We start from the raw sequence: 72,089 nt of genomic DNA, 5'->3' as shown, positions 1-72,089 counted from the left end.
ATGAGATCAATAGCATGAGGGACAGATTGTTCCATAACTCAAAATTCTTACAACCTGCCATCCAACACATATGTATTTACTTAGACTTGGGGTCTCACAGTGAATCCCTGGTTGGTCTGGAACTTGCAGGGATCTGCCCGACTCTGCTTCTGGAGTGCTGGGATTAAAGGCGTGCACAGCACACCTACCCTCCACACACATGATTTTAGATCAGCCTCGTGGAAATCCAAATGCAGACCTTGTTTTGCTCTTGAGACTTATTGATTGGCTGATTTTATGTGTATGTGTGTGCTCTTGTGAATTTATGTGCGCCACATGTGTATTGGATCCCCTGGAGCTGGAGACACATGTGCACCACCTGATGTGGGTGCTGGGGACTGAACCTGGGTTCTCTGTAAGAGTGTCAAGCACTTTAACCACTAAAGCCATCTCGCTAGCTCCGATTACAGACTTTGATTTTCACATATTTTTCCCATAATCACCGTCACTCAGAAAGCTGACCGTGACCGACATATATGATCATTAGAGACAAGGAAGACATTTGTCTCACCAGCAACGGAAATGCATGCGATATCAGCATGAATGGGCGGCTTAGCTGGGGCAGCAGGTGACACATTTGTCAACCCAGAGACACTGCTGATGGATTCACTCCCATTTGTCTCCTACTAGGGTAGAAGAAGAGGCATGAGTTGTCCATCATGTCTGTGTAGCTAATTCCGGGTCTTCTATGTGGGTTGCTGCTTCTATTGGTGGTGTATGCTGTTATTGTTGTTGTTGTTGTTGTTGGAAGTGGTGGTGGTGGTGGTGTGTTCGCGCGCGACTGCATACATGCCACAGCACCTGCATGGAGGTCAGTGGACAACTTGTGGGAACAGGTTCTCTCCTTTCATTATGAGTCCCAGGGATCACACTCAGGCCATGGTTGTTGTTTTTGACAGCCAGTGCTTGTATCCATTTGAAGATTCCAGCCGCCCAGTTAGCTAGTTTGTTTCTTTGAGACTCTCACTCTGTTGCGCAGCCTGACCCTGAACTTCTCTGCTTCCGTGATCTTTCTACCTCAGCCTCCCCGGTAGCTGGGACTACAGGTATGTGCCGCAGTTCGTGGGGGACACATCTTTTTCACTCTGAGTGGGAGAGGTGGAACCCTGAGCCTCTCACGCTAGATAAGCACTCTACCGCTGAACCACATCCTCATCTCTTTTCTTCCTTTTTTATCGGGAGACAGAGTCTGGATGAGTTGCCCAGCATGCTTCAGCTCATTCTGTAGCTCAGGCAGGCCTTGAACTTTGGAATCTCCACATCAGGTGACTCCCAAGCACCTGACTCCCTCTTCTGGTCTCCATGGGTACACATATACATATGCTGTCTCGCACGCACGCACGCACGCACGCACACACACACACAGATACACACATACACAATATACATTCATACACATAATTAAAAATAAAAATAAATCTTAAAAAACCCAAACACTGGGCCAGGCAGTGGTGGCACTCGCCTGTAATCCCAGCACTCGGGAGGCAGAGGCAGGTGGATCTCTGTGAGTTCGAGGCCAGCCTGGTCTACAGAGCTAGTCCAGGACAGGCTCCAAAGCTACAGAGAAACCCTGTCTCGAAAAACTAAAACAAACAAACAAACAAACAACAAAAAAAAAAAAACCAAACACACTAGACTAAGTGTTCCCTACTGTTCCCTTTGGCCCATGGGGACATTTTTGATGAATCAATAAATGAACTCTCAGAGAGTTAATAGAAGGAGTCGGTTATACCTTATTATCTTTGGGAACAAACATTGAAAACACCAATATAAAGAAGAAGCCAGGTCAGCAAGCTGTCTCTGCAGGCAAAGAGGCTCTTGGCACACCTGATGACCTGGGTTTGATTCCTAGGACCCACATAGTGGAAAAAAAGGAACCAACTCCTGTAAATTGTCCTCTGACCTCCACATGCATGCGTCCCCTCTCCAGTGATTAATAAAACATAATAAAAAAGAAACCTGATTTCTCTTTGTGAAATCTTTCTCCCAGCTATAAAAGACAATTAACATTTAAAAAAAAAAAGAAAAACATTTGAGCTGAATAAAAGGTGGAGGAGTATATATATATCAGAGAGATAATAAAATAGAAACCTTTTTTTTGTTTAATTAGTCATTATGATCAGGTATCTATGGAAACAACCCATGATCGAGCTCAAAATAGACAATTATGTATCTGGGTAACCACATGCAATCAACAGGGACGTCGTGGAGACTGACAAGCCGCCATGTTCATCCCTTCCAGGGTGCTTCTTGGCCATCCCCTATAGTGTTCTGAGACCAAGATGCAGCCCCTGCCTTCCCAGAACTGCAAGTCCGCCAGCAAGCTCACACACCTTGTCTCAGGGTCAAGGGCACGCTGGCACCCTAGCAAAAGGGACTGGGCAGCCAAAAGTTGAGGTGTGGAGTGAAATCCTTGAGAGGTTCCCTGGGGATGAGGAGATAACCAACAGTACTTTCAGAGCGAATAGAAATGTCTAGAATTTTAACAGTGTGGTGGGACAGCACTAGGGGGCTGAGGAAGAACATGGTGAGACCTTGTCTCAAAAACCCAAAACAGAAACACCCCACAGTTTAAAATAAATAAATAAATAAATAAATAAATAAATAAATAAATAAATAGATAGATAGATAGATAAATAAATAGATAAATAGATAAATAAATAAATAAATAAAACTTCTCAAATTTATTAGCCAAGTGGTGATGGCTCATGACTGTAAATCTTAGCACTCAGGAGGCTGAAGCAAGAGGATAGTGAGGTTGAGGCTGACTGGTGCTCCGTAGAGAGAAGCCATTGTAACAAAAATGTACAGGGCTAATGTGATAGCTGAGCAGGTAAAGACCTGAGTTAGATTCTGCAACTCACATGATGGAAGCAGAGATCCAACTCCCAAAAGTTATCCTCTCAGCTCCACAAGAGCCTGCCTCCATCAAATAAATAAATAAATACTTTTAAGAAACTTTCTACCGGTTGGTGGTAGCACATGTCTTTAATCCCAGCACTCATGAGGCAGAGGCAGGTGGATCTCTGTGAGTTCAAGGCCAGCCTGGTCTACAGAGTGAGTTCCCAGACAGCCAGGGCTGTTATAAAGAGAAACCCTGGTTTAAAATAAACAAACAAACAAACAAACAAACAATTTTTTTTCTAGAAGTCAGTTAGAGAGAGTTCTAGAATATAATCAAGGAGGTGGTTTAGTAGGCCTAATAGTTCAAGTGGGTGCATCAGATCAGCGTCTATAAGCACAAACCTGAAACCACAGCCACTCTGTAGTCTAAAGCTGAAGGATGAAAGGTTCAAGGCTTGCCAGGATGTTACAGGGAGAGACCACATCCTCAAATGAACAGGGAACAGAGGCCTGATGGGATAGCTCTGTAGGTAAAGGTGCTTGCCGCCAAGTCTGACATCCCCCTGCCAACATGATAGAAAGAAAGAACTGATTCCTAAAAGTTGTCCTCTGACTGCTAAACAAACCCACAGGGCACACCCCCTCCCAGTAAATAAATAAATATGTAAAAGCTAAACAGTAAAAAATTCATAAGTAAATAGTTGATCTCCGTGGCTCAGTGGTCAAGCTCTTGCTTCAAATCCCTCAGTGTGGAATAAAGTAAATTAAAATTTACTTTTAATGTGTAAGGACTTTGAAATACATTGAAAACAGGGACTGGAGTGATGGCTCAGTGGTTAAGAGTATGTTCTCTTCTTCCAGAGGACCAGAGTTCAGTTCCCAGTACTCACATTGGGCAGCTCATGACTGCTTCAGATCTAGGGGATATGATGCCTTCTTCTGGCTTCTGCCAGTACCATCCCTTACGTGCTCATATTCACACACAGACGCACATACACACATAATTAAAAATAAAAATAAGGCAAACAAGCCGGGCGGTGGTAGTGCACACCTTTAATCCCAGCACTCAGGAGGCAGAGCAGGTGGATCTTTGTGAGTTCGAGGCCAGCCTGGACTACAGAGAGAGATCCAGGAAAGGCGCAAAGCTACAGAGAAATCCTGCCTCAACACCCCCCCCCAAAAAAAGAAGGGGCAAACAAACAAAACAAAAAACCTCAAATACATCTGAAAATGTTGAGGAATCTTGGTGTTAGAATAGCAGGGGTCAGAAGAAGTGTGAAGAAGCATGTTCCCCTCTTCATCCAAACCCACATTGTGCTTTGAAGAATCAGCCACAGGGTGGATTGATGGCTCATCAGTTGGGTGCTCTTGCAGAGAAGCCAGGTTCAGATCCCCACCCCCACCCCCACTTCCAGCACCTGACAGCCATCTATAACTTCCGGTCCAGAGAATCCGACGCCCTCTTCTGGCCTCCTCAAGTACCTGCATTCAAGTGCACACCCACATAACTGAAAATAAGCCTTAAAAAATAAAAGAATTATCTACCTAGCACAAGAAGTTTCTGTTTTGGAAAAGAAAAGAAGGAGAGAGAGAGAGAGAGAGAGAGAGAGAGAGAGAGAGAGAGAGAGAGGAAGGAAGGAAGGAAGGAGAGAGAGAAACTATAAAACTTCTGAAAACACAAAAGACATGAAAATGCATTCGATATTCTTGCAGTTGGGGGAGAATATTGATTTCCTGATGGAGCTGTCATTACCAATTATTATCTGATCACTCCAAACAGCTTGAGGAAATGAGAGCATACCTGAAATTCACGGTTTAACATTGTATTTCTTAGAAAACAGTGTTTATCATTAAAAAGTCATGACAAGTGTATTTCAGCTGTGAATGAAGGCAATTTGGAAGGAGTTACAGAGACACAAAGGAGAGATGATTCTGATGCACAAATCTGTTCATGCCTAGAGAAGTTAGTTAACAAAGTCAAAATGAGATCGCTAGGTCTTGGGGCGGCAGCTCCAGGGTGGTACCTACTAGACGCCCCCTACGAGGAGCTGGGGGCGTGGCTGAACAGAACAGTGTAGCACAGGCAAAGTCTTGGGTACTGTACACAGCACTACAAAATAACAAGAACAACAAGAACAACAACAAGAAAAGACACCTCAATACAAACAAAAAATTGTAAATATCTCAATTGCTAGCTCAGTGATAGAGTTTTTTTGATTATGTTGCTATTGGAAAAATGATTAAAGCCAGTTTATATATATGGTCATAAAAACTTAACTTGGGTTGTTGAGACTGCTCAGTGGGAAAGCTGCTTGCTGCCAAGCCTGATGGCCTGACTTTAAAACCTAGACCCACGCAGTGGCAGGAGAGAGCCATCTCCTAAGAGTTGTTCTCTGACTACCAAGGCACAGTGGTTCATGCATCCCCTCCTCATTATATAAATAAACATAATTTTTAAAAAGCATATTTTGACTCAAAATGAAACAAAACAGAATGGGCTGGGGCTTTCTTTAGTTGGTAGAGTGCTTGTCTGGTTTGCATGAGGGCGCGAGTTCGATCCCCAGACCAGACACACATACAAGAAGCAACCGTGGTGTGCTGTCCCAGCACTTGAGAGATGTGAGCAGCGTGGAAACAGGAGGATCGGAAGTTCAAGGTCAGCCTCTACTACCAAGCACGTTCAAGGCCAGCATGTGCTACAAATCTGGGAAAGGGGCGGGGGGAGGGATTTCGACGAGCTTTGTTGCATTCATTTCTTTGTTCCACATTATCCATTTATCTGGGGAAAGGTTGGCGATTTCCCAAAACACATATACTAGGAGTGGGGGAGCACCAGGCAAGACTCTGGGGGCGATTGCTCAAAGCGCGCTGAGCCTTGCTTCTCTGGGTTTTATCAGCCGAGGCTGAGCGCCTTCCAGCCACTATTGAAACGTTGGGAGCGGATCACCAGACAGGCGCACAGGTGGCCCATTTAGCCAGAATTCCTTTAGACGTGCTAAACGTTATAGCAAATGTTTTGTTTTTTTTTTTTTTTTTCCTTCTCCTTCTCTTTTCTTCCCGATGCGCTTCAAAGCGGAACCATAGACGTGTCTTGGTCGCTTTGAGAAGCACAAGCTGTCTTTCAAGACGTCCTTTCGCCGTCTCCGAGAAATGATGACTCTGTCATCAACCGCTGGGTACGAAGCAAAAGGAACCGGTGCCAGCGACTCACTCCTGCGCGGAGGGTTCAAAGTCGGAATACAACAATAACAACAAAAGCGAAGGAACGGCCTGGCTGGAGGGCAGGATGTGTGCGGCGGAGGGGGAGGGGTACGCCGAGGAAGGGGGCGTAGAACGAGGACTTTCCCTCTACTTTCTTCAGAAGAGGATGTGACAGTATCCAATCCGTGAAGGCTTGGTTAAATGTGCGTTTCCTTCCCTTCTTTCCCTCCCTCTCTCCCTCCCTCCCTCCCTCCCTCCCTCCCTCCCTCCCTCCCTCCCTCCCTCCCTCCACTTCCTCTCCCTAACCTTTTTCATTTTTGCACACAACTCACACATAAGCACATGGACACAAACAAACAACTGTTTAGCCATGAGTAGTGGCTCATGCCTATAACCCTGTGCACTCCACAGATGGATGCAGGGGAATTACAAGTTTGGGCTAACATAGCCTGGGCTACTTAGAGAGAGCCATGGTATAGAGACATTCATGGGAGACATCCATGCGCACGCCTTTGGTGTGTGTGGGGGTGTCCTGATGTCTGCAATTGACAATAGAATGCATTAGAAAAAAGTAATAATAAAATAGATTTTGGCTTGCAGGATGGGTGGATACGTGATAAAAAAAAAAAAAAAAAAACATCACAAAAGATTAATGGTAGATTTCAGGAAGGGCGCTATACTCTGTCAACCAGAGGTTTAAGTCAGCTGTATGCTTCCAAATTTTCATAAAATGTTAGGATAAGTTTCCGCTATTTGAAATATATATCCAGTCGCAGGAATTTTAGACAATATGGAACAGTGTGGCTGTAAATCTCTTGCATCCTGCAGTACACCCGTATTTCTTCCCTTCCTTCTCTCCCACCCCCCTCTCCTCCCTCCCTCCCTCCCTCCCTCCCTCCCTCCCTCCCTCCCTTCCTCCTTCGTCCCTCCTTCCTTTCCTCTTTCTCTCCCTCTCTCCCTTCCTCTTCCCCTTCTGCCTCTTCCCTCTCTCCCTCTCTCTCCCCCTCTCCCAGGCCTCACACATGCTAGGTTTGAGCTATAATCCCCATCCCCCAAATTTGTTCTTATAATTAAATGTACCATTGACATTCCACTTCTGCTCACCAGGATCACCACTTCCCAATATTCAGGAGAAACTTCTGCTTTATTCTTCTGTCTCTAGCCTGAAGTCTCCCATGCCCAGGGCCACCAGAACAACACAGAGAAGCTGAACCTTACCAGCTATTCGCCCTGCTTTTCCGGAGTGGTGGCGAAGCCCTAAAGACCCAGGCACCTAGGTTGGATTTCCAATTTTTCAGGTACTCTGGTGGACCTTGGATAAGTCCATATACCATTTGCGAGCCTCAGTTTCCCGATCTGTAGAGCAAACACGATGCCTTCTATTTCCCTGGGGTGGCTGTGGGTGGTGAGACAGGACCCACCAGGGTGTGTGCCCCGGAGCCAGGCCCTTCAAGTGGTGAGCGGCACTAGCCTGCCCTCGTCCCGGTCTCCTCAAGGAGGTCGCCTGGACTCGCAGACTTGGCCCAGCTCCATCACTGTACAGCTCTCTTCCCTGGAGCCTGACTGGAATGTTTTCTCTTCCCTCCTCCTCCTTTTCCTGTGACCGTGTCTGCAGGACTCCTCTGCTGTCCTGGGCTCCCCAGAGAGCAGCCCTAACCCTCTCTCCCTGTCTGTCTCCCACCCTGCAGCCCACCGGGCTGTTTCCAATTTGGAATCCATACATCTTGTCCCTCAGATCATAGCCGCCTCTTAGATGGGGCTAATGAGGATTTAAGGGCCCGAAGCCCTGGACCTCCCCAAACTGAGATAAATCCTGCCTCTGTTCAGACAAGGGGCCTCCAGCCAGGCATGCAATCCCCTCCTCCAGGCTGGCCCAGGAGGCGCCTGGGGAGCCCCCTTCTGGCAGGCAGCGAGGGCCTCCAAGCTTCTCACAGAGAGACAGGAAGAGAATTTCTCAACGGCCCAGACGAGGGTCCCACAACTCGGTAGCAGAGCGCAGCAGGCTTGGGGAGAAGGCTGATGATTGTATTTTTAAATTGTATTTACTTATATTTATGTGCTTGTGCACATGTGTGGGGATGTGCTTTGTGCACATGGGGCCAGAGTTCAGCGTACAGGGTCTTCTTCACTGCATCTCCATAGCTTTTGAGAAAGGGTCTCTAAGTGAACCTGGAGTTTACAGTTTCCTCTGGAGCCTACCGGAGAGCTCCCAGGATCCTCCTGGAGAGCTCCCAGGATCCTCCTGTCTCCATGCTCCCGAGCTGGTATTGTGGACATGCCAGGTTTTTATGTAGGTGCTAGAGATCTACACTCGGGGCTTTACCCTTGTTTGGCAAACATTTTATTCACTGAGCTATTCTCCTTTTATTTTTATTGATTGGTCGATTTTTTTTTCCCCCGAGACAGGGTTTGTCTGTGTAGCCCAGGCTGGCCTCAAATGCAGAGATCTGGTTGACTCTGCTTCTTGAGTAATGGGATCAAAGGCATGTGCCCCAGTAACAATTGTTTGTTTTTGAGATAAGGTCTCACTAGGTCACCCTGGTTGACCTGGAACTCTTATGTAGACCAGGCTGACCTGGAACGTGGCAGGCTGGGAACTCCAGAGTTTCTTTTCTCAACTGGGATCACAAGTGTTGCATGATCAGTTGAGAGAGCCCTTTTAAGGATGCTGTGTCCCCTGGAACCCTAGGGCATAACTTGGAGGAGAAGGGGCTTATGTAAGCTTGCTAGAAGTTGGGGCTGGGGAGGAGCACACCTAATTCCTGCTCCCTGGGGCTCCTGGTAAGACAGGCATCACCCCAATTCTGTATGTGTATGTGTGTGAGTCTAGAGGCAGAAAAGACCTGACCTTGCTGTGCAGCTGGGAAGGCTCCCTGGAGGAGGCAACTTTGTTTAGAGAGGGCTTCCTGAGTATGTGACAAAAACCTAACCACAGAAAAATTTAAAGCCAGGCACAGCAGTGGACATCTGGAATAATCCCAGGCATACTCCAGAGGCAGGAGGATTTCCACAAGTTGGGAGGGGGGTAAGCTGCATAGACCCTGTCTCAAAATATATTGAAAAAGAAAAGAAAAAACAAAAAAGGATTAAATCCTAAACCATAGTTTTTGTTTTGTTTTGTTGGTTTTGTTTGTTTGTTTGTTGGTTGGTTGGTTGGTTTTTTTGAGACAGGGTCTCATGCAGCCTAGGCTGCCTTCAAACTCACCACACAACTGAGGCCACATCCTCAGTCCCTGAGAGGGGCTTCTTTGATGACTGATACCCCCTACCCCAGGTGGGGGGCAACAGTCCCAGAGACTGGGGATCTCTGAGAGGAGAGCTTGGAGAGGACAAGCCCAGCCAGTGCCCTATCTCTGAGCACCCCACATCCCCCCTAGACCTGCTTAACCTTTCGCTCTCTCCCCCTCCAGTCTCTGATGCTGGCTGCCCAAATCCCACTATATGTATGTACAAATTTACAATTCATAATTCATTTAGCCTTAGCAGAACTTTCCGGACTATCTAGGGGGTGTCACCAAGCTGAGGTTGAGACCCTGTCCCCTCCAGCAAAGGGCTCCCCCTTCAACCATTCCTGAGTATCAAACAGACATACCAGGGCTGGTGAGATAGATGGCTCGCTCAGTGGGTAAAGGAGCTTGCCGCCAAGCCTGTGACTTGAGCTGGATCCATGGGACCCATGTGGTTGAAGGAAAGAACTTACGCCCAGGGTCTGTCCTCTGACCTCCACAGGCCGTCTTTGGCCTATGTTCTCCCTACCCTTACTCCCACAAAATAAATAAATAAATGTAAAAATCCTCCAAACAGAAAAGAAACAATAACAAACAGTAAAACAATAACAAACCCAGGAGCATGTAACATGTAACTGAGAGGCTGAGGCTGGAGCGTCATGAGTTCGAGGTCAGCCTGGGCTACACAATGAAACCTTGCCTCCAACAGGCTGGATGCAAAGTCTTGTGGGGAGAGGGGAATTCGCTTGGGCTAGTTCTGGATGGTCCTTCTCTTGTCTCAGGGACTCCAGCCACATTGCCACCTGCTTGCTTAGAGTCAGAGACCCCCAGCAGCTGGGCCTGGGCCTATCCAGCTCCACCGTGGTGATCTTGCTTTCTTTTGTTTACAAGAAACTAATTAAGGAAATGTTCATCCAGGCCGGCCAGCCATGATCCTCTGTCATGGGAGCCAAGGAGTAAGACTACCTGCTTTCTGAGTGTTTCTCTCTAATGGGAATGTCTTGCCATCTTTCCAGGTGAGGGTACTGGCCCCGAGTCTCTCTCGAGCCAGGATCCCCAAAGGCAGGGGCAGTTCATTGCTCAGGACTTGGGAATACCGTAGGTGCTCAATCAATGCTCCGAGGATTGGATTCCCTGGGATTTTATGCCAGTGGCACCCTTCCAACTGAGATAGCCACAGCCCTGGAGTAGGTTTTGGGAGAGGTGGCCTGGCTCCAGGAGGGTACAGGGTGCAAAGAACAACATCGTGGGGGGCCTTTTGGGGTCGTCCCGGGGCGCTTAATCTTGGCTTTCTATGCATACTGGGCTGTGGCTCCTCACTTCAGGGCCCCGGGCTGCACGCCCGGGAAGAGGAGGAGGCGTCTACTGTCTGCACCCATCACCTGAGCTGCACCGGGCGGGGAGGATAACAATTATTGGGAGAGGTTTAAAAAAAAAAATCATTATCAAAGAACTACAGCTTGCAAAAGTTGGAGGGTGGAAAGGAAAACGCGGGCCGGATCGCTGCAGGATCGCGCGCTGCCGCTGCAGCCGCGCCGCGCCGCGGTAGCCGATCTGGAAGGAGAAACATCTGCAACGCATTTGTGTGAGGCTCACCTTTGAGACCTCGCGGCTGGATGGAGGCGCTGAGTTCGCGCGAAAAGAAAATCGCTTTAAGAAGGCTTTCCTAGGGGGACCCTGTCCGGCGCGGCCAGCCGAGGCCAGGGAGTCGGGGAAGAGCGCCCCCTGCCAGGTGCACGATGAACCTTGATGACCCGAAAGGGAAGCCGCCTCCTCTGCCTCAGTTTCCCAATCTCTCTCTCTTCTCCTCTCTCCCCGTCTCGCCCCCACCCCTCTCATGTAGCGCAGGATGAATTATAACTAGAACTCACTGTATAGACAAGGATGATCTTGAATTTCGGATCCATCTGGCCCCACCTCCTGAGTGCTGGGATTACAGATGTATCACCATGCCTGTTTTTTATTTTTGTTTTTGGCTCTGGGAATCAAACCCAGGACAGAGCTTACTAGACAAGCTTAAGCTCTTTATCAATTGAGCTACATTCCCCAGCCCTTGTTTTATTTATGGGAGACAGGATCTCACGTACCCCATGTATGTAGTAGAGCCGGGTCTTGAACCCCTGGCCTAACTTCTTTCATCAGCCGAGTGCTGGGATTACAAATCTGCTGTTTATTTATTTATTTATTTATTTATTTATTTATTTATTTATTTATTTATTTATCTATCTATCTATCTATCTATCTATCTATCTATCTATTTATTTATTTATTTATATTTTATGCCCATTGGCGTTTTGCCCGCACGTATGTCTGTGCAAGGGTCTTGGATCTCCTGAAACTGTAGTTACAGACAGTTGTGAGCTGCCATGTAGGAGCTGGGAACTGAACCCAGGTCCTCTGGAAGAGCAGACAGTGCTCTTAACCGCTGCGTCATCTCTCCAGCCCTTACAAGTCTGTTTTTTTTTTTTTTTTTGATGTATTTTTAGCAATATATGAATGGAAGTTAATGTTAAATTCATCAATCAGTTCATGTGATGAATTACGATAACACTTCAAAAAAATTTTAAATACTGCGCGTCAAAAGAAAAGAGGGAAATTCTATTTTTTCCCTTCCTGATGAAATAGGCGTGGCTTTACTTGAATGTTCTTACTTTTGACACTGTGACCAACCCCCACTACCTCTTCCATCCCATCCAATACTCAACAAGCCTCCCAACGGCTCCCCGATGCTGTCTTCATGGCCCCCTCTTTTTTTTTTTTTTTTTTAACCTCTTCCCCTTAGTGCCCCATGCAAGCAGTCACAGCTGCTGTGTGTCCATGACTGCAAGGGTCATGTCGTGTTCTGGTGACAGAGTCCCACCACACTCTTCACCATGATTCTGCTCCGACACCCCTCCCGCACCCCCTTCCCAGATGTTCGCCGGGCCCTGGAAGCAATGACCCCGTTTGGGACTGAGCATTCTTTCTCAGTCCCCTCCTTAACTGCCCACTGAAGAAAGCCTTCTCCCACCAAGGCTGCGAGCTTCGCTAGTCTATGGGCATAAACCCAAATGTTCAGAAGGCAATTTAGGACTGTCTAGGTGACTCGGTCAGTAAAGGCACCCCACCCCCCCCCCACCCCCACCCCGCCGCCGCCGCCAGTGCACCTGAAGACCTGCGTTGGATCTCCAGGACCCACATAAGAGATTCAACTTCAAGTTGTCCTCTGTCTTGTGCAGCGGGTGTCCTCACACCCAAAATAAGTAAATAAATGTCATTAAAAAAATAAAATTATGAGGCCATTTATGAGGTCATTTGACACATCATCAGGAGTTCCCCTGCAGGGCCTGACCTCCCTCGCCACAGGCTTATCACCAGTTCTGCCTACCAAGCACGTGCTCTTTCCCCTGGGGCAGGCCTCAAATCCATTCCTAGAGATAGAGTCTTTATTGTAGCCCAGGCTAGCCTTGAACTATCAAAAGCCTCTTGTCTGCTTCCTGAGTCGTACAATCACAGGTAGGTGCCACTCTGTACAGTCTTCTTTCTTTCTCTCTCTCTCCTCCTCCCTCCCTCCTTTGATTCCTTCCCTCTTTTCAGTGAGGTCTCATGTAGCCCAGGCTAGCTTCAAACTCATTATGTGGCCAGGGATGACCTTAAACTCCTGATCCTCTTGCCTCCACCTGAGTGCTGGGATTATAGGTGTGCACCCTCACTTTCAGTTTTGGTGAACAGCCAGGAGTTCCTGCCCTGGGTTCTATTCCAAATCTGCATAAACCAGGCATAGTGGTTCAAGGCCATTCTCATAGAAAGTTTGAAGCCAGCTTGGGCTACATAAGATACCCCACCCCCACAACCACCACCACCACCACCCTTTTTTTTTTTTTTAAGAATCCATATTTTTCTTTTTCTTTTTTAAGTATAACTTATTTTTATTTCATCTGCATTTGTGTTTTGCCTGCATATATGTCTGTGTGTGGGTGCTGGGAATTGAACCCAGGTCCTCTGGAAGAGCAGCCAATGCTCTTAACTGCTGAGCTATCTCTCCAGCCCCTCACGCCCAGTTTCTAATTCAGGGACTAGGGCAAGCCCCTCAGCCTGCTGGTCCAACTGGACAAGGGTGACCCACATGGAGCCTCCTGGCAGCTCCTCCTCACTGCCTATTCCCATGGTGGGAGAGGCAATGAATTTCCAGCGGCTGGAATGGTCCTGGTTCGGAACATCAAGGCTGACATCGGCTGGACAGCTGTATGTGACTTTGGCCACTCACTGTCCAGACTGAGGAGGTAACAGAGGGCCACTGTGCAGGAATCGTGTGGCCAACTTTAAGGACCTCCATGGGGTTGGGGGCAGAGACCCTGAGGCCACACAGGCTCCGCCTGCCTCCCACTCTGGTTTTGCTTTGTATTTTCTGTTTTCCCCAAAGGCCCCGTGTCGGCACCAACTGCCACCGAGCCCCCGAGAACCCGGAGATAAGAGACATCTTCACCAAGGGAAGGGAGACGCAAACCTCACAGGAAGCCAAGTGGGCAAACCGTCACTCGTGCTGAAGTGAAAACCGCCTTGCTCTTTTCCAGCCAAGGGTGACTTTGGTTCCCCTAAAGGTCAGGTGGGGTCACGGAGGGCAGAACTCTGTGTGCCTCGAGGCTGTGGGAAGGACTGGAGAAAACAGTGACCATTCTTCCAGAGAAGTTTGGTGGGGGTGGGGCTGGGGGTGTAGTTTAGTGGTGGACTGCTTGCCTTGTATGTGCAGAGCCCCTGTGTATTCAAGCCTCAGCACCTACAAACAACCAATAAAATGGTCACTGGCATCTGGTGGTTCAAGTCTATTATCCCAACTACTTGGGCTGATAAGACAGGAAGATTCATGAGTTCAAAGCCAGGCTAGACTACATAGGGAGTTCAAGGCCAGCTTGGGCAACCTAGTAAGACCCTGTCTCAAAATAAAAACTAAAGGACAGGGGGGGGGGGCGCTGGATGTAGCTTTGTGGTGCTTGCATACAATTGTCTGGGGCTGGGGTGTGGCTCAGTGGTAAGCACTTGCCCAGAATCCCCCAGCAAAGGGCTGGGGAGATCTAGCTCAGTGGTAGAGCATATGTGAATCTCCATCTGATTTTTTGAGGCAGGGTCTCTCATTGAACCTAGAGCTGATTTGGGTAGAAAAGTTGGCCCCCAAGCTCCCAAGGATCTGACTGAGCCCTGGGGTTACAGGTGTGTACTGCCACACCCCATTTTTTTTAAATGTAGGTTCTGGAGATTGAATTTAGGGCCTCATGCTTTTGTGGGGAGCACTTACTTAGTCAACCAAGCCATCTCCCAGCCCTCCCAGGAAATCTGGCAAGCTGTCCTAAACAGGACTCAGCCCTAGCTGTGGACAGTCCATTGTCTGCGATTCTCTATCCACTTTGGCGAGCTCCGTAAATGCAGGGAACTGGAACTGGAGGGGAAGAGGGCAGCTAGCCAGAGCAGTTCCTTCTTGGCCTCTGGGTGGCTCCTCTGAAAAGCCACCTCAGGCTCCTACTTTGGTCATTCTGGCTGTGGCTGCCTTTGATTTATTAGCTGTGGGATTGTCAGAAGGAAAAGGAAGGTTCGAGCATGCCCAGGAGGTTGCAGGAATTCATTTCACACTTGACTATTTTTTCTAACACCTACTAAAGTCCTTCACGTTGGCCACGAAGTCCCCTGGCTTTTCTTACAGTCTGTCTGAGGATGGGGTGGAAGTGGAGAGTGTGGAAAAGCCTCTAGCTGTGGCCAGCTGTGGGCCCGCAGGCAGGTGCAAACATCTGGGGGTCTAAGGGGAGCTGGAGTGGGGAGTGGGGGGGTGAGGGGTAGGATTCCAGTGTCCCTGAAAACAGCCACTGGCTGCAAGGCAGAGCCCGTGTCCCTTATAATAGCACGGCCGTCATCTGTGACAGTTCACCATCTGTGGAATGGGTGTGGTTAGCCCTCCACACAGGTTATGGCCAGGGCGGAACGATTGATGGCTGGGTACTAACTGCCTGAGACATTTCCGGGCCCCTAACAAGAGCTGGACCAGTGCAGCAGAATCTGTCTTTGATCCCACGAGGAAACTGGCCCAGAAGGCATTTTTCTGGGCCAAGGTTTTCCTGCCCAGTTGGCTGGTGTTCTCTTTCCCCTGTGTTTCGGTTGAAATACTAGTTTCTAAGGATTTCCACTGTTCGCTTTGCCATGAACTGGGACCCGGTGGGATCTGTTTCGACACCAGGCCACCATCCTGTCCAGTCTCTGTTGCCATCGCTCCCTCTCTGTAGCTGCCCAAGAGTGGTGGGGGTGGGGAACAGAGCATATGGAACAGGGATGCTTCCAGAAAGGAAGGCTCCTCCCTTCTGCCCCATCCCTGAACAGCTGCTTGATGTTGACACTGCCTGTGGCCAAGTTGACAGATCTGAGAGGGGCAACAGGTGTAGGCTAGGGGCAAGAAGATGGTGATTGGTCCAAAGCTGTAGTCATGTGACATTGCTTGGGCCTATCACGGGAACAGCCAAGAGGGACTGTTCGGAGGCCCTTCCTGATTGTCCTTTGCTGTGGTTTGAGTACAGAATGTCTCCACCGCTAGCCCTGGCTGTCCTGGAAGCTTTGCTGACCAGACTGGCCTTAAACTCAGAGATCCGCCTACCTCTGCCTTCTGAGTGCTGGGATTAAAGGCGTGTGTCACCACTGCCCAGCCCAGCTGTTTCTTTTTGTTTGTTTGTTTTGTTTTGTTTTGAGCTGAGGATCGAACCCAGGGCCTTGAGCTGGCTAGGCAAGCACTCTACCACTGAGCTAAATCCCCAACCCCTCAGCTCTGTTTCTTTAGAGAACCCTTGTGGCAGGCTTTCTTTGGGCTGCCAACCAGCTCCTAAATCATGACACAGAGACTTATTACTAGTTATGACTGCTTGGCCTTAGCTTAGGCTCATTTCTTGCTAGCTCTTACAACTTAAATTAACCTGTTTTTCTTCATCTGGGTTTTGCCTCAGGACCTTTTACCTTTCTTTCATTCTGTGTGTCCTACTCCGTGTCTTTCTGGCTGGCCCTGGGCATCTCCCTTTCTTGTTCCTCATTCTCTCTCTTCTCTCCCAAGCCTAGATTCCTCCTGCTACTTACTCTCTCTGCCTGCCAGCCCTGCCTGTCCTTCTCCTGCCTAGCTATTGGTCATTCCGCTTTTATTAGACCAATCAGGTGCCTTGGGCTGGCAAGGTAAAACAAATGCAACACATCTTTACATGTAATTAAACATGTGCAACATAAACAAATGCAACACATCTTTACATAGGAATATTCCGCAACATAAATGTAACATGGCTTTACATAGTTGAAATAATATTCCATTATAAACCCTGACTAATACATTTCCCCACTGTGATAGTCTGAAGCTGTGAGCCAAAATAAATCCTTTCTCCTTTAATTTGCTTCTATCAGGCATTTTGTTACAGCCAGAGAAAAGCACAAGGACTTGGGGCTCTGGAGAAGGTTCCCAGAGACCTGTACTTTTTTTTTTTTTTTTTTTTAACATGCCTTGCTTGTTGCTAAGAAACAAAAAAGGTTGGTGCCATGACTCAGTCATCAGTCTCAATTCGGAAAGCCTGGTGGACCAAGTCTGCTGACCCGAGTTAGAGCTCTGGGACCCACAAGGTGGAAGGAGAGAGCTGACTCTCACGGGTTGACCTCTAACCTCTCCAAGAGCATCATGTCCCCCAGTGAATAGCAGAAGGCCTGTCTCCAACTCACCAAGGCTGCACTCCCCACCTTTTCAGGAATAACTGTCCTTACTTGTCACACGATGGGGATGACACAAATGTCATGGCTGTACTTGCCTCATCCAGGATGAGTGACCTCTGTTAGCTGGACACAAGATTGCATCTTCTCTCTTCCTGCCCCTGAGCAGTAGAGGAAGGAGTGGTGGGTGTAGTACTTCAGAGCAATGATGTAGCCAGCGCTGGTGGGGTGTGAGTGGTCCTTTCTGGGTACAGGTAGCCAGGGGGACCATTATCTGCAGCCAATGGAATCACAAGAATAAAACCCCTCAAGTGGGCTTGCTAATCAAACCTGATCATTTATATATGTAGTGTACACGCAGATGAAGACAAAAGCTGAATCCAGGCCTGGAAAACTAACAAGACAGTAAAGAGCCGAGACTGAGCAAGCATAGACCTGAGGTCAATCCCTAGAGTCCACATAAAAAAAGCTGGACACGATGGCACACACTTGTAACCCAGCACTGGGGAAGCAGAAACAGTATGTGGTTGCCGGTCAGCTAGTCTAGCTACTTAGTGACTTCTAGGCTAGTGGAGACCCTGTTTTAAAAAGCATGGTGAGCTAGGTATGGTGGTGCACACCTTTAATCCCAGCACTTGGGAGGCAGAAACAGGCGGATCTCTGTGAGTTCAAGTCCACCCTGGCCGACAGAGCAAGTTCCAAGCCAACCAGGAATACACAGTATAACCCTGTTTAAAAAAATAAGCAGCCGGGTGTGGGGGGTGGTGACTCATGTCTTTAATCCCAGCACTCGGGAGGCAGAGGCAGGTGGATCTCTGAGAGTTTCAGTCCAGCCTGATCCACAGAGGGAGTCCCAGGACAGCCAGGGCTACATAGAGAGACTGTCTGAAAAAGAGAAAGAAGAAAAGGTAGATGACACCTTAGATGGTACCTGGGACCTGAGAAATGACACCTAATCTTCTGATCTGGAAGTCAACATGCACACACATGAACACACACACACACACACACACACACAAACATGTACACACTTATATACATATGCACACACAGAGAAAGAAAGGAAAAAACATCAGCGGCTCCAGCACGGGCTGGATTAAGCCATCAGAAGTTCCAGACAGGCAAGTGAGAAGTCAGACTTCCCAGCTCTAGAGGCAGAGCCTGAAGGCTGTGGGTAGCTAGTTTGGGGGTTATTCTAGTCATATCCCAGAGCACAGCCCAGTGGCACCAGGGCACAGCTTGGCCCTGTAGCATGAAGGCACTCAGGCCTGGGAGCGGTTCCTTCCACACACATGGTGACCGACAAGCCTTTGGTCTTGATAAGTAGATGCTATTGAGTCATGGCTTTAGCCTTCAAGTCACAAAACCGCAGTCTGGCTCAGGACATCGTTTTACTGGAGAGGAGAGAGATGGCTGGTGAATGGACAGTTAAAGGTCTTCTTGGCCTGAGCACAGGCGACCATGGGTTTGCTTGGCCAGGAGGGGCCGGGGAGTGCTGTTGCTGTGGTTGGCTACAGCCTCTCTGAGGAACCAAGGTGAGGCGGAACAGAAAGGGGCCTGCCACTGCTACAGAACTCAAGAAAGGCCTGCCTGTTTTCCTTCCTCCCTCCCTTCCTCCCTTTCCCTGCCTCTTATTCCTGCCTTCCCTCCTTCTCTGACTGTATAGGTGATTGAACCAAGGCCTGACATATTCTGCAGTCACTGAGCCACACCCCAGCCCCTCACTGGGGGATTCTAGGCAGGTGCTCTACCACTGAGCCACACCCCAGCCCCTCATTGGGGGATTCTAGGAAGGTGCTCTACCACTGAACCACACCCCAGCCCCTCACTGGAGGATTCTAGGCAGGGGCTCTACCACTGAGGCACACCCCCAGACCTTTGCTTACTTTTTAAAAAATTTTTCTTTTGAGATAGGGTCTCACTAAGTTGCATGTGCTAGCTCTAAACTCACTATGTCACCCGGGCAGGATTTGAACTTTTGCCTGAGTCTCCTGAGTAGCTGCAATGAAAATTTACCAACATGCCCAGGTCCCCCTGGTTACATTTTTGAGCCGAAGGTATTTCCAGGCTGGGTATTGAGAGTTTGGAGTCACCTGAAGCTGCTGAGGTTGATGAGGCCATGCAGATGGGACACATGACACAACCCAGTAGGAAGATGCAGTCGCAGGTCTTCATGTCACAGGAACACTGAGTGCATTTGTTGGGGAGCCACTTTAGTACCATTTCAGTCCTGATTTCATGGGAAAGCCACCTGGGAAATGTGTTAGAATTCTAATGCCTGAAGGGTTGGGAAAATTGCTCAGTAATATAGTGAGCACCCACCTAGAATCTTTAGTGACGGCCTTAGGGTTGTGTGTGCATCAGCAGTAGATTACCTACCCAGAATCCTCTAGTAAGGGATAGGGCCATGAGTCAACAGTATAGCGCTTGCCTAGAATCCCCCAGGGAGGGGCTGGGGTGTGGCTCAGTGGTAGAGCCCCTGCCTAGAATCCCCCAGTGAGGGGCTGGGGTGTGACTCAGTGGTAGAGCACCTGCCTAGAATCCCCCAGTGAGGAGCTGGGGTGTGACTCAGTGGTAGAGCATCTGCCTAGAGTCCCCCAGTGAGGGGCTGGGGTGTGGCTCAGTGGTAGAGCACCTGCCTAGAATCCCCCAGTGAGGGGCTGGGGTGTGGCTCAGTGGTAGAACTTTAGTTTAGGCTTTGGTCTCGATATTCTTGATGGGGGACTTGATGGTGGTGTGATTGGGTTAAGTTCTGATGCCTAGGGTTCCCCCTCCACTCAACTAAGCACCCTTGCAGGAGTCTAGCATATTGATAAACCTCCCTGTAATCCTTATCTGTATCCCACATGAACACGAGTCAGCCAGTTGCTGCTCTGTTTGAAGGCATCCTGTGAGCCTGGTACAGGACTAGGCACCGGGGAGGGGAGGGGAGAGAAGCTTGTGGGAGGTTCTTGTCTGTGCTCCAGGATGCTGTGCAGGTGAGGAATCCCACAGCCTGGAAGAGTAATTAGAGAACAATGCGAAGCAGCCTGTAATTAATTGTTAGCTGCTTGCTGCCCACTCACGCTGCTTCGAGAGCCCTAGGAACAGGGAGATGGAGGGGACAGAAAACCCACTGATTAGTAATAATCCCACACAAGTGTGCAGTGCCTAGGGGTCTATCACGTGTCTCACAGCCACCCTCTTCCTCCATCCTGTAGAGCCATGGGTAGAGCACAGAGCCTCGGTCCTGTCCACGCAATTGTTAACCCAATAACATTGAGGTCCTTGTCCAGCTCACGTCCTGGTTTGTATTGGAGCCTAGGGCTTGCCGTGGAAACTGAGTGGGTCAGATACCCAGGGAACCTGGGCTGTTAGTACCGTTTATATTCCATCTTCTCCCTCCCTCCCTCCCTCCCTCCCTCCCTCCCTCCCAACTGCCTCCTTTCCTCCATTTCACCTCCCTTCATATATAGATATGTATGTGTGTGTGAAATATATAAATATGTGTGTTCATGTATTCAGATATATGTATGAAATTCATATATATGAAGAGTATGTAATTTTTTGACAGTCTTATAAAAAGAAGTCCAAGATAGCCTTGAACACAATCCTCCTGCCTCAGCCTCCAGAGAGCTAGGATTACATGTATATCCACTTTTTTGGTGGGGAGGGAGCAGGGGTCCAGAGTCTTACCACATAGCCCTGGATGTCTTGGAACTCACTCTGTAGACCAGGCTAGCCTTGAACTTACAGAGATCCGCTGCCTGAGCCTCCTGAGTGAGTGCTGGGATTAAAAGCTAGACTTATCATGCCCAGCCTGAATCTGCTTTTCTTGGCTTTCAGCTTTTCTTCTTTTGCTCATCTGAGACAGGGTCTTATGTAGCCCAGGCCAGCCATCCAACTTCTGTGTGGCAGAAGATGACCTTTATTTGTATTTTATTTATTTATTTTTTGAGCTGAGGATCGAACCCAGGGCCTTGTGCTTGCAAGGCAAACGCTCTACCACTGAGCTAAATCCCCAACCCGACCTTTAATTTTTTAATTTTTTATTTCTTTATTGTTTTGAGACATGGTTTCTCTGTGTAGATCAGACCGGTCTCAAACTCAGTGATCCCCCTGCCTCTGCCTCCCCACTGCTGGGATTAAAGGTATGCACCACCATGCCCAGCTGACCTTTTTTTTTTCTCCCTTTTTATTTATTATATTTGTGTTTTAATTTTACACATCAGCCATGGGTTCCCCTGTCCTCCCCACTCCCGCCCCCGCCCCCACCTTCCCCCCAGCCCCTCCCCTCCATTCCCATCTCCTCCAGGGACAAGACTCCCCTCAGGATTCAATTCAACCTGGTGGATTCAGTACAGGCAGGTCCAGTACCCTCCTTCCAGGCTGAGCAAAGTATCCCTGTGTAAGCCCAAGGTTCCAAATAGCCAGCTCATGCACTAAGGACAGGTCCGGGTCCCACTGCCTGGATGCCTCCCAAACAGTTCAAGCTATTCAATTGTCTCACTTATCCAGAGGGCCTGATCCAGCTGGGGGCTCCACAGCCTTTGGTTCATAATTCATGTGTTTCCATTTGTTTGGCTATTTGTTCCTGTGCCTCTCCAATCTTGGTCTCAACAATTCACTCTCTTACAGTCCCTCCTCTTTCTCGACAATTGGACTCCTGGAGCTCCCCACCTGGGGCCTGGCTGAGGATCTCTGCATCCACTTCCATCAGTTATTGGATGAGAGTTCCAGCACGACCGTTAGGGTGTTTGGCCATCTGATCACCAGACTAGGTCAGATCAGGCTTTCTCTCGACCACTGCCAGCTGTCTAGAGAGGATGTATCATTGTGGATTTCTGGGGACCTCTCCAGCACTGCCTATTCCTGTTCTCATGTGGTCATCATTTATCATGGTCTGTTATTCCTTGTTCTCCCTTTCTGTTCTTGATCCAGCTGGGATCTCCTGCTCCCCTAAGCTTTCTTTCCCTTGAACTTTGCCCTTCATTACTTCCACTGTCCTCCAGGATGTTTATGTAGATCTCATCCATTTCTCTGTTATTGGGCCATCCCTGTGTCTTTCCTAGGGTCCCAGACTGCAGGCAGACCCTGCAATCTCCACACCCTGCCCCCACACTCATCTGCCCGAGACTCCAGACACTTCTCCAGCTGACCTTTTAACTCTTGATACTCTTGTCTCCACTTTCTGAAGGCTGCGATTACCAGCAGGAGCCATGAAGCCTGGTTTATGCAGTGCGGGGATAGAACCTAGGGTTACCTGTGTGCTAGATAAACACTCTGCCAACTAAGCTACATCTCCAGCTCTGGTTTGCTTAGGCCCTGGGTTCCTTTAGGCTTGACTTTCTGTGATGCTCCGTTCTGGAATCACACAATGTTCATGACCCATGACTCTGCCCCAGTATGGCGCCTCATGGCCAACTATGCGAGCTCACGCCTATAAACCCCACTCTTGGGAGGTGAAGGATCAGTAGCTGAGGCCAGCCTGAGTTATATAGCCAGTTCTGAGCCACACTGGCTGGCTACATAGTGAGTTCAAGGCCAGTCTGGGGGTACATTTGACTCTGTCTCTAATAATGAAAATCCAACCAAAATCTTTTCCAGATCCACTATCAAATTTTGCTTAGAAGCAAATGTTCCTTGTTTAAGAGAAAACTGATGTGGCAGAGAGTGGAAGGAGGCAAGTACACCAGAACTGGGTTCTTCTGCTTTGTCAGATGGGAAGATTTGAGGGGCAGGAGAAGGGAGAGGAAAGGCACCAGGCTAGAGACAGGAGAGCTATCCAGAGAGATTCTAATGAGTCCTGTAATTACTGCACAAAAGCAGATCACCCTGCCTCTCTAAGTGTCAGGAAACCTACCCACACAAATGCCTTGTGTGAGTGGGTTTAGGGATGGAAAAGAAGAAATTAGATTTCTCCATCTGGGGGCCGTTCTGGAACTGTGGAGTCTCTGCTAGGAAGCGGAGGCTGGAAGGGCTAGGTAAATAACTCAAGGGTCAAAGTGCCATCATACAAGTGTGAGGACTGGAGTTTGGATCCCCAGATCCCACCTAAATGCCATCCAGGCATGAGGGCTTACCTCTAATCCCAGCTTCTAACAACTGAGACAGGGGATCCCGGGACCAATCTGGCTAGCAGGGCTAGCCACATCGATGAGCTCTGAGTTTGACTGAGAGACCTTGCCTGAATGAATAAGGTTGACTATCATTTGAGCCTGATTCCCAGCATCAGCCTTGGGCTTCCACATGCTGGTACACTCACATATGTAAAGATTCATATACCCACATGAACACCACACAGAGAGAATGGAGAAAAAGAAAAAGACAAACAGAAGCTGTTGAAGCCATTGAGAATGAAATCCCAGAAAGACAGTGCTCAGACCTCTGTGGAGAAGGATCAGTTCTGTCTCCATATCAGCAAGTGTCAGACATCTTGGGAAGACAGACCATAGTCTGCCACTATCCACAGTCTGGGGTCTAGCCCCACAGGGTCAGGAGGACTATACCAACCTCGGTTTGCATCATTAGGGTAATGGGTCTCGGTTGGCTTCTGCCCAAAGCCTCATAGAGCTTGGCTTGACCTCTAGTGTTGACTACAGCTATTTCGTTGGTGGCTTGGAGCAGACTTCCTCCAAAGGAGGAGAATGTCCTTCAGAAACATCCTTCCATCTGTCCATACCAAGGGACAGTGTCCTCCAAAGGGATTCACCTGACTTCATCTCCAAGCTGCTCAGGAAATGACTGTTGTAGCCCTTCTCCCCGGCATGCGCTAGACAGCAGCCCCCGACATAAGGAGAAAGACGGAAGACTTCCACCACGGATACACTGGGACAACATTGGTGTGGTGCTGCAGAGTCGGAATCCCAGCTCCTGAAGACTGCAGGATTGCAGGGGAAATGTGAGTCTGGCCTACAGCGGGAGTTTAAGGCAATCGGGGCTGCATATCTTAAGGTAAAAAGTAAAAAGCCAAGTGAGGATGTGGCTCAGCGGTAGAGTGCCTCCCTAGAATCCTACACTAAGGGCTGGAGGTGCGGCTCCACACTAGAGGACTTGCACAACATGCATGATTCCCTAGGCTCAGCCCCCTGTAACACACACACACACACACACACACACACACACACACACACACACACACGGGGAGAGAGACAGAGACAGAGAGCGCAATAGTGATATAAAGTGGCCATTGAAACAACTCGGCTACTGCAGATTTATTGCTTGGAAGATGTTTTTCCACCAACTTAGCCGATAACTAACTCTAGCCCTAACCTAAACCCAAACCCAAATCCTAAACCATATGCAAAGCTTTTACACAGATCCAAGCTGAGCCATTTATTGATGGCTGGAGGCGGTGGTGCAGGTAGATGTGAGTGCTCCCCATCAAGCCATGGGGGGCCACTTGGTGCTTACATTTCCCACTCCCTGAATCTCCTTGGGCTAAAAGACTTCCCACGGGGAGAGTGCTCATTCCCACATGTGGCGTCCATCCGTTGTCTGCTTCCTGGACCATCACTTCCCACCAATGCAGTCTGGCAAATGCATTGATTGGTTCAAACGATCAAGCCCCAGCTGCAAGGGAATTGGGGAAGGTGGATGCAATTTATCTGATGGGGAATTCCCCAGTTATATGAGAACTGCTCAGTCGTGGCTGTGGGAAGGCCGAAGAAACACACCCTATGCCATCTGGTGGGGTGCGAGGGTTCTGTTAGGCAAGTGCTCTACTAACTAAGCACCCACCCCCTAACTCACTATATCTTCTCTAACTGCACCTTCACTATTATAGCATGGGACTTTCCCCTGAGTGACCCCGCCCCTGCCCCACCATTGCAGGGGGATTAGAGCTGGGAAAATGTTTTGAGTTGCCCAGCATGCTGCTGGGAGTTTCTTTTCCTTTTTCTTGGTTGTTATGGTGACAGAGGTTGACTTGCCTGGGGGTCCAGGTACTGCTTACGTACCTGAAGTTGCAGGCTGGTAGAGAAAGTGAACAGGACCACAGAGAAAGGGAGCAGTTCATCTTTGGGTTCCTGACCTAAGATTTAGGTTTAAATAGAAGGAGAGAGGTCTACATAGCCAAGCAGTCCAAGTCAAGGGGTGGTCATTTCCAATGACATGCTCATGTTTGACTGTCATTGCCCGGGCTCCAGTTTGTCTAGCAGGGTGAACCGAGAAGTTGTCATAACTGTGTAGAATCTTTACTTCCCCTGGCTGCACCAGGCTTCAGCCTTTTCTTTCTCCCAGTGGGAGACTCCTGGGGAGTTCCAATTCTCTCAGAGTTGCAAGTCTCCGAAGGGCGGACTGCCTTAGAGGGTCTCCATCCCTGTTAGGTCAGCGACACGTCTTCCCTTGATTGTGTAGGACTCTGGTTCACAGGTGCATCTGTGTCTACAGCCTTTGTTGGGGACAATGGCTGCCTATAGATGGGCCCCGCACTCCTCTATGGGAGCTGTGGGGCACCTTCCCCAGGGGCTGGAGCTGGCCTCCGCTGTTCTCAGCCCCTCAAGAGAGCAGCAGCCAATCTGCCTGCCAGAGATGAGGGGCTGAAGAGAAGACTCCGAACCAAAATAGCTCTTTTCCATAAACAAAGCTGCTTTTCATTGGAGAGAATGTAAACAGGCAGATGCGTTAGGAGACCATGCCATCCGGCTGCGCTGCGGGGGAGGTGACAAGTAGGAGGCCCTGAGCCCGAACAGCCAGGCTGTCTCTGCCAAGCAGGAGGCTGGGCGGTCAGGGAGCCAGGGTCAGCTGGGAGACAGACATACACCTCTCTCAGGGGAGTTGGGGTGTCCAACTGCCAGGAACTGAGGACAGTCTCCTGGGGACCAAGGAGCAGCGACTTCTGGCCTCCCTGGCGCCCAGTGAGTGGCCCCACATCTGAGAGGATGTTGCTCTTCTAGCTGGTCACCATTCCAGCTCTCAGGTAGGGTCTGCTACCTGTCTGGTTTTGTTTTTGTTTTTGAGATAGGGTTTCACTAAGTAGTCCAGGCTGTCCTGGAACTCACTATGTAGGCCAGCCTGACCTTGAACTCATGATCCTTTTGCCTCAGTCTCTCAGGCCAAACTCCAGGCTTATGGTTTTGTTTTGAGATAAGGTCTTATGTGGCCCAGGCAGAACTTGAACTCACTGTGTAGCTGAAGATGATCTCGAACTTCTGACCTTCCTGCCTCCACCTCCTGAGTGCTGGGATTGCAAGTGCTCTCCATCATGCCTAGTTTAACAGCACATCATCTTTATCTCCTCTCTCCTCCAAGACTCAAACTGCCCCCCACCCCAGACCCTCTTCTTGTGCCTTCCCCATTGGCAGTCATGTTTCGCCGGTTTGTCCTCCCTGACTTCATTCCGGTCTCATTCAAGAACCCTCCAGGGACAGACAGCACCTCTTCCAATCTCCCAGCCTCCTCTACAGACCTGCTACCTCCCTGACCCCCAACAGTTCTTTCCACAGCTGGGCCCTACTTAGACCTCCTTCTGCCTAGGCTCTGCAGCTGTGTCATTCAGACTACCTGGCATGGTGAGTCCCTGGATGCTTCCCCCACAGGAAGTAGGCTAAACTGTCAGCAGGGCTAACCCATCCCCTCAGCTGGAGGCTGTTTGTCAGGGGTTAGCTTCTTGTTGGAGAGGTGCAGGGTCTCTTGCATCCCAGGCTGGTCCTGAACTCGCTATGCAGCCAAGGATGACCTCAAACTTCTGCTCCTCCTGTCTTAACCTCCTGAGTGCTGGGACGACAGACGCAGTGCATCACCTCACCCGATTTACACACTGCTGGAGATGGAACCCAGGGCTTCATCCACTGAGCTCCACCCTCAGCTCCAAGGGATGTCCTTATAGTGATACTCATCACCTACAGACAAAACAAGGAAGCCTGGCCAGTGTTCCACAGACGTATAGAGGCTCTCAATAAGGGACACTTTCTTATGACGCATGCCCAGGTTTCCCTTATACACTTGTTATTTTTAAAATTTATTAATTTTTTTTGAGTATGTATGTGTGTATATAAGTGCAGGTGGAGGTGGGGAGACAATTTTTTGGAAATTGGTTTTCTCTTTCTATTTTAAAAAAATTTTTTTGCCTGTCCGTCAGCCGTGTGTGTGTGTGTGTGTGTGTGTGTGTGTGTGTGTGTGTGTGTGTGTGTGTGTGTGTGTGTCAGAGAGAGAGAGAGAGAGAGGTGTATGCATGCTTTTGTGTGTGGGGTTGCACGTGCAGAGGCCTGAGGCTGGTGTCAGGAACTATCCTCAATCACTCTTCTCCCTTATTCATGGAGGCAGGGTCTCTCAATCGAACCCAGAGCTCGCAGATATGCCGAGCCTCACTAACCAGCTTCCTATGGGATGCCCTGTCTCTACCTTTGAAAGCTGGAGTTATAGGTGGGCTGCTACACCTAGCCCAGCACTTACATGGGCTCCGGGGACCTGCAATCAGATCCTCACGCTTACACTGTAGCAAGTGTTTAACCACTTAGTTACACTGTAGCAAGTGTTTAACCATCTCCCCAGCCCCTCACCATTCCCGCCCCCCTTTCTCCTTTCAAGGCAGTGTCTCTCTGTGTTTCTGCCCCTGCTGTATACTCCAGGCTAGCTGGCCTATGCTCTTTCAGCCAAGGTTAACACCTCCGCCTCCCATCTCACTGTAGGAGTGCTAAGATTACAGATGCAAGCCGCTGGCCCACCTGGCTTGTATGTGGGTTCCGAGGGTGCAACGTGGGTCATCAGGCCTACGCTGCAAGGCCATGCTCTTTCGTGGGCTGAGCCGTCTCCCTGGCCCTATCATTTATTTAGTTTTAGGCAGGGTTTCCTTAAGTTGCCCAGGCTAGCCTTGAAATCACTACATAGCAGCACAGTCTTGAATGTTTGTTCCTCCTCCTCCTTCAGACTCTGCAGGTGCCAGATAACAAGCGCCCCCGTGCCCAGCTCAGTACACCTTTTCATCTCCACAGCTGAATCGGTGAGGAGACTCTCACAATGCTTTACACGGGAAGGGACTTGGTTGGAGACGAAGAAGAACACTGATGTCGGCATTCATGGGGACAGAGGCCAGGTATCCTACTTAAGAGTTACTGTTGGGGAGGAAAGGGTTTATTTGGCTTACACTTCCACATTGCTGTTCATCACTGAAGGAAGTCAGGACAGGAACTCAAGCAGGGCAGGAACCTGGAGGCAGGAGCTGATGCAGAGGCCATGGGGGGGGGGTGCTGCTCACTGGCTTGCTCCCTCTGCCTTGCTCAGCCTGCCTTCTTATACAACCCAGGCACCACTCAATATGGGCTGGCCCTCCTCCATCAATCACTAATTAAGAAAACGCCTTACCGCTTGTAGGCAAGCCTGTAGGACTAGGTTTCCTTCTCACAGATGACTTTAGCTTATGTCAAGTTAGCCTAAAACAATCCAGCACACCAGCGGTTAGTGATAAGCTACAGAGTAGTTACTATGTTACCATGTGTGAGCTGGCCTGGTCCTGCTCCAGGCCTCCGTGGCTTGTGGCAACCCAATCAGGGTTGTTGAGCTGCTTAGGCCAACCTCTTGCCTTGGCATCTCTCTAGGGGCACCCTGAAGAATGGACTCATTTTTGAGTTTACAGTTTGACCACGCTGAGACTAAAAATGGAATTTGGGCCAAGAGAAGAAGAAGACTCATGTTATAGCTAATGAGTTATGCTGTGGGATGTGGTCTGCGAAGGAAGCACAGAAGGTTCTAGAACCAGATGAGACTTACTCTCTTGTACCGATGTCCTATAGCATGCATGTTGCTCTTGCTCTGGGCTATGTCTGAAAGTGATGCTGTTATGCCAAGGTTGCAGATGAGCAACCAGGGCCCAGGAAGTGAGCAAGTCCATTCCAAGACAGAGTGCTGCGACCCAACCAGCATCCATCACACCACGACATCAGTTGTTGTCCAGAGAGAGTAAGACCCTGGACTCCCTTGACCAGGAGAAGAATCAGAAACCCAGTGATGTGGACTGGAGATAGAGCAATAGAACAGTTGTCTGGAATACCCCAGTGGGAGCCTTGGGGTGTGTCTCACTGGTAGAACGTCTGCCTAGAATCTCTGAGTGAGGGTCTATGGGCTTTGGTCAATGATAGTGTGTTTGCCTCTCATCAACAGGGTTCAATCCCCAGGACCCCCTCCCCACTGTCTGTCTCTCTGTCTCTGTCTCTGTGTCTCTTTGACTCTCTCTGCAGAATGATTAGTATTGTCCCACCCAATAGACACACATACACACACACACTCAGCAGAATGATTAGTATTGTCCCACCCAATAGACACACACACCCATACACACACACACACACACACACACACACACACACACACTCAGCAGAATGATTAGTATTGTCCCACCCAATAGACACACACACACACACACACACTCAGCAGAATGATTAGTATTGTCCCACCCAATAGACACACACACACACACACACTCAGCAGAATGATTAGTATTGTCCCACCCAATGGACACACACACACACACACACACACACACACACACACTCAGCAGAATGATTAGTATTGTCCCACCCAATGGACACACACACACACACACACACACACACACACACACACACACACACTCAGCAGAATGATTAGTATTGTCCACCCAGTGGAAGTTGTCCCACCCTTCTGCTGGCTTCACTCCCAGCTTCAGTGAGGTGATTCCTCCACCTTCCACTTAGCCCCTAAAGGGGGGGGCAGTTAAACTAAATCTTGTGTCACAGCTGATCTGAATGGATAATTCTGGCCCAAATGTGGCTTCCCGGAAGAGGCTACAGGGTCTTACAGCCTTCTCTGAGAACCAGCTCTTTGGAATATCCACCAAGACGCAGCGCTGGCTAGCTCCAGGCACAAAGGTGCCCCATTGGAGACCCACATGCTCACTCTCCTCCAGGGAAGTGGGACCAGGCTGAGCCATGATTCACAACCTCTGCCCCCATGAGGTCATTGGTGACCTCCTCCCCGACAGGGTGGGTGAAATGATGGGACAAGTTGGCCCTCCTCCCCCGTGGCAGGCAGAAAGGTGGAACCTGCTATCGGCACCCTCATCTAACTAGCCCCAGAGGTAATTGCTCTGGGTTTTCTCTGACACCCTGAGATTTCTCTCCAGGGCTGTGCACGGGCCGAGCCCCACTCACCCTAAGGAGAAGGAGCCTGGAGACAGCTTAATTGCTAAACCCGGACAGTTCCCTCCATCCCGCCACAACGTGCCCAACCTTCGAGACGGTGTGAGTTTATGACGCGTCCCATTATGTCTCTTGCACAAACACAGAATGTTGAAATACCCAACGGATGAGGACACTGTTGAAATAACCTGTCATCTTCTGTCATTAACCAGTCGTTCCAACCCTCGGCATTCTTGCAGCAGGGAGGGGGCTGCACCAGGCACTAAAGAGGATGGGCTGGGGAGAGGCGTGGTGTGTCCAGAGCGATAGGCTAGGATGTAGTCTGGAATTAGAGGATGCTGCCAGGTGTGGTGGCTCAACCATCCCATCCCAGGAACTCCAGAGGCTGAGGCAGGAGGATGGCTCGTTCCAGGCCAACCTGGGCAACTTGGTAAAACTCTGTCTCCAATTAAGAAGTATGATGCGTGCTGGTATTTGCCAGGATTCTGTTAGTTAGGTGCTGGGGGCTCAGGTCAGTGGAAGGGTAGCTGCCTACAATCCCCAAGGGACTGTGGCTATTGCTCAGTGACAGAATACTTGCATAGAATCCCCCAGAGGGGGCTGCAGGCACGGCTCAGCAGCAGAGCACTTGCCTACCATGCATGCACAAGGCCTCAGATATAATCCTTAGTCCCTCCAAGTGGGCTCAGTCCCCAGCACTTCAAGGTACTGGAGATTGAGCCCATGGCCTGTGCATGCTGGGTAAGCATTGAACTGCTGAGGCAAAGGTCCTCAGCCTCTGTTTACTTTTTTGAGATAGAGACTTTCAAAGTTTTGCAGGCTGATTTTGAACCTCTAATCCTCCTGCCTCAGCTTCCCATCTGTGAGGATTATGGAAATGTACCACCTTACCTGCCATACTCAGCATTTCTTTCTTGCCCACACGGCTTATTTTTATAGTTGTCCTCTTTGAGATCCAGGATCCCGGAATACGGCCTAGGGAAGCCTTGAATATTCTCTATCTCAGTATTTTTTTGTGTGTGTTTGTGGTTCTGAATTTTTATTTTACTATTTGATTTAAAACTTATTTTTAGCTGGGCACTGGTAAGATCCCCAGCACTCAGGAGGCAGAGGCAGGGAGTTTGAGTTTGAGGCCAGCCTTGTCTACAGATCTCTGAGTTCCAGACAGTCAAGGTCACACAAAGAAACCCTGTCTCAAAACCCTGGCCTGCAACAACACCAACAACAAGACCTATTTTTTTTTTTTAAGATTCATTTATTTATTATGTATACAGCATGTATGACTACAGGCCAGAAGATGGCGCCAGATCTCATTACAAATGCTTGTGAGCCACCATGTGGTTGCTGGGAATTGAACTCAGGATCTCTGGAAGAGCAGTCAGTGCTCTTACCCTCTGAGCTATCTCTCCAGCCCCACAAGACTTATTATTAATTGTGTATGCAGTGGGAAGGGAAGGGAGTCTGTGCCCATGAGTGCAGTTACCCTCAGAGGCCAGAGGCATCAGAGGCCTGGAGCTGGGATTCCAGATGAAGTACTAGGAACTGAACTCAGGTCCTCTACAAGAGCAGTATGTGCTCTAAAACACTGAGCCATCTCTCCAGCCCACAATTTATTTTTAACTATATTAATGTGTGTCTGTGTATGTGCACATGACTGTAGAAGCTAGAAGAGAATATCAGATTCCCTGGAGCTAGAATTATGGAAGGCTGTGAACTACCCGGTGTGTGCGCTGGGAACCAAACTCAGGTCCTCTGCAAGAACAGTATACTTTCTTAACCACGGAGCCATGAGTCCAGCCCAATGCTGGCTTTTTAACTTTTGAGACAGTCATAACTATATAGCCCAAGCTGGACTTGAACCTCGTGCCTCAGCCTCCTGTCACTGGGATAACAAATCTGAGGCATCACACCTGACTCGAAGTAGAAAGATGCCAACCATCCCTTCAGACTGCTTGTAATCTCAGTGTTATTTTACAAGCTGCTGCTAAATGTGTATATTCATTTTACTTACTTAATTAGGAAATAGAATACATGGCCTGGGTTCCAGGATCCTCCCTTAGACCCTTCATTGCATATGTCTGATATTTCTTCATTTTCTGTCTTTTAAGAACATTCATTAATGGATTTAGTGTGTCTGTATGGGCACACTATGGCAAACATGTGGAGACCAGAGGATAACTCTATAGAACTGGTTCTTTCCCCTCGCCATGTGAATTCTGGCGCTTGAACTCAGGTTGTTGGGCTTGGCAGCAGGGACCTTTGTGTGCTGAGCGATCCCGCCAGCACCCTGCTTTTCCTTAAAAGAAAAAACAATTACTTATTTATTTATTTGATAAATGTGGTGATTCATGCCTGTAATCCCAGCACTTGGAAGGGGGAGACAGGAGGATTGCTGTGAGTTCGAAGCCAGCTTGGGCTCCATATTGAGACTGTATTTCAGAAAAATACTCCCTCACCCAGGTGTGGTGGCAAATCCCTATCACCCTAGAACTTGGGAGGTAGAGGCAGGAGGCCTGGGAGTTTGAGACCAGCCTTTGGATACCTGAAGCCCTGTCTCAAAAGAACAAAAATAACAGAGCCAGCGAGATGGCTCATCAGGTAAAGGCGATTGCTGTGCAAGCCTAGAGACCTGAGTTCGATCCCTGGAACCCGCGTGAAAGTGGATGGAGAGGGCCAAGTCCACACAGCTGTCCTGGGACCTGCACAAGTGTGCTGTGGCAACACACACACACACACACACACACACACACACACACACACACACACACAAGATCTCCTGAAAGATGAGCTTTTTAGAGTCCAGGACCAGGTTTGCACTCAACAGGAGATCCTGCCTCCGCTGGCACTCTGGGTCTTTACCGCCACACCAGACTCATCCAGTAACGTTGCCATCCACTGCCGGGTATCACGTGTGACCAGTTTCACCCGGTGTCTGTTTAATGGGACCGTTTTTATTTCTTTCTTCCCTTCTACGAATATTTCATATAATTTTAAAAGTTAATTAACTTCCTCATTTTTGGCTTTTCTGAGTCAGTGCCTCAAGTAGCCCAGGCTGACCTGGAACTTGCTAGTTGAGTTTGGCCCTTCTAATTGCTGGGGTTCTGGGTGTGCGCCACCATGCCTAGCTTTCTTAGAAGTGTGAATTGGCATTGTAGCATATAGGAAGAGGTGTTTCTAGTTCCCCATTTAGTTATGTGTCCAATGACTTGTTTAAAAATCACTTGTTAAACTTTTATTTACTTTACATATATGGATGTTTAGTCTGTGTGTATGTCAGTACGCTACATATGTGTCTGGTACCCAAGGAGGCTAGTAGAAGGTGGCAGATCCCCTGGGACTGGAGTTACAGGCAGTTGTGACCCAGCATGTGGGTACTGGGAACCAAATCTGGGTCTTCTTAACTGCCGGGACATCTCCCAGCCCCACTCAGTTTTTTAAAAAAGGTTTATTTATTCTTATTATTTTAATAATGTGTATGTGGGTATGTCTGTATGTGTGAGGGTATGCGCATATAAGGACAGTTGTCCTTGGAGGCCAAAGGTATTGGATCCCCTGGAGCTAGAGTTGTAGGTGTTTATGGGCTTCCAGATGTGGGAGCTGGGGACTGAACTCAGGTCCTTTACAGGAGCATTATGTGTCCTTAGCTGCTGAACCGTCTCTCTAGCCCTTTCAATTGCTTATTTTTGTCTCCATGCTGTAGCCTCTCCTTTTTAATCCCTATTAAATGTTTTACTTTCTTTTCAGTGCTGGAGCTAAAACCCAGGACCTTGTGCACACTAGGCAGGTGCTCTACTGCTGAGCGTATCCCCAGCCTTTCACTGGGGAATTCTAGACAGATGCTTTACAGCTGAGCAACACCCCAGCCCCTCACTGGGGGATTCTAGGCAGGGGCTCTACCACTGAGCCACACCCCAGCCCCTCAGTAGGGGGTTCCAGGCAGATGCCCTACCACTGAGCCACACCCCAGCCCCTCAGTAGGGGGTTCCAGGCAGGTGCTCTGCTACTGAGCCCTAATGAAGTCTCTCAGTGGGAGATTCGAAGAAAGTGGTCTACCACTGAGCCACACCTACAGTCCCACTTCATGCCTCTGTATTAAGTTGGACCCCCACCGCCTGATGCAAAGCCTCTTTAGGAACTGGCTCTGACCCATCCATCTAAGTACCCTCTTTACCTTCCCCTCTTCTGTCTTATCCCCAGCCTTTCTCCGAACACCTGTTCTAGAGACACTGTCCCTTCCTTCCCAGCTCCCACACTCAGGGAGTCCATCCACACTCTGAGCATCATTTCTTGTACCCTAAGGGCCTATCTAAAGTATGCTGTGGAGAGGACACACCCTGTGGATTTGACTTGGTGTTGGTAACTGGTCACCCATCTCTGGTGAGTTGTGACAGCTCTGGGTCTCTGTCTGCCACCCAGGACTATGAGGCCCTCCAGGGCAGGAAGCCGATCTCTGCATCTCTCAAACCTAGCACACAGTAGGTCAATATTTATGGACTGAATGAAGAGTCATGTCCCGGATCCATGAGTTTCTGCTACCCTCTGTACCTACTTTGTGCACAACTGTGTGCCAGGATTTGAAGAACTGACCAGAAGTGGGAAGACAAGTCCATGGTGGGGCTTGACATTGACCTAGGTTACTGAGCAGCAGGTCCTTCCTACCATACCTCAATCTTCAGACTTTAGCATCATTCTAGTCTATAGCTAAGAAGGAGGAATTCTCAGAGAGAGAAGGTAATTTTCCCAGGGTCACATAGCTGCTCTTCCCAGAGCTAGAATTTATACACCAGCCTGTGGAACACCTGAGTTCACCCACCAGAGAGTCTCAGCTTCAGCCTCTTCACAGCCAGCCTGAGAGGTGTGTTCAAGCGAACACCCAGGGCTTCCCCTGGCTCCCCTGATCTCTGTGGCTTTGCGTGTGACTTTTCATTGAGAACCACACTGCTCCCAGACCCAGCCTCTTTGGGTGTTTCTCTTCTAAGTAAAAGAGCAATAAAAGACTTGTAATTGGAAGACAAAGGCGTCTGCCTGCCCAGCCCGCCCTAAGGAGCGGACTGCCGGTAACTTGGGTGTGATCTCATCCAGTGATTCAGACTACAAAATTACAGCCTTCCGTGTACAGGTGTGTGCAAGCCGCCGGGCGGCTGGAGAGTGAGCCAACACACATTTAATACAAGCAGTAAAAGCCAGCCCTGTGGTGGGAAGCTGCAATCACACACAGCCCTCCTCTCCTGCCCAGCCTGCCCACCCCAGGGAGACATTGCTGGAATGCACAGTGCTCTACAGTTTGCACGGTGGCACGCCCTGTGGATTGGACTTGACATTGGTAACTGGTCACCCATCTCTGGGTCTCTGTCTGCTACCTCTCCAGGGCAGGGAGCCAACCTCTGCATCTTTCAAACCTAGCACACAGTAGGTCAATATCTATGGAATTCCTGGGGCATGCCAGGCTTGGGGAAGGTGTGGGACTTCTCACTTTCACATGGCAGCTGCATGTTATAGCTGGATGAAAGGGTGGCTGGATGAGGGTCCTACCCTAAGGTTAGCAGAACAGGTCACTGCCCAGGATGGAAGGCCTAAGAGGTGTCTGCCATCTTTGTCGGTATCAGGAAAGCCTTCTTGAACGAGGCAGGATACAGAATTGTGCCTTTTGTCGGAAGGTTTATTTGTATTCTTTTTAGTCATGTGTATGTGTGTCTATATGTGGTATGTGTAAGTGAACGCAGGTGCTCACACAGGTTGGAAGCCTCTGACACATGGGAGTTGCAGTTACAGATGTGGAGCTGCCAGATGTGGGTGCTGGGAATTGGATTCTGGGTTTTTGCAAGAGCAGTACAGTTCCTAAGAGCTAAGACATTTCTCTAGCTCCTGGATGACTCTTTCTATTCCCTTTGAGTTGTTGCTGAGAGGGAGTGCAGGGACAGGTGCTAGATCCTCACAGAAAGCCAGAGCTGCCTAGATTGTAGGGGGTGAGGTGGGGGACCTCTCAGCCACTGGCCAAGGTATTAACTAGGGGATGCTTGGGCTTGGAAGCCAGCTCTGGTAGCTTGGGTTGAGCCTCCTTTCATGGCCTCTGTCCCCACCCCCCACCCCCCACACCATATCCAAGTGTCTTCTCTTTAGGCAGAACCCCTAAGTAAGATGCTCAGGATTGAACTTGAAAATGTTTGAGGCCCTGAGCTCCCAAGAGATCTAATGTTGACCCAAGACTGTGACCACAAGCCTTCCCAGCCTGCAGATGCTCATTGCCTCTCCAAGCCCTGGCCCCAAGACTGTATATTTTCTTGTTTTTAATGACTTACCTGTTCCATAGTTCCCCATTGCCCTCTGGCCCTCATTGAGGAGTAAGTTCCCATGAGTCTAAGATGGCATTTAGGGATAAACAGACCACCAGATACATACCAGAAGTGCATTTGTGCTTATTGACATGGCGGGTCACCAATTTTAATATCACTATAGAAGCCTGAATATGTAATATGCTGCCATGGTCAGACTCCACATCGCTATTAACACACAGACACATCTACTGAAATCCCATTTCTGCCTGTCCACCGCTCCCTAGGGAAACAGTTAATTAGTTTCCTGTGTTTCCTTCCAGGATTTCGTTATGCAAATGAATAAAGCAAGATCTATTTGCATACATGGTTATTGTTTTGTTCCTCCTACCAAATACTGTGTCTGGGAATCCATTGGGCATTGATACCGACAGAGGTTCTTCCTCCATCCCCTCCCCCTCCTCCTCCCCTCCTCCTCCCTCCTCCTTTCCCTCCCCCTTTTCCTTCCCCCTGACTCCTCCCTCTCCTCCTCCTTCCCTTCTCCCTCCTCCTCCCCTCCTCCTTCCCCCTCCCTCCTCCTCTCCCTCCTCCTCCCCTCGTCCCAGACAGCTGCATACTACTCCACAAAGCAGCTGGAGCACACTCCAGTTCAACCGTTTCACGCACATTTCTAAAACAACTGGGTGGTTGCCAGGTTTTTGTGTTGGCATGACTTGCAGCCTCAATGAATAAGCGTGTTCCGACATCACTTCTCACACGCTCGGGGGATGTCTCTGGAGCAGATTCCCAGCAGTGGGATCACCAGGTCATGGAGTGAACACGTCTGTAACTCTGATAAGAATTACCAAATCGTTTTTCATCCAGGATGGTTGTACTCATTTGCATTTCACCAGCAACATGGGAGAGTGTCTCCTTCCCCATGCCACAGCCTGTGTTGTCATGGTTTGGTTTTTTTTTTTTTTGTTGTTGTTGTTTTGGAATTATGCCTGATAGGTGAGAAATGGTTTTTCTGAGACAGTTTTAACTAGTCTTTCACTGCTTCAGGGTTTGTTTGTTTGTTTGCTTAGGACCTTGTGCCTATGAGGCAGGGGTCACACCCCATCCCCTCACTGGGGGATTCTAGGCAGGTGCTCTACCACTGAGTCACACCCCAGCCCCTCACTGGGGATTCTAGGCAGGTGCTCTACCACTGAGCCACACCCCAGCCCCTCACTGGGGGATTCTAGGCAGGGGCTCTGCCACTGAGCCACACCCCAGACCCTCACTGGGGGATTCTAGGCAGGGGCTCTACCACTGATCCTCATCCCCAGATCCTTATCTTTTTCTCAGCATGAGTGAGTTTGAGTAGTCACATATTTAATCCCTCCTTACATTTCTTTTCCTTGGAATGTCATGGCCAATTTTTTTTTTTTTTGCCCACCCATTTTTCTTTTCTCCCTTCCTTCCTTCCTTCCTTCCTTCCTTCCTTCCTTTCTTTTCTTTTTTGAAACAGAGTTTCTCTGTGTAGCCACAGCTGTCCTAAAACTCACTCTGTAGACCAGGCTGGCCTCAAACTCACAAAGATCTGCCTGCCTCTGCCTCCCGAGTGCTGGGATTAAAGGCATGTGTCACCACTGCCTGGCAGCTACTCATTTTTCTATTAGATTAGTGGTCTTTTATTTTAAAAAAATATCTCTATATATATTATTTGTGTGTGTGTGTGTGCCCTTGGAAGCCAGAAGAGTTATGCTAGAATTATGCATAGTGGTGAGCTGCCTGATGTGGATGCTGGGAACAGAACCATACTCCTTAAAAAGAGTAGCAAGCATTCCTAACTGTTAACCATCTCTCCAACTGTGTCCTAGGGTTTCTATTGTTTCAATAAACACCATGACTAAAATCTGGTTGAGGAGAAAAGGTTTATCTTACACATCCCAACCACAGTCCAGTCCTGAGGGAACTTGAGGCAGAAATCTGGAGGCAAGAACTGATGCAGGGGTCCTTGGAGGGGTGCTACTAACTGGCCTGCTTTCTTATCAACTCAGGACCACTCATCCAGGGGTGGCACCGCTTCCAGGGAACAGAGCCCACCCATATCAATTATCAATGGAGAAAATGCCTCACAGACATGTCCTTAGGCCAATCTGGTGGGAGTCCGACTCTCAACTGAGGTGCCTTCTTCCCAAATGGCTCTAACTGGTGTCAAACTGACGCAGAACTAGCCAGCACACACCCATGGTCTTTTCTTCTTGTCCCCTAAAAACTCGTTTTGTTTGTTTGTTTGTTTGTTTGTTTTTTCTGAGACAGGGTTTCTTTGTGTAATTTTGGTACCTTTCCAGGAACTCACTCTGTAGCCCAGGCTGGCCTCGAACTCACAGAGATCCACCTGCCTCTGCCTCCTGCGTGCTGGGACTAAAGGCATGCGCCACCACCCCTGGCCCAGAAACTCTTTATATATGAGAGAGAAGAGATCTCAGCTGTGATAAGAGTTGTGAGGATTTTGTCCTCTGACTCTGCTCACCTGCTCTTTGTCACATAAAAGATTTACTGTTGTTATTACCCTTATTATCTTAATTGCTCATCTCTTCTGGCTTTTGAGTTCTGAATCTTCATTGGACAACTCTTCCCTTGCTGTTGTTATAAAGGGATTCATTCATGTTTTCTTTTCATCCTTCTATGGTTTTAACTTTTACCTCTGAATCACCGATCCAGTAGCAATTGGTCGTAGTCTTCTGGAGGAGAAACCAGCGCAGCTTCTGGTTTTTGTTTTTGTTTTTTTCTTTTGACACAGGATCTCACTCTGTAACCCATGTTTACCTCAAACTCAAGGCAATCCTCCTACCTTAGCTTCCTGAGTGGTAGGACTGTATACTAAATTTTAAAAACACTCTGTGTTTTTATGTGTGTGTGCGCGCACCCACATGCGCATGCATCCATGTGTATACATGAATACGGGCATGTGCTTACCATGGCATACATGTGGAGATCCGTGAACTCTTCTACCTTGTTTGAGGCCATTGTTCATTTTGTTTTCCAACTTTACACAAACTAGAGTCACCTGGGATCAGGGAAGGGGACCCTTATTTGAGGAATTGCCACTGTCAGGTTGGCCGTGGGCAAGCCTGTGGGAGGTTTTTGTGATTGATGATTAATGTGGGACGACCTAGCTCACTGCAGGCAGTACTGCCTTGGGCAGGTGGTCCTTGGTATAAGAAAGCAGGTTGAGCAAGCTGGGTAAGTAGCATCCCCACCCCCACCCCCTGCAGTTTCTGTTTCAGTTCCTGCCTACAGGTTCCTGCCCTGACTTCCCTCAAGGATGGGCTGTGAGCTGAAATAAACCCTTTCCACCCCAAGTTGGTTTTGGTCAGGCGCTTTATCACAGTAACAGAATGCTAACTAGCAAGGCAGTCTCCAAGCAAAGCATGGAGCAGGCTAGCCTGGCCACAGCCTTCCAGGATTCTCCTGTCTTTACATCCTATCTCCCATAGGAAACTGGGATTCTAGACGTTGCTACCTTTCCATATTGACATGGGCCCTGGAGATTCAAATTTAGGTCTTCGTGCATGTACAGCAAGCAAGAGCCATCCCTTCAGCGCGATCATGTTAGGTTTTGTTTGTCTGACCCAAGATCTTACGATGGAGTCCATGCTGGCCTCAAACGTGAAATCTTCCTACTTTCAACCTCCCAAGTGCTGGAACCTCAGGTGTGCACAGCCATGTGGAGATAAACTCAAAGCTCTGAAGAGTTTCTGAAATTGTCCGGAACTCTCATCCTCCCTCACCGGCCCACCTCTCCCAAGCCAAGAGTCACTGGGTCACCAGGTTGGTTGCAACCCAAACACCACTAACGGGTAGTGAGTGAGTTGTCCCTTACTCTGGGAAGCCTTCCGGGACCTCTCCTTGCCCTCCGGGCAGGACTGATCACTTGTTCAACAGTCAGTCATTAAGTTACCGAGCTGCGTCATCCCTGGGTGACTGTCTTGGGCTTGGCTCTGCCTCCTCATGAATCAGTCAACACGCTTCTTACTCATTTATAGGGCAGTAATCTGGCTACAGCCGGGGGTGCCATGTGAAAAGTGTTTGATTCTTGTAAAGTGTCAATCAATCAATCTTCAGATATGTTCTGGGTGTGCATGTATGCACGTGCGTGTTTATGTGAGTGCAAGTGTACATGCCTATGGGGTGTATGTGTGTGTGTGTATGTGTGTGTGTATGGTCTGTGTGTATGTGTGTAGTGTATGTGTGTGGTGTGTGTGTATGTGTGCATGTGTGTGTATGATGTGTATGTATGTGTGTGTGGTGTGTGTGTATGGTATGTGTGTATGTGTGTGTGCGTGTGTGCATGTGTGTGTGTGGTATGCATGTATGGTATCTGTGTATGGTGTGTGTGGTGTGTGTGTATGGTATGTGTGTATGGTGTGTGTGGTGTGTGTGTGTGTATGGTATGCATGTGTGTTATGTGTGTATATGCTGTTTGTATGCATGTGCATGGTATGTGTGTGTGTGGGGGGGGGGGGTATGTGGAGGCCAGAGTTCAAGCTTGGGTGTCGTTTGTCAGGACAAAGTCTGCCCTGTTTTTGACAGAGGGTCTCTTACTAGCCTGGAACTCACCTATTAGTCTGGGTGGCCAACAAGCCCCAGGGATCTGCCTGTCTCCATTTCCCCAGTACTAGGATTACAAGCACATACCCATGTTAAAAAAAAAAATTATGTGGATTCTGGGAACTAAACTCAGGCTTTCAAACTTTCAAGGCAAGCTCTTTACTTACTGAGCAATCACACACACCCTTTTTATTTTTTAGTTATTTTTTTATTTTTTTATTTTTTTTTGAGACAGGGTATCATATAGCCTAGACTGGCCCTGAACTTGCTATGTAGTCAAGGATGGCCTTGAACTCCTGATCTCCTGCATCCACCTCCTGAGTGCTGGAATTACAGGCTGCTCCATGATGCTCAGTGTATGTGGTGCTGGGTTGGAAACCCTAGCATCTTTCAGGCTTGTCAAGCCCTCTACCTACTGAGCCCCAGCCCCAGCCCTCCGTAGACATTTTCTGAGTAGTTTTGTGGAATGTGGTTCTAAGTCTCCTCTCTCTGCTCTGCTGTCCCTCTTCTTTGGGCCTTGAAGATGTGGGACTGCAAGACAAGCCTGCCCACTGCATCTCAGAGGACTGAGTTCTGAACTAAGCGTGTCTGAAAAGCAGTGAAATCTTCTCTCACGTCCAGCGGAGTTGCTCTGTGGGGGAAGACGCTCTCTGTAGACTCCATGGGGACCTTACCATGCCCAGATGCAGTGACTGGCAGGAAGGAAGGCCAGGGCACCAGCGGCAGAAGCCATTTCATCTGCGGTCACAGCCGTGAGGAGACGGGTTAAGAGGTCTTGAGAGGTAATAAGTTCCCTGTCACAGGAAGGGTGTGCAAGACTAGAATGTGGGGCTTCTTTTTGAAGGAATCTGAGTATTATTTCCTCCTCCTTCCTTTCTTCCTCTTCTCTCCCCCATCTTGAGACACTGTCTCAAGCATCCCAGGCTGGCCTTAAATTTGCTGTATAGCCCAGAATGACTTTGAATTCATGATCTTGCTGCCTCTGACTCTCCAGGTCTGGGGTTCAGACTGTTCCACATGGCCAGCTCTTACTTTTGAGTCAGGGTCTCCTTATGTCGCCCAGTCTGACCTGCTTCCACTTCTCCCGAGTGCTGGAATTGCAGGCCTGTGCCATCACACCCCTATCCGTTACCTTATTTGTCCTTTGAGAGCTTGAGGCAGAGCTGAGGGTCAACCCCAAGGGGTCTGACTCAGGCCGTGTAACACAGACAACAAGCAGATTAAAGGTGCAGACACTGGAGCCCTTGGGACCTGGGTTTGACTCCTGGGTCTGCTGCAGGAACAAGCTTTGTGTCCTGGGGCAGGTTACTCAGCCCCTCTGAGTCCCAGCCCATCTACACTGCCCTTACTGGCTTGTGGCTGAGATTAAATGAGATGGTGGGTGTAAGACTGGAGTCTAGCCTGCTCTACGTGCTCCATAAATGGAGCTGCTGCTGGCACCCAGAACTGACAGCCAGTGGTTGACCCACCTCAGAGTTTTATATATAAATATATAAATATAAATATAAATATAAATATATATATATATATATAATGTGTATGCATGCATGTATGTATATACACATATATGTGTGTGTATGTGTGTGTGTGTGTATATATATACACATACATACATGTGTGTGTTTGTGTAAGCACCTATGTGGGGGGTAGATGCATAAACTTGTATATGTGGGTGCATGCGTGTACCTGTATGCCTGTGTAGGTCAGAGGACAGCCTGAGCTGTTCCTCAAGTGCCTTCTACTAATGAAGCAATGCCTTTCATTAGTCTTAAACTTAACAAAGTGGGCTAGGCTAGCTGGCCAGGGTGCTACAGGGACCCCCCTGTCTCCCCTTTCTATTCCCAGTCGCTGGGGTTACAAGCACACACCACTACACCTGTTGTTTGTGTATTTTTTTCTTTTCCTCTTTTACTTGGTTTCTGGGATCCAAACTCAGGCCCTCATGCTTGTGAGGCAAGCACTTTACCCGCGAGCTGAGCCGTCTCCCCATCCCTGCCTTCCTCTGCTCTCCTCAGGGGCATAACTACTCCCCTCTCTCCACGTCCCCTGCCCCTACCCCATTAGAGCCAGATTGTAAAGTCTCCCGGGGAGGGGAGCTGGTGACAACTTTAGTGGCAACATTTGGGTGAAAAATTCATGACCATCAGTTACTCAAGGAAGACGGTGGAGAAATGAGCCATTAGCGCGGCTCAAGAGCGAGCCTGTGTCTGGCTGTGAGTCCACAAATCTCTTTTATGGGACCAGATCTATAGGCTAATAGGAGCTCATCACAGACTCAAGAGAAAGTATGCAACAGCACAACGCTCTTTTCCCACCTCTCGGCCGCACCAGGACCCTTCTGGAAAATGACTACCATGGTGTGTCAGTGTCCAGGAGTCAGAGAGGGCCAGGAAGGCTGAGGGTGAGAACTGGGGTAATTCAGAGCCAGGTGGGTGGTATAGACCTATAATTCCAGCATTCAGCAGGCCAAGGCAGGAAGGTAGCAAGTTCAAAGCTACCCTAGGTACATAAAGATACTCTGTTTCACTGACCTCCAAATACATATATATAGGCACACACATATATGTGCATACATGTGATCACATACTCATGCATGCATACATACATGTGTATACACATATACATTAATATATCCACCCATCCATATGTGTGTGTATATACATGTTTGTATGAATGACTCTATGAACACATGTACGCATGTATATATGTGTGTGTGCAAGAGTCCTGTCCAGAACCTGGGACTTAAAAACCCATAAGGCAGTTGAGTTGTATGAGTTGTATGAATTAGTTTTTCTCTCTTTCTTTCCTTCTTCCTTCCTTCCTTCCTTCCTTCCTTCCTTCCTTCCTTCCTTTCTTTCTTTCTTTCTTTCTTTCTTTCTTTCTTTCTTTCTTTCTTTCTTTTTGAGACAGGATTTCTCTGTGTCACCCTGACTGTCCTGGAGCTCACTCTGTAGACCAGGCTGGCCTCGAACTCAGAGACCTGCCTGCCTCTGCCTCCTGAGTGCTGGGATCAAAGGTGTGCATCACCACGCCCAGCTCTTGTATGAAAAACTTTCAAGTCACTGTGCCTAAACACCTGAGAGAAACCACTGACGGGGGTTTTCTCTTTTGTTGTGATAAAACACTGTTGTGGGATATTTGTACACTGTGTGAAGGTATATTGCTGTAATTGGTGTAATAAAAAGCTGAGCAGCCAATAGCTAGGCAAGAGGTATAGGCTGGATCTCCAAGGGGCAGTTGAGAACCAGGAGACACAGAAAGGAAACCATGAGGTGAGGAGAGTTAACACCACGTGATAGAATGTAGATGAACATAAATGGGTTCATTGAAGTGGTAAGAGCTAGTTAGGAACAAGCCTAAGCTATCAGCCAAACTTTTGTAATTAATAAGAAGTCTCCATGTTATTATTTGTGAGCTGGTGGTTCAAAGGAAAGTCTGACTACAATACACCGTGACCAAAAGCAACTTGGGGAAGAGAGGGTTTATTTTAGCTTATAGCTGTACTACAGCGTGAGGGGAAGCTGGGACAAAAACTCAGGGCAGGAACCTGGAGGCAGGAACTGATGCAGAGGCCATAGTGAGGTGCTGCTTACTGGCTTGCTCCCCATGGCTTGCTCAGCCTGCTTTCCTAGACACCTAAACCCACCTGCCCAGTGGTGGGAACTTTCCTAGTGAGCTGGGCCCTACCATATTAATCATGGATCAAGAAAATGCCTGTCAGCCGAGCAGTGGTGACATACACCTTTAAATTAATCCCAGCATGCAGGAGGCAGAGGCAGGCAGATCTCTGTGAGTTCGAGGCCAGCGTGGGCTACAGAGTGAGTTTCAGGAATGGCACCAAAGCTACACAGAGAAACCTTGTCTCAAAGGAAAAAAAAAAAAAAAAAAAAGCCTGTCATTGGGTGGTGGTGGCACATGTCCTTAATCCCAGAGCTTGGGAGGCAGAGGCAGGTGAGTTCTGGAACTCTATGAGTTCAAGGCCAGCCTAGTCTACAGAGGGAGTTCTAGGACAGCCAGAACTACATAGAGAAACCCTGTCAAGAAAAAGTTCAGGTCTCTCTTCCGAGATGAACTTAGCCTGTGTCTAGCTGACAAAACAGAATTGATCAGCACAAAGTATTTGTTTTGGCTCACGCTTTGAAAGGAGACATCCGTTGTTGGGGGGAATGGATGGAGGTAGCCGCATGAAACAACCTGCTCATATCTAGGTGGGACAAGGGCCGTGGAAAACTCCTATAGGAAGCAGATCCAAGCCATAATCCTCCATTTCACCACCCATCCCTAGAGAGCTACTTCCTCCCCCCGACAGCGCCCCCTTCTGGAGAGGAGAAATTGGCTCCCCAGAGCCTGCCAGGGACATTTCCCATTTAGACCGTAACAGCAATCAACACTGATGGATGGGGTGAGCTCCATAAATAATAGCTAGCCATGAGTCAGCCTGCCCTAATTGTTGTGTGGCCCCAGGGCTGCTTGCCTGATAATTGGATGTCTGAGTTCCTAGTAGGCAAAGCAAAGAAACCTCATTGGTCTTTGTGTCTAAGGATTCAGGAGGGGGAGGCTGTGGCCGAGGAAGTTGAGAGGTTCCAGGGACTTAATCCAGGGAGAGGGGCCTTTGCGGCATCCCGATAGGTGGGCACTAGGGCAGATGGAGGACAGTGTTCTAGATGATACCCAAGTCAAATGATGAATGCCAGCAAGGCAAACCAAAATGAATTCTTTCTTCCTTCCTTCCTTCCTTCCTTCCTTCCTTCCTTCCTTCCTTCCTTTCTCCCTCCTTCCTTCCTTTCTTTTCAAGACAGGGTTTCTCTGTGTAGTTTTGGTGCCTGTCCTGGAATTCACTCTGTAGACCAGGCTGGCCTCGAACTCACAGAGATCCACCTGGCTCTGCCTCCCGAGTGCTGGGATTAAAGGCGTGTGCCACCACCGCCGGGCCCAAAATGATTTCTTAATAAACCTATAGACAGTCTCCAAGTCTCTGAAAGGACTTTGTCCTTAGAGAGGGTAGTAGGAAGGAATGCTTGATCTCAGGGACCTGCTTCTTCAGGCTTCAGAACACCAAGGGACATCAAGAAAAAAAAAAAAAAAAAGACCAGATCATCAGCTGACACTTTGTCCCAAGGTGCAACACATATCAGTGTGGCCATTAGCACATGGGCACTTGCATGTGGGTTCTGCAGGAGCAGAGGCTAGAAGAGCTGGCTGTCCCTCTCTTTGCTCCAGGCCACCAGCATGAACTCCCTGCAGGCCCCTCTCCAGACCTGCCAGTCACGACCATCTGCCCCACTTTCTCTTTGCACCCCACACTAACCTTAACCGTCTCTTCTCTGACTCTCCCATTCATTTGTCCATGCTGTTTGCCCTAGTGGGACCCCATTTCCCATGACCCCCCGTCTTCTGGCTGACTCTCCAAGTAACAGTTCAGAGGCCCTTCTGCTCTTCAGCTTTTGCTGACCTCTGGTTGAGTCAGACTCTCTCTGTGTGGCCCAAAGCATCCTTTCCGCCTTTAAGGATGCTATGTGGCTCTGAGCTACAATGACCTATGTCTTGCCTGCACGTATGACCCACTGCATAAGGGTCAGCAGGCTGTTGACTTGAGCCAATATGCTTCTGGGGTGCTAGATAGTGCCTGCTACCTGGGAATTGTTTCTTTGTTTTTGTTTTTTGTTTGTTTGTTTGTAGTTTTTTGGTGTTACCTGTGGAGACCAGGAGAGGACATCAGATCTCTTGGAGCTGGAATTACAGGTGGTTGTGAGCCAACTTAATGTGGGTGATAGGAACCGAACTCAGGTCCTCTGAAAGAGTGGTGCATGCTCTTCACCACTGAGATATCCCTCTCTCCAGCCCCCACCTGGGCCTTGTTGAATGCGTGAAGAGGGAGAGATTTAACCCTTCTTACGTGTTCATAAAGATAATTACCAGACTCAGTTTGACACATCACAGGCTGCAGGACCATCAGGGTCTTCAGTAAGCCTTGGCCTTCCTGATGGCTAGCTTTAATTGTCAATTTGATACAATATAGAACTACCTGGGAAGAGTGTCTCGGTGAAGGATCCTCCTTCTTGGGTTGGCCTGTGAGCATACCTGTGAGGAATTACCTTAATTAAATTCATCAGCATGGACACTGTGGGCGGGATCATTCCCTCCACAGGGGTTCCTGAATTTTGTAAGAGCAGAGAAATCCAGCTGGGCCTAAGCGAGCGAGTGAACAAGCAAGCAAGCACACATTCATTTCTCTCAGCTCTTGACTGTGGATGGGATGTGACCAGCTGATTGGAGTTCCTTGACTTCCCCACCACCATGGTCTGTAATCCTGAACTGTGAACTCAGATAATCCCTTTCTGCCCTAAACTGCTCTTTGTTAGGGTATTTTATCACAACCCAGGATAACCTCTCAGCCACTGGGTGGGCAGATACCATCATAACCCAAACACCATGGATAGAGCAGCCTGAACAAGGGGTGGAGGGGACCACAGATTCTTCTCTCTGGGGACCCCAATAGCTGGAACTCCCACAGAACAAACACAGGCGGATTGGCAGACAGGCTGGAGCCAAAGAAATACTGTTTGGGTTGATTTTAATTTCTGGACTTCCTTTTTCATTAAAAAAGTGTGTGTGTGTGTGTGTGTGTGTGTGTGTGTGTGTGTGTGTGTTATTTGCCTTTGTATCCTATGTCTGAATTAGGCCAATTGTATGCTGGTATCATGTGGAGGAGAGACTGTTGCTAACTTCAGGCCCGCCACTGTGACCTGCCTGTGTGGAACCCCAGAAACCATCAACCCCTGAACAAATGGTCTCTGAGAGACTCCAAGGAGACTCTTCCCAGCGCCGTGCTCCCCAACCCCCACCAGTTTTTGAAGACAGGGTTTCTCTGTGTAGCCCCAGCTGTCCTGGAACTCACTCTGTAGCCCAGGCTGGCCTCGGACTCACAGAGATGCCCCCTGGCTCTGCCTCCCGAGTGCTGGGATTAAAAGCGTGCCCCACCACTACCTGGCCCAAGAAGACTCTCAAAATATTGTCTCCTCCGGGGACACTTTGAGACCAGACACCCATGTGGCAGATGTCATGGGGGGCTGGGGGCCAGGACTGGCACATTCTCCAGGCTTCTAGAAGGAAAAGAAAAGCAAGGGGAAGCATGGGTCGTTCTCTTGTACATCCTGGGTAACCTGGCAGCAGAGGGCGGGGCCTCAGGGGCTGGCTTGCTTCATGGCCAGTCAGGTTGGTGGGGTGAAGAGGAAGATATTGCCAAGAAAGGAGGAAGTACGGGGTGGGAGAAGGAGGGAGGGAGGCATGGCAGGGGACGGAACTGGAGTGCATCCCTGGACGGTATGAATGAAGTTCTAAGCAGAACTGCCCAAGGGTAAGGACACAGACTCCCAACCCCAGTGCAGAACTCACTCCGGCCTCCGTACCTTCCTACGGTTCCATACTGGATCTCCTCTGGGCTCCGGGCTCTCAGCCCTGAGACCTGTGGACTTCTAGAGTCCTGCAGGGCCTGGACATTAGGGAGTCTGCCTGAGCTGACCCAGCCTGACCCAGTGTGACCCAGCCCTGCTGACCCTCATGCATACGTGCAGAGACGTTCATCACTGGTGCTGTTGTCCCGGTGACCGCAAGGCAAGGCTGTCTGTTACTCAAGGCTAATGTGGCAGGGTGACGGATAGGGCCTGTCCCCAGGGGTGAGTCTCATGGAAGGAGATGCACGCTAAGTGTGGCATCTGAACTATTCTAAGGAGTATATTGTGCACGTACACGTGTACATACATGTGTTTTCTTAATTTTTGTCTTCTTCCCCTCCCCCCTTCCCCTTTGTGTCACCAAACCTCACTTTGTGTGTCGTTTCTGCTGTGTGATGCTGCATCAGTCACTTGACCTCTCTGGGCTCTGGTTCTTCTAATCTCACCTATGTCGGTTGAATGTGTGTGACCTGTCACAGGCTTCCCTAAGTTCCAGTATCATGGTTCTGACTTTGCCCCAGAGCCTGTCACTGACAACTGGCCAAGCCCACATGCACCTAAGCCAAGGACTGCTCAGGACCTTCTGAGGCCAGAACACTTTGTGGCTGAGGAACCCTTCCCATGGAGGATCCATCTGAAGCCTCCACTTAGGAGTCAGCCAGGAAAGATTTCCTGGAGGAAGGGATGCTGGACCGATCCTAGGGTGAGGAGGATTAAATTAAAGCTTACTCTCAGCACTCGGGAGGCAGAGGCAGGCGGATCTCTGTGAGTTCGAGGCCAGCCTGGTCTACAGAGTGAGATCCAGGACAGGTTCCAAAGCTACACAGAGAAACCCAGTCTCGAAAAACCAAACCAAACCAAACCAACAACAATAACAAAAACAAATTAAAGCTGCTCCTTGGATTAGACTAGCATAGTGGGGATCTGTGCCTCTGACCCTTCAGTTGGGCAGGGTGGAAACTGTGGGCCTTCCCATCCTGGGATGGGCTTTGAGACCATCACCCTCAAACCAAGAGCGTAAAGGCGATGTGAGGTACCACTCCGCCAGGGGAGCTGAAGGGAAATGGAGTCACTACTGATTACCTTGGCCCTTACCTCACCATGCTGTGGGTCAGGAGTCTCCTTTGTTCTGTGAACGTGCACCAGTTTATTATTATTATTATTATTATTATTATTATTATTATTATTATTAATTTTAATTTTAATTTTAATTTTTTGAGCCAGGGTCTCATGCAGTCCAGAACTCAGCACATAGCTCAGGCTGCCTATGACATCCCGTTCTTCCTCGCTTCAGCCCCCTGAGTGCTAGGATTATAGTCAGCTGCCTCCACGCCACTTTTAACTTAATGAATTTATTAATTTTCAGCGCTGGAGATAGGATTCAGGGCTTTGCAGGTGCTGTGCAGGTGCTGGGCTGCTGAGCCAGGCTACCAGCCCCTCCCTGGGTGATTGCAAGCCGCTGCTCTATCAGGGAGGCCGGCTGGACCCTGCCTCTGTTCCAAACTTAGGGGCAGAGAGGGCGTGAACCGCTTAGGTGGGAGCGACCCTAACCCAACCTTGTCCCCTCTTCCATCTACCTGCCGCTGTTGAGGCAGGAGGCTCAGGCCTTAGAGGGAAGCCTAGGCCGGACACCTAGAGATTGAGGACCTGGGACGCTGTGTATTGCATGCACCAGGCCGGCCTCGGCCTGGCTAAACCGGCCGTGCTGTCCATTCAGATCCTCGTTAACGGAGCGCCACCTAGTGGTGTGTATGGGAACTGGTCTGACTTCCAGTTTCTCGGTGGCAAGGTAGAGGAGCCGCAGGGCGAGCTGGGAGGGGGGTATCCCTCACCTGGGCTGCGGCTCCCGACACCTGGAGGCCAAAATAAGGAGGGGGCTGGGCGGAGGGAAGTGCAGGCGTTAACTAGATTTAGGCCATAGTCTGACCTTGGTCTTAACCCTGCCTTTGGCCCGGCCCGACCTTGCTGTGACCTGCTCTGTTCTCAACTTCTTTACTGCAGAAGTCTCCTTTAAGACAAACCACGGGCGCAGCTAGGCCGGTGGTGCACATTTGTAATCCCAACATCCAGGAGGCAGAGGCAGGAGAACCAGAAATTCAAAGTCATCCTTGGCTATAGACTGAGTTCAAGGATAGCCTGGGCTATGTGAGAGTTTGGCACAAATGGGATGCCGGGGCGGGGTGGGGGGGGGGAGAAAAAGAAAACAGAGCATTGAGGCAGGGAGAGTGTCTGTGTGTGTGTGAATCTGGGTATCAGTGTGTGCACGAATGCCTGGGTGTTAGCATGTATGTCTGTGGGTGTCTATCTGTTGGGTGTGAATGTATTTCCCTGTGTGCATATCAGCACAGGTCTGCATGGGGGTGACTCTGTGTGGCTGGATGAACTCTGCCTTTTGGGTGTTTGTGTATGTATCTGTGTTCATGTAAGTGTGTGAATGAATTGCTGTCTATGTGTGCGAGTGTGTGGCTATGTGTGTGTGTGTGTGTGTGTGTGTGTGTGTGTGTGTGTGCGCGCACGCGCGTGCGCGCGCGTGTGTATCTGTGCATGAGTATGTGTCTGTCTGTGGCTGTCTCTGTGTATACTTGTGGATTTTTGTTTACTATGTGCCTGTGTGTATAAATCTCACACAGGTGTGCCTCTGTGTGTGACTGCATCCTCCTGTGCCTGAGAGTTTTGGGGACACCCACCTCTCATGCTTGGCGTCCCTTCTTGGGCTCACTGGTTCCTGGCTGGATCCAAGGAAGGGCTGCAAACTTGATGGGAGGACTTGAAGAGTTCCCTTGCTTTGTGACGTCAGTCTGGAAGTATGAGGTGCTGGGGTGGGAGGGTCACGAAGATGATGCTGTGCAGCCTCCATTCAGCATGGACTTTAATTTTTTATTTTTAAAAGATTTATTATATAAATTTAGTTTCTTTTTTTTTTCTTTTCTTTCTTTTTTTTTTTCAGACAGGGTTTCTCTATGTAGCTTTTGAGCCTGTCCTGGAACTCACTCTGTAGCCCAGGCTGGCCTCGAACTCACAGAGATCTGCCTGCCTCTGTCTCTGCCTCCCAAGTGCTGGGATTAAAGGCATGTGCCACTACTGCCCGGCATAAATTTAGTTTCTTAAAATTTAATTGAATGTCCATGAGTGTTTTGCCTGAATGTATGTCTGGGCACAACTGTGGATTTTGTGTATGTGTTTGTGTGGTGCAGGTGTGGAGGTGCACACTCGTGTGCTTGTGTGGAGGCCAGAGGTGAACCTTATGTTTTCTTCTTCATGATGCAGTCTATCTTATTTTTAAGGCAAGATCTCTCACTGGCCTAGAGTTCATGGATCTGTCTGAGCTGGCTAGCCAGCATATGTTAGGGATCCACCTGCCTCCCAGGGCTGGGATTAGAAGTGTGTGCCACAGCTGGGCGGTGGTGACACACACCTTTAATCCCAGCACTCGGGAGGCAGAGGCAGGCAGATTTCTGTGAGTTCAAGGGCAGCCTGGGCTACAAAGTGAGTTTCAGGAAAGGTGCAAAGCTACACAGAGAAACCCTGTCTTGGAAAACCAAAAAGAAGAAGGAGAAGGAAGAAGAGGAGGAGGAGGAGGAGGAGGAGGAGGAGGAGGAGGAGGAGGAGGGGAGTGTGCCACAACTTCTACATGGGTTCTGGATTCAAATTCTGGTCTTCATGCTTGTGTGGCCAGGACTTTACCAACTGAGCCATCTCCCAAGCCCCAGCAATGAGTTACTTATGGATTTCCCTGGCATTGGTCTTTAGAGGTAATCCCTGAGTCACCTGCCAAGTGCTCTTTGCTGGAGTGCAGTTGTGAAGCACATCTATGTATGTATGTGAGTGTGTAAACATGCACGTGTGTGGCTGTGTGCATGCTTTGTGTATGTAAATGCATGGCAGTACACGTGCTTGTGTGCATATGCTCTGGGGGTGTGCACTGATGTGTATGGCATGCTTTGAGTCTGTGCACACACATGTGTGCATGCATGAAAGCATACAGCTTGTTTGTGTATGTCTGTGTGTGCATGCTTTGGGTATGTACACTTTGGAAGTTTGTGCTCATGTGCGCACACATGAGGGTGCATGTACCTATGTTTATGTGCTTTGGATGTGAGCAAACACATGGGTGTGCATGCGTGAGTTTGTGTGTGTGTACGCTTGTAACGTATGCATGAATGTGTTTGTATTTGAGTGTGTACATGCTCTGAGTGTGTGCATTTGAAATTGTGCACAAGTATGAGTGGTGTGTGTGTGTGTGTGTGTGTGTGTGTGTGTGTGTGTGCAGATGTGTACACACTTTGTATGCTTGGGTGTATGCATACTCTGAGTATGTTGATGCATGCATGTGTTGGTGAGCTTGCGTTTGTTTGGGTGTTTGCACTGTGTGCTTGCTTGTGCAAGCCTATGTGTGCATGCAGGTGTGTGCCTACATTTTCAGTGCAGCACACGTATGCAGTTCTCACAGCATGTTCCCGGGCTGCTTCTGCCTGGTCACCCCAGGGCCACATCCCACAGGGTGGTGACTGTGGCCAGAATGAGGCAAGGCAGCTGCCAGCTGGCCCTGGGAGGAGCTGTGTGTGTGTGTGTGTGTGTGTGTGTGTGTGTGTGTGTGTGTGTGGTGTGTGTGTATTGGGACTGGCAGCCTGGCACAAGTCACGGGCCAAATTAACTCAAGTTTCCTTTGGGGAAAAATGTCATCAGTTATTTCATTTGGGTCCATTTTAGCAAATTAACTTGTCTAGCGTTTCCTCCTTGTTTGTTTTATTGGGCAGAGGAGGGGGAGGGGAGAAGAGGAGGGGCTCTCCGCAGGGACCAGAGCCCAGCTGGGACAGCTGCTGGGAGAAGTTTCCCCCTAGGGTGTGTGGCTGAGATATGGAAGAAAGGGGATCTGGGCTGAAGTGGGGTCTTGGTCGCAGGTGGGGGCTGATGGGGCCTTGGGTCTGCTTGGGAACTGGGGTGGAGCCCACAAGGGAGAGGGGCTTCAACAGTCACTTGGAGGGCAGGTAAAAAGATTCCTAAGGTCCCATGAGGCCTCCTGAGACACCGACTCCTGGCCAGAAGAAATTAGTCCAGAAGATTCCATCAGGGCCACTCTATGTGTCTGATCTCACTGTGGTCACCCCACAGGCACTGAGGAGCTCAGGCCTGCCTTCCACAGACTCTCCCTCCCTCCTTCCTCTGTCCCTCCCTCCCTCCCTTCCTTCCTCCCTCCCTCCCTCCTTCTCTCCTTTTCTCCCTCCCTCCCTCCTCTGTCCCTCCCTCCCTCCCTTCTTCCCTTACTCCTTCATTCAATTTAGAGACAGGGTCTCAATGTATCCCACGGTGACTGGCCTCCAACTTGCCACGTAGTCAAGGATAGTCTTGAACTTGTGATCCTCCTGCCTCCACCTCCCGACTGATGAGGTTCCAAGCCTGTTCTAGCACACTTGGCTTATGCAGTGCTGGGGATGGAACCCAGGGCTTCCTGCCTGCCAGACAAGCACTATCCCCACATGGACACAGCCCCAGACTCCTCTCCCCCTCCCCCTCCCCCTCCCCCTCCCCCTTCCCTCCCTCCTCTCTTTTTCCTCTCCTACGCTCCCTCCCCTCATCTCCTCTTCCTCCTTTTTTTCTTTCTTCTCCTTCCTTCCCCATCCCTTTCTTCCTTCCCTCCCCCCTCCCCCCTGCTCTTTCTTTTTCTGTGTTTTGAGCCCCACCATGTAGCTCAGGCTAGCCTTGAACTCCTGACCCTCACACATCCTCCTCAGCTGGGATTACAGGTTCCCACCGCCGCAGGCATTAGCTGTGGATGTCAATGGCTTATGGGACCGAAAGCAACAGAAACATCCCAGAGCATGTGCGGTGGAGTGTGACTGAGGGAACACCCCCATCCGTCCATTTCACAGTTAGGAATGTGGAGTCTGGGGTGGCATATGTGTGCAGGTCCCTGCTGACACCCCCCCCCAATTTCCACACCCTGTCTTGTGTGCGTTGGGACTGGCAGCCTGGCAACCAGTCACCGGCCAAATTAACGCAAGTTTCCTTTGGGGGAAAATGTCATCAGTTATTTCATTTGTGTCTGTTTTAGCAAATTAACTCATCCAGGATTTCTCCTTATTTGTTTTAATGGGTAAAGGGCGGAGTGTGGAAACAGGAAGCTCACGCAAGGCCTTGGGAGCAGCCTTCCCAGCTTCTCCCTCACGACAAACCCTCATCTCTGTCAGGAACTTGGGGGAAATACTTCTCTTGGGTTATGAGGATATAAGCGGGGTTGCATAAGGACCTGAGTTCAAATCCCGAGCACCCATGCGAAAGCCAGACATGGTTGTGCATGCCTGTAACTCCAGTGTGGGGGGATGAGAGATAGGACAATCTCTGGGGTTCACTGGCTAGCCAGTTCAGGCAGTTGGTGTGTCCCAGATTCAGTGAGCGACCTGGTCTCCCCAAATCAGGTGGAGGGGGCAGTGAGATGGTTCAGCAGGTAAACACGCTGGTGACAGCGGTTTAATCCCCAGGACAGAGTTGGTGAGGAGAGAGAGCTGACATCTGAGAGTTGTTCTCTGACCTCCACATGGTGCGCTTTGGCACGCACACAAAATAAATAAAAAGGTAATAAAAATATTATAAAATAATAATGTGGAGAGTTATTGAGGAGGGCACCACCGTTGACCTCTGGCTCCTCTGCACACCTCCACACACAAGATTTCTTTTTCTCTCCAGGTGTGGTGCTTGGCGGGAACTCACTGACAGAGCCCTGAGAAGCCAGCAGGAGCCTGGTTGTTTGACCTGACCCTTTGCTGACATCCAGGGCTTTCCAGCCAGACTCCTTTGGACTCAGCAGGAGCCGGGGAGGAGGTGTGGCCAGATGACCTCCAGTGACCTTGTGTGTGGCTCAGGCACTTATCTCTCCCCTCCCATCTCCCACTGAATCTGACTCGAGACTGTCTATTTTTTTCGCCCACTACCTTTCAACTCAAGTTATGGTTTTATAAATAATATATACTGCAAGCCGGGCTCGGGAAGGACGTTCATTCTGCCCTGAAATATTTATAGCCCAGAATGTCTGCTTTCCTTGCCTCCAAGTCATTTTTCAGAGTGGCGAGCTAGGGAGACACGCTAGGCACATCTTTGACGGCGGCACCTGGAGGAGAGTCCTCTCCGCCCAGCTGCGGGCTGATCTATCCTGTGGCTGTAGAAGGGACAAAGCACTTGTGCCTGGGGACAGTTCCTTGTCCCAGGCCTCTTAAATCATCTCAGATGGCTCAGCACTGGGACAGACTTTCTGACGTGTGCTTGGAATAATAACACAGTGGATCAGGATTTGGGATCTGTCTGGAATCCTTAGTCCTGGGAGGTGGGTGCTAGAACTAAGTACTTTACATATGGGGAACCTGAGATGGAGAGAGGAAAGAAAGACAGAGGGTACACCATAACCAAGTAGAAAACTGCATGACTTTTTTTTTTTTTTTGCTTGTTTGCTTTCTTGTGGGGGTGAATACACTGTGGTCTGACACAAACAGTGGCCCCGATGGAATATTTTCTTGTTTTTTTTTTTTTTTTTCAGTACTAGGGATTGAATCCAAGGACTCCTCATACTAGACCATTGAACCATGCTTCTAGCCCCTCCCCGGGGGATTCTAGGCAGGTGCTCTACCACTGAGCCACACCCCAGCCCCTCACTGGGGGATTCTAGGCAGGTGCTCTACCACTGAGCCACACCCCAGCCCCTCACTGGGGGATTCTAGGCAGGGGCTCTACCACTGAGCCACACCCCAGCCCCTCACTGGGGGATTCTAGGCAGGTGCTCTACCACTGAGTCACACCCCAGCCTCTCACTGGGGGATTCTAGGCAGGTGCTCTACCACTGAGCCACACCCCAGCCCCTCACTGGGGGATTCTAGGCAGGTGTTCTACCACTGAGCCACACCCCAGCCCCTCACTGGGGGATTCTAGGGAAGGACAGGGAGGCTGGTCAGGAAGGCAGTGCAGACCTTTCAACTCTGTTGCCTACTGCTATATGGCCCTGGGATATTTACCCTGGGCAGGGTGGCACAGCTGTAGTTCCAGAATGTAGAAGATTGAGGCAGGGGGATCATGAGCCTGGGCTAAGGAGGATAAGGAAAAGGAAGGGAAGAAGGAAAATGTGATAAAAGAAAGCAAAGATGGAGAAGAAAAAGGAGGAGGAAGAAGAGAAGAAGATGGAGGAGGAACAGGAGGAAGGAGAGGAAGGAGGGTTTTGTTTTATTTTTGTTTTTTCAAGACAAGGTCTCTCTGTGTAGCCCTGGCTGTCTTGGAACCCACTCTCTAGACCAGGCTGGCCTTGAACTCACAGAGATCCACCTGCCTCTGCCTCCCGAGTGCTGGGATGACAGGTGTGCACCCCCGCCACTGCAGGCTGTTTTATTCAGCTGATGGAGACCCAGGTGTCTCCCTTTCTGGCAGGCCATTTGAATGTAGGCAGACACTGACGCAGCCCCCCATTCCTTCTCAGGTAGCTTGACGTCACTCTTCCTCGACGTGTCTAGGGAGAGATGCAAGTCCCACCCACACACCTCCAAATCCAGCCACATCCAAATAAACAAGAACTGAAAGGAGAAGCAGAGCCGCTGAGTTCCGGAGCAGGCATCAGATGGCATCCACAGGGAGTAATACTTTAAACACAGTGCATATGTATGAGTCTCCAGCGTGTGCGTGCAAGGCTCCAAACACTCTTTAGAGAAGAAGGGACCATCAAGGTGCAGCTTACACATTGTTAGTGATACCTGAAGCTGGAGACAGTGGCTTCCAGAAGGGACATAATGTCTATCTCTCTCCCCCATCTCTCTCTCTCTCTCTCTCTCTCTCTCTCTCTCTCTCTCTCTCTCTCTCTCCCCACCCCCCGTGCATTTGTGCATGTGTGTTCAGTGTATGTACATGCTCTCATGATTATAGGCACTCGGGGGCGTCTACCACTCTTCAAATTATTTTTTGAGACAGGGTCCTCTCATCAAATCTTCAGCTCACCAATTTGGCTAGACTGAGCTGCAGAGATTAGCTGACCTCTGCCCCCATGCGCAGCTTTTTACATGGGATTGGGGATTCAAACTCAGGTCCTCAAGCTTGTTGGGCAGTACTTTACCAACTGAGGCATCTCTCCAGCTGGATATACAGCGGGCTTCAAAGCATCTAATACTGTGCTAGTTCCTTGGTGGAGAGGTGAGGGCTTGGGAGTCAAGGCGATGGCCACCCTGTAAACAGTACCTGCATGCTTCATGCGCTGTGTAGATTCAGTCTATTTCATAAATAATTTCACCAAAAGCCTCAGACATGGGAACTGGAGGGTGGCCCAGTCTGTGGGAATAACGAGTTTCTTTCTAAACAGATAAAGCAGGATGGAGCCCAGATCAGTGTGGTTTATTAGCAGGAAAGACCGAATCAGTCCTTTTGAATTTGGGCTCCCCGCCCCTGATGGCATCCACTTCCGCTGACAGTCTGGGCAACATCTCCATCCTCTCAAATGCCACAAATGAGAGCTTCATTTCATTTGAAGAGTCTCCTTGGGCTGGATGCGGTAGTGCACTCCTACGTCACCACAGAAGGAGCTGGAAGATGCTTCCACCACCCGTAAAGTCCTTTGCAAGCATGAGGACCTGAGGCTGATTCCCAGAGCCCACTGTTTAAAAAGCTGGGCTTTTAAAATAAAAGCATGATGGCACATACCTTTAATCCCAGCATTCGGGAGGCAGAGGCAGGCGGATCTCTGTAAATTTGAGGCCAGCCTGGTCTACGGAGAGAGTTTCAGGACAGGCAGGGATACACCGAGAAACCCTGTCTCAAAAAACCAAAAAAATGAAACAAAACAACACAGATCTTCACTTCCCTCTTGCAGCACTGTCCCATCAGCTGCCACTTTGGGACCATGGTGTGGCCGTAGGTCCTGTTTTTCTCTGTCCCTCTGTCCCCCATCCCATTGCTCTTATCCTAATTTTTCAGGATTTTTTTTTTTTTTTTTTTTTTTTTTAAGGATCGGGGTGGGATTCCTTGTCTTATGCTGGATTCCTGCCAAGCCCTTTGCTCCCGGGTACGTGTATAGTCTCTATTCACATACCTCCTGCGGCAGGGGACTCACTCCTCTCTAGATGGCTTCCTTATTTGAACACCTCCTTCCCCGAAGCCATCCACCCACGGTTCAGCCATCTGGGACAGAGAAGCATGGCCCGGTGACATCTTTGGCAGATGTTTGCAGATAACAGCTGGATCCTCCTAAACGCCTTCCCTGAGAGGAAACGGGCTTTAGTGTCTCACACCGAAGCCAGCTCATCTGCATCAGTGTGAGGACTTTGAAAACCTGGGGGAAAATGTGTATGGGAATTTGGGTGGGTTCAGATAAAGGCAGATAGGGGGCTGGGGAGATAGATCGGTCAGCATGTGTAACATGCTTTTCTTATGAAGAACTAAGTTTCAGCCCCACATCTCACATTTAAAAAAAAAAAAAGGCAGGTGTGCAGGTGTGTGCTTGCAGTCTCAGAGCCTGGAGACAAGTAGATCCCTGGGGCTCACTGGCCAGTCAGCACAGCCAGATTGATGAGTTCAAGGTCAGCAAGGGCCCTGCCTCAGAAAACCAAGGTGGACAGGCAGGGGATGTAGCTTGATTGATAGAGTGCTTGTCTAGCACCCTATAAATTAGTTATGGTGAGTCACTCCTCTAACTCCAGCATTTGGGAGATGGAGGCAGAAGGACCAGAAGTTCTAGATCATTCCTAGCTACATAGTGAATTGGAGGCCAGCCTGGGCTACATACATCTCAAAACAAAACGAAAACGAAGCAACCCAAGGGGGTGGACCACACCAAAGGAATGCCATCCAAAGGTGTCCTCTGGCCTTCACCCACATGCACACATATGTGTACTTGCACACACATGAACAGGTATGCACAGAGAGAACACAAACACACATACAGAAAGAGAGAGAGACAAAGAGATAGAGACACACTCAGAGACAGAGAGACACTCAGAGACAGAGAGAGCAAGATGGGAGAAACAGAGAGAGCAAGATGGGAGAGGGACAGGAAGATGGTCCTTGATTTCTGGGGGATCTTGAAACAGCGGATAAAGCAGAGCGTGGCCTCCTGCCTCCATGGGGTCCAGGCCCGGCTTTGCAAAAGAAAATCAAAGTTGAAGCCAACTGCCCAGAGGAGATGGAGCTGCAGAGGGTGGGGCTGGACGGAGTGAGTCATTAAGGGTGGGTCTCCAAAAGACTTGTCTATCCTTGGGCACTTCCTGTTGCTCCTCTCTGGGCTTCCTGTCTTCCACAAAGTGTGCAGTTCCTGCGTGTTTTCCACCACAATGCTCTGCCTTACCTCAGTCCCAAGACAATGGGTCAGATAACAATGGACTGAGTCCGTGACTCAGAACAAATCTTCCCTTGTTTTGGTTGTGTGTGTTGGGCGTTTCCTTATAACAATGAAAGGTCTAACAGTGTTTGGAGACCTCCTGGCCAGAGGACTGTGGACATCACTAAAGTTCCCCATCCTGTCTCCCTTCCAAAATAACCACTCCACCATTTCCTCAAAAGATTATTTATTTATTTATTTATTTATTTGACAGATTTCTCTGTGTAGTCCTGGCTGTCCTGGATCCCACACAGTAGACCAGGCTGGCCTCGAACTCGCAGAGATGCGCCTAGCTCTGCCTCGCGAGTGCTGGGATTAAAGGGGTGCGCCAGCCACCACTGCCCCACCCGAGATTTTTTTCTATTTGTTTTTAATTTGTGGTTATGAGTGTGGTATGTGCACATGCCTGTGGTGTCTGAAGAGGCCAGAAAAAGATGTCAGATGCCCTGGTGCTGGAGCTGCCTGATGGTGGGTGCTGAGGAACAGAATCTAGGTCCTCTGGAAGATCACCAAACATTTTCAACCACTGATACATCTCTTCTGCTCCAGTCCCCCATTTTTAAAGGCTCCAGAATGCCCCTAGCTTAAAGTATTAACACCGTGTTGTCTATGTCAAAGACGTCACGCCTGCTGTGTTTATCTCCACTCTCTTCCTCATTTTCCCGTCTACATCCGCCATTTGAGCTTTTCCGTTGTTGTGGTTGGAAATATTTGCCTTTTTAACCTTAATTAAATCTTCTTTGGCCACATCCATAGGCTGGGTAGGAAAACTGAGAATGAATGAACAGTGTGTTTGTTGCTGGGGTTTTGTGAGTATGTGAAGCATGGTTTTGTTTTGTTGTGTGGCCTTTGAGGGGCTCTGGCAGGCCCGATCTTGGCGAGCATGGCTCTGGCAGGCCTTACCCTTTCCCCGTTCCCTTTGCCTGGCTAAACTGTTAGATTTTATTTCTAAAACTGGCCGCCAAGGTCTATTCTCTTATTTGGCCACTTCCTCCTCCTGAGGCTGACTACCAAGGTTCAGCTATCAAAGTATTGAAGTCCAGCAATCAAAAGACCCCTTTTGGCTCCCCTAATTAACATGCCCAAGCAAAACAAAACAACTTGTCCTAACACAAGGTTTCCCTTTTTCCATTTATAAACTGCCATTTGCCTATGGGATACATCTGTCTCCTCTCGATCCAGAGGCAGCCCTTTGCCCTCCTCCCCCACCCGGGGCAAATATCCCTCCCCATCTCCCCTGTTCCTTTCCCCATCTCTTTCATCCTCTACCTCCTGTCTTTGTCTCTTCTCCCTGCCCTTTGTCCCTCTGGAGCAAATAAATCTTTCTGCTGAGAACTCAGTCTTGGTGTGTCTTATTCTAATTCTGGTCTTTCCAGATGTTCCTCCCGCTCTTACTTCTGTGGCAGATTCTAAATGTTCTTTCACTTCCGTTTATTGCCTCTTACGTTGTTCTAAAGTTCCAGGAAAACTATCAGATCTGTGGAATCCCCCATCCTCCTGGACTCTTTCTCACTGCTGTTTGCTCTCACCCATCCTCTTTGCTAATATGGATCTTGTTATCCAGGGTTATTCTTTGTTTTTCCCCTGGGCTGGACCACTTTTGGGTGCATCCCACTTCTTTCCCTTTCTTGAGTTATTTATACTTTCCTTCCTCTGAGAGGAATTGACAAGTGTTTTGAAAGTTTGCAAGTCTCAAAAACTACCTGTGATGCTGGCTAATTTAGTTGGGTATAGAAGGCAGGGTTTCTGGCTAGTTTAGCTGGGTATAGACAGGCATGTGGTGCTACCATGACCCGTGACTCTTCATTCTCTTTTTTCTCTCTCCTTCCAGGTGATTCATATACCTGAGCACCTGTTGGAGCCCAGGAGCCTCTACTGTGGAGGGTCTCCAAGTGAGCATCAGGTCATTTGCAGATCTTGTTAGTACATGGCTTTCAGACACAGAAAGACAAATACCATGAAAGACAAGTATCACATGTGTTTATTTGTATAGAAGCAAATGAGTTGATCTCAAAGAAGAAAAGGCAGAATAGTGATTTCCAAAGACTATAAAACAGCTAGAGAAAATAGAGGGTTGAATACCAAAATATATATCCACACATACAGTCAAATGGGAGAATAAGTTCTGGTGCCCTATAGCACAGTAGATTGACTATCATTTACAGTGACTTATTATATGTTACATATGTATAATATTTTATATATTACATATGTATAATATTATATATTATCTATAAATGTTCTAAAATGGATAATATAGTATTTGCAGAATTCTAATATGCAATATACGGGCTTGTACCTGTAGGGTCTCTGTGCTTATTCTTTTACTGGGACACCTTTGCCATCTTTATCTTACCAGCCCCTGCAAGAGTGAAGAAGGTTCGTGAAGGTGGTCTGCCTTGTTTGGATGTGACAATGGAGGCACACTAGAGTGTGTATGGAGTGCTGGATTAAGGGGGAAATGATGTAGCATACATTCTAGAGCACAGAGGACTCCTGGGGCTGTGGTTTGACTTCTTCAGCCAAAGCCTGACCTGGAACAAGAGTCTGGAGCTGGGAGAAAATCCTGTGTGCATAGTGGCCACCTACCCATCCTGCAGCTGGACAGATAACACCCCAGGGTGTGTGAACTTGGCTGGGTACCTCTATTCTGTGTTCCCAGAAAGTCATGTTTGCAATATCAAGAGTCACTACGGTGGGAGCTGGGAGATGGTTCTGTCGGTAAAGTGTTTCCTGTGCAAGCATGAGGAACCGAATTTGATCCCCAGAACCCACTGTTTAAGAAGCTGGGTTAAAAAAAAGAAAAAAAAAGTATGATGGTGTAACCTCTTTAATCCCAGCACTCAGGAGGCAGAGGCAGACAGCTCTCTGTGAGTTTGAGGCCAGACTGATCTATAGAATGAGCTACACAGGGAAATCTTGTCTTAAAACAACCACCTGTCCCCCAAAAAACGAACTAAAAAACTAAAAAAAAAAAGTTGACTGTGGTGAAGTCAATTTGTAATCCCAGAACTAGGGCAATGGAGTCCGGCTTGAAAACTAGCCACCTAGCCTACTTGGCAAGTTCCAGGACTGAGCAACCTTGTCTCCAAAAAATGGTGGATGGTGTCTAAGGAAAAATAATACCCATGACTTCACACACACACACACACACACACACACACACAGTCATTATTGTATAATGGATAGGAAAGCATGGGAAGCCATGGATACTCCCTGGGAGTCCAGGCACCTTGGGGTGTGTGGGGGGCGTGGTGGTCAGCGTTCTGCCCTGGTGCAATGCCTGGTTGGAAGCAGATTCTAGACCACCTGACTCAGGGCTGTCACGTGGGTATTTATCGGAACAAACAGGTTTTGTGTGCCTTTCGCGATCTTAGCGTCTTTAATTTGTTGCACAACAAATTGGAGAAGATTTAGCATGTATTTAATTAATTTGACGAAAATAGTTCAACAACCGTAAACAAGGCTGAGCAGAGACACTTAGAGACACTTGCTCTGGAAAGCGGAAGCTCGGCTCCTCAGAGAGGAGGGGGCGGGGCCTGGGGCGGGGCCTGGGGCGGGGCCTGGGGCGGGGCCTGGGGCGGGGCCTGGGGCGGGGCCTGGGGCGGGGCCTGGGGCGGGGCCTGGGGCGGGGCCTGGGGCGGGGCCTGGGGCGGGGCCTGGGGCGGGGCCTGGGGCGGGGCCTGGGGCGGGGCCTGGGGCGGGGCCTGGGGCGGGGCCTGGGGCGGGGCCTGGGGCGGGGCCTGGGGCGGGGCCTGGGGCGGGGCCTGGGGGCTGAGTGGGGCCCAGGGAGAGGGGCGCAGGGTGTGGCTAGGGAGCTGGGCAGGAGGCTTAGGTAAGGCTTGGTAGCAGGCCTCCAGGCCTCCTCATGAGGAAATGATGAGAGCCCCCACCGCACCCCCAGACTCCGGCACTTCCTGGAGTCAGTAGCCCCAGATCCCTGGAGTCCATTGAACTGTTTGTCCTCCAACGTGAAGCTTGCCCGGAAATAGTCTGTAGTAATTAAGGATTGTGTTTGGGGGCTGGGAGATGACTGTCCATAAAGTGCCTGCCTGGCATGCATGAGGACCTGAGTTCGAGTCCCAGAACCCACATAAAGAATTGAGCATATACTCTTGTAATCTCAGTTACTGGGAAGTGGAGACGGGATCCTGGGGCTCGCTGGCCGGAGTCCGTCTAACCGAATTGGTGAGTTCCTAGTCTCAGTGAGAGACCCTACTTCCAAAGCCAAGTCGGGGCTTAGGGGCCTGGCTCAGCGGTTAAAATGCCCGTTGCTCAAGTATGAGGACTTTAGTTCAGTTCTCCAGCACCATTGTGAACAGTTGGGCATGTGGCATGCATCTATCTCCTCAGTGGTGAGGGGTGGGAACTGGAGACCCTGGTGCTCCTTGGCTAGCCATTCTGGGTGACTTCCAGATCCCGTGAGAGAGCGACACTTAAAAAACAAACAAACAAACAAACAAACAAAAAACTCAGCAGAGTTGGAGAGATGACTCAAGTGATTAATTAAGGGCACTTGTTGCTCTTGCAGAGAACCCAGGTTCAGTTCCCAGCATCCACATGGTGGCTCACAACCATCCATCCATAACTCAAGTCCTGGGGGATCCAATGCCCCCTTCTGACATCTGCAGGCACTAGGTATACACACGCACACACACATACAGACATGCAAAATACTCATAAAAGTAAAATAACGAAATCCAAAATTAGAAATAATAGTAATAATAAAGCAGAGTTCAGTAGGGGAGACACGTGACATTGACCTCTGCCTTCCCATGTGCCCACATGGGTGAGCACCTCTCCCCACACAAAATAAGGTGGATGGCTCCTGAGGAACAGCGCTTGAGGCTGACCTCTGGTTTGTGTGTGCATGGTGTGCGTGTGCTCGCGTGTGCATGCACTTACCCACATACAAACACTAAATGAATGTGTTTGGTTATGAGTAGCAGAACAACCCAAGAATGGTATAAACAGGGGAAACTTAGTATATAAGAAGTCCTGAGATAAGAGATTATATATATAATATTCTATGATGGCCTCAGTGTCTCTCTCTCTCTGTCTCTCTCTCTCTCTCTCTCCCCCCACCCCCCCTACCTTCTTTTCACCACCTTTGGGCACTTGCCTTGTGTCTTTAAAGCCCTCACCTGGCCCCAACACAGCTGCTATAGCTCCAGGCATTACATCCACATCTCAACAGCATATACAAACAACACAAGCTTTCTAAGATGGTGCCTTCCTCGCAACAGCATGTGATGTCTTTTTACCCGACATAGGCAATGACTGAACCGCCTTGTCTCTGTCATCACGGAGGGTAAGGGCTGTAGCACCTTTTGGGAGTCACTAGCTGCCCAGGATGACCTTGAACTCACTCAGGCCTGGAACTGGTTCTGCAGATCAGGCCATCTTGAGCTCCGCTTGCCTCAGCCTCCCTAGTAGCAGAGATGAAAGGCTTGTATCACCATGCAAGACTGTCTCAAAATAAAAAAAGAGGGCTGGGGGTGAGGCTCAGTAGTAGACAGAGTGTCTAGAATCTACCAGTGAGGAGCAGGGGTGTGGCTCCGGGGAGTGCCCTGGGAAGCTCGCTAGGGCTGGGACGCGTGAGTCTCTGCACAGTCTCTGCAGTTTTTCTATTAATCCAAACTGTTCTGAGGTAAAAGCTGCGTGCTGGGGGTGCGGGCCTTCTGGAGGTCGCTCCTACTTTTTTCTCTCGCCTGTCAGGCCCCAGCTTGTGATGGGAAGCTAGGCTCAAAGAATGGCCTGAGGTCATGCTGAGGGAGGAGTCTGTACCTGGGGAGAGGAGTCTCACCTGTGGGTGTGAAGGGGCTGGGTGGCTGGCCGCACCCCAGGGCCGGCCCGGTAAGCTTCCCTTACTTGACATCTTGGCTAATCGCTCAGTCAGGAGGGCGGATGTGGCTCTATATAATTATAGTTTGTTCAGTTCATAGGCTGTCAGCTGGGGGCCTCCAGGGGAGGGTGGGAGGAGGCTTTGGGCAGCGTAAAGCTCCCATTAGTAGAGCAAATTGGGCCTGTTTGGCAGTCTGTAGGCCTTGGGGAGGCCTCAGACCAGGCCCTGCCTGAGCTGCCTGTGTGGAGGATGCTGCAGCAAAGGAATTGAGGTCCTGGGTTCAGCTTCCTTTTGAGATGGGCAGGATTGAACTCCACTAGAAACACTGTGGCCCCTTGAATGCACCCGCCTGTATTCCAGGCCTCAGTTTCCCCAGCTGCCCAAGGAATGAGGTCCTCCTGGCTCTTGGGAGAATTAAGATCTGGGTTTGGCAGTATATACCTGCTCTCTCAGCATTTTGGAGGATGAGGCAGGAGGTTTGCACTTCTGGTGAATTCTGGACTATCAAACTTGAGTTTCAGGCTAACCTGGGCTACATAATGAGACTCTGTCTCAAAAATCCCAAAACTCAAGTCTAGGGAGATGGCTCAGTTGACACAGTGTTTGTCTTACAAGCACAGGGGCCTGGGTTTGATCCCTAGCACCCACATACAAAAGCTGGGCATGGTGGTGCGTGCTTGAAACCCTTTCAGCGAGGAGGCAGAGGTGGGGTGGGGGTGGGGAACCCCTGGGGATCCCTGGGGCTTGTTCCAGCCAGCTTAGACAGATGAGAAAACCCCAGGCCAAGGCAAGACCCTGTCTCAAAAGACAAGGTGCACAGTCTCCCGAGAAATGACACTTAAGGTGGCCTTATGACATTCACATGCATGTGTGCAACACCCACACACACACCCACACACACACACACCATCTCTGTGAGTTAGAGGCTAGCCTGATCTACATGAGGAGTTTCAGGATAGCAAGGACTGCATACACAATGAGACCTTGTTTCATCCATAAATAAATAAATTGGAAAGAGAGAGAAAAGAAGGGAGACAAGATCTAATATAACCCAAGTCACCGTGTAGGTGGAGATGAACTTCTGATCCTTCTGACTCTACTTCCTAAGTGCTGGAACTACAGGGGTGCCACCCTGATGCTGGGGGTAAATGGCGCTGAGGATCAACCAGAGTTCTGTACATGCTAGGAAAACACTCTACCCACTGAGCCACATCCACGGGCCTGATGCGGAACATTTCCGATTGAAACCGTAACAGAGCCTGGGAGGCAGAAGCAGGAGGATTATAAATTCAAGGGCAGCCTGGGTTACATAGTGAATTGATAATAGCCTAGGCAATTTAGTGAGATTCTGTCTCACAAATCAAAAACAAAACAAAACAATTAAATCATAACAGGACTAGACCCTGCCCCCTTCCCCACTCTAGTCTCTTTCTAAGCACGGTCTTTCTTGGCTGTAGAGAATGTCCCTGCCGTCACACTGTCTCACAAGCTTCCTGTCCTTCCTGGGTTGGCTTGGCTGTGGGTAGGTCCTGAAGAAAGGCCCAACTGTGAGTTTCTACTCCGCAGCCTGTCAGGTCTGCGGTCCTGCATTGCTTTCTAAGGCTGTTTGAGTTCACTGAGTTCTGAGGCTCTTGTTCACACCACTGAGCAGGCTGTCGTCACTGCTTCTACCAACAAAGGAGGGCAGAAGGATCACTGAGGCTTCCTGAGGTGAGGTCACATAATCTGAGGCTCTTTCAACACTGTTTCCTGGGACATTTTTGTCAAAGCCCTGGGCTATCACCCTAGGTGAAATCTGACTACCAAGAGGTGGCCATATTGTAATGAAGCCCAAGTCACAGCCTTCGGGTCAACCTACAGTGTCTTTGAAATCTTTCCAGTCCAGAGAGTAAACACACATGACCCAGCCTGTAATGATTGACGTTGACTGTCTACTTGACAGCATCTAGAATCATCAAGGGATGGGCATCTGTCCTTATGTGTCTGTAAGGAAGTTTCTAAACTGGGTTGGGGTGGGAAGACCCACCCTGAATATGGGTGACACCATCCCATGGATTTGCGTCCTATACTGAACAACACATGAGAAAGCGAGCTGAGCACCAGCATCCATCTCTTTCTGCTTCCTGAACGTGGATGCCATGTGACCAGCTGCCCCCATGCTCCTGCAACTATGCCTTCTTACCACAGTGGGCTGTGCCCTCAACCTACAAGCCCAAATCAACCCTTCCTTCCTTAAATTTTATCTTGTCACGTCAATGGGAAAAGTAACTTGTTCATACTCCTGGATGGTCTCCGCACTGCCATCTTCCCGTGGGAGGTTCTGAACTTAAGTGTGTTATCTTCTCTAAGCCCCATCTGACTTTCTAATCCACAGTCTCTGTAAACATCCCATTGGGCTGTGAGCTGATTCTGTCTGTCTGTTTATTTGAGGTAGGCTGGCCTTGAACTCTCAATCCTCAGTCAAAAGAATGCTGGGACTGCAGGCACACACTATGGACTGGTTTCTTACATAACCATAAACAATTGCCAAAGCAGTGATATTATTTTTTCCTTTTACATTTGTTTATTTGGTGTGTATGTGCAGTGGAGATCAGAGGACAACCTGTGGGGTCAGCTCTCTCCTCTCAACATATGGGTCCCAGGATTTGAACTCAAGTCATCAGGCTTGGTGATGAGCACCATTACCTGCTGAGCCATGTCCCCAGCTCCCAAAGCAGTGACATTTGAGTATGATCTGTGAGGAGTTGGGAAGAACAGATTCCCTCCACACCCCGGGGCTCTGAGGCCCTGCAGAGGGTCGATCATGAAGTTGGATACACCCAAGTCCCAGTCCTTATGTGACCACCTACCTTACTTTCTTCATGTGTAACATGGACTAGGTCATCTGTGAGTATGTGTGTTTGCTGGAGAGTCCAGTAATGTGCCTGCCATGGAGGTTCCTTATAAACCATGGTGGAAGATTGCTTGTCTAGCTTGCATAAAGCCCTGGGTTTGATCTCCATGCACGTATAACCCAAGCATGGTGACACACACCTATAATCCTTCACTCAGGAGGTGGAGGCAGGAAGATCAAGAGTTCAAGGCCAGCCTTGGCTATAGAGTGAATTGGAGGCCAGTTTACAGAATGTCCTGACTCAAAACAAAGAAGCCACAGCTACAAATCCTGTGTGATGGTCATTGGTAGGAGACAAGATTGTCTACGGCAATATGACCATTACAGTTTGAATGTGACACTCCTGTAGATGTAACTGTCTTTTTAAATAAGAAACACAGCACCAATTGCAGAGTTAAAAGCCCAAGAGGTCAGAGCAGTAGCTGAGAGCTGAGACTTAAAACCGCCTTCTTACCCTTAGCTGCCACTGTCGTCCTTCCCCTCAGAAAGAGAGTTACTTCCTGTGTATCTGTCTTCTATTGACTTTTTGTTCTGCCTTCTCATTGGTTGTAAACCCAACCACATGACCTCCTCATTACTGCCTGTCTATACAGACATCCAGTTCTTCTATGGTTGGTATTGAGATTAAAGGCGTGTGTCGCCATGCTGGCTGTATATTTGAGCGCACAGAGATCTGCCTGTTATGTGATCTGGATTAAAGGTGTGCACCACCACTGCCTGGCTTCTGCTATGGCTTGCTATTAGCTCTGACCCCCAGGCAACTTTATTTATTGACATACAAATAAAATATCACCATACACCCCCTCTCCCCCAGGCCTACATGTTTGGATGCTTGTTCTCCACCAGAGGGCACTTTTGGGGGGAGGTTCTCAAACTTCTAGAAGGTGGGGTTTGTCTGAAGAAAGCAGTCCTGGGAGTGGGCCTGGAAAGTTATACCATGCCCCTGCTTCCGGTTTTGCTCTCTCTGCTTCCCGGCCCAGAGTTCTGTGAGGACTGCACTGATCAGTGTGATGGACTGGACCCCTCTGAAGTCCTGAGCCAAAAGTTTCTCTCATCCATTTTGCCATAATGATATGAAACTAACTAATACAGTCTCAAACCAAGATGAACATGTCTCAGGCTTCTAGAACTTATCCCCTCCACCCGGTGCTTATATTGAGGGCAAGGCAGATGCAAAGTGTGTTCACTGTGGGCTGCCTTTCTGGGGCAGGATGGCTCCTTGGGCAACCCTGTCCACCATGGTCCAAGGGATACAATGTACTGGCTCCACAGGACACACCCCAAACCATGAATGGTCATTTTTCTGACTCCGTGATAGTTAGGTTTAATTGCAAACTTGACATTGCTTAGAATCATCTAGAAGGAAAACCTTGATTGAGCAATTGTCTTGATTGGGTTTGCCGTGGATGTTTCTATACAGGATTATCATCATTACTAATTGATGTAGGGGCGTCCAGCCACTGTGGTGGCATTATTCCCTAGGCAGGTGGTTATGTGATATATAATAAAGCTTGTTGGTGGGCTGGAGAGATGGTTCAGTGGTTAAGAGCCTATACAGCTCTTCCAGAGGGCCTGAGGCCAGATTCCCAGGACCCATGCAGGTGGGTTTGCAACCTCTTGTAAGTCCTGCACTCTTCTGACCTTTGTGGATTCCGATAAACATGTGTCAGACACACAGGCACTATCTATTATCTATCTATCATCTATCTATCTATCTATCTATCTATCTATCTATCTATCTATCCATCTATCCACCCATCTATCATCTATGTATGTATGTATGTATCTATCTATCTATCTATCTATCTATCTATCCTTCTATCATCTATCTATCTATCTATCTATCCATCCATCTATCCACCCATCTATCATCTATGTATGTATGTATGTATGTATGTATCTATCTATCCTTCTATCATCTACCTATCTATCTATCTATCTATCTATCCACCCATCTATCTATCTATCCATCTATCATCTATGTATGTATGTATGTATCTATCTATCTACCTATCTATCTATCCATCCATCCATCTATCATCTATCTATCTATCCATCCATCTATCATGTATATATGTATGTATGTATGTATGTATGTATGTATGTAGCTATCTATCTATCTATCTATCTATCTATCTATCTATCCTTCTATCATCTACCTATCTATCTATCCATCCATCTATTATCTATCTATCATCTATCTATCTATCCATCCATCTATCATCTATGTATCTTTGTATGTATGTATGTATGTATCTATCTATCCTTCTATCATCTACCTATCTATCCATCCATCCATCCATCTATCATCTATCTATCTATCTATCTATCTATCTATCTATCATCTATCTATCTCCAGCTTCCTGACTTGAATTCCTGTCCTGACCTCCCTTGATGATGGTTGTGACCTGAAACTATAAGATGGAATAAACACTTTCCTCCCCAAATTGGTTTTATCAGCGTATTTTTATCACAGTATCAGGAAGGAGCAGACCCCTCTCCCCAACGCTGATCTTCAGATCTGTCATGTATTCTGAGAGAATATCTCCCAGAGTGCTATGGCCGCTGATCCAGCCTGGATCAGCAAGCTACCGGCCAAGGGAGAGACCCTGTTCCAAAAAACAAGATGTAGTGTTACTGAAGAAAACTAGCTGGACTCTGGATAGGTCAGACCCTGACTAGGAGTCAAAGACTAGGTCTGGCCAGGAGCTTCTACAACCTGACAGTTAGTGTTCCAGGCAGAACTCTGACTTACGGTCTAGGAGTCTTCCTTCTGTCTCCTCCATCTTCTTCTCTTCCCAAAGGAACCGGCTAATCACCTCTGTCAACTCTAATTACCAGGCAGTGGTGGGGATGTTTTGAGGACAATTAGAGGGTGCTCTGCTTTTTCCCCAAATCCCTGGTGTCCCCTCCTTTCCAGTTGCCTCCCCCCCCATCCCCAGAAAGGGGCTTCCTCTCATTAGAATAGGCAAGACAGCCTTTAAAACCAGAAGAATGTCTCCCAGAATGCCTCAGGCCTGTTTTATAGCTGTGGCCACACAAGGGTGGGCCAAGCCAGGGTAAACACACTACAGAAACATGCAAGAGGAGTCTGTTCAAAGGACCTGTGGCTTCAGACATCCTGCTGTAAAAATAGCTGTGGGTTGATGGCTTTGAGGAGAAAGGGGCAGGGTCAGTCTACCCCTTTGAGCTCCTGAGGTAGTCTAAACCAGAAGCGATGGAGGTTGATGCCAGGTCTGGACACTCTTCTCTGGGTTCTTTGTGGGAAGTCGTTAGTGTGTGTGTGTGTGTGTGTGTGTGTGTGTGTGTGTGTGTGTGTGTAGAGGTCAGAGGTCAACCTTGCAGACTTTCCTCAGTAACTCTACATCTTGTTTTTTGAGACAGGGTCTCTCCCTTGGCCTGTAGCTTGCTGATCCAGCCTGGCTACCTGACCAGCAAGTCCTAGGTTCTGCCTATCACTGTCTTCCCAGCTGGAATTGTAAATGTGCTCCCATATGTCTGGTTTGTTTGTGTGGGGATCAAACCCAGACTGAATCATCTCCTTGGCTATTTATTGCTGTGGGTTTATTTATTTGTTTGTTTGTTTGTTTGTTTGTTTATTTTGAGGTA

At 49.0% G+C, this 72,089-nt stretch overlaps 1 non-coding gene across 1 annotated transcript; it reads right to left on the bottom strand.

Annotated features, from left to right (window-relative positions):
- Nucleotides 1-20,936: 20,936 nt before the first annotated feature.
- Trnaa-ugc lies at nt 20,937-21,010 on the bottom strand. The gene has a single exon. It is a non-coding gene; the product is annotated as a tRNA-Ala (tRNA).
- Nucleotides 21,011-72,089: the final 51,079 nt, after the last annotated feature.

This window comes from Onychomys torridus, chromosome 22, assembly GCF_903995425.1.
Source record: "Onychomys torridus chromosome 22, mOncTor1.1, whole genome shotgun sequence".
NCBI lineage: Eukaryota > Metazoa > Chordata > Mammalia > Rodentia > Cricetidae > Onychomys > Onychomys torridus.
Note: the sequence above shows the minus strand (reverse complement) of the source record. Positions and strands in the feature narration are given on the sequence as shown.